The sequence below is a fragment of the Misgurnus anguillicaudatus genome, chromosome 23 (assembly GCF_027580225.2).
Source record: "Misgurnus anguillicaudatus chromosome 23, ASM2758022v2, whole genome shotgun sequence".
In the NCBI taxonomy this organism is placed as follows: Eukaryota; Metazoa; Chordata; class Actinopteri; order Cypriniformes; family Cobitidae; genus Misgurnus; species Misgurnus anguillicaudatus.
Window position 1 is genome coordinate 2,735,646 of NC_073359.2, and position 60,948 is coordinate 2,796,593.

The following is a 60,948-nucleotide window of genomic DNA, read 5'->3' on the forward strand; positions in this document are numbered from 1 at the left end:
TAAACTTAAAGGAATAGTCTACTCATTTTCAATATTAAACTATGTTATTACCTTAACTAAGAACTGTTGAAACATCCCTCTATCATCTGTGTGCGTGCACGTAAGCGCTGGAGCGCACTGCTACACTTCAATAGCATTTAGCTTAGCCCCATTCATTCAATGGTACCACTCAGAGATAAAGTTAGAAGTGACCAAACACATCAACGTTTTTCCTATTTAAGACGAGTAGTTATACGACCAAGTTTGGTGGTACAAAATAAAACGTAGCGCTTTTCTAAGCAGATTTAAAAGAGGAACTATATTGTATGGCAGAACAGCACTTTTGGGAGTACTTTGACTCGGTGCAGTAACACCCTCCCTCTCCCATTATGAGAGTGAGAAGGGGAGCGGATTTTTCAGGCGAGTTGAAGTACTCCCAAAAGTGCTATTACGCCATACAATATAGTTGCGACTGATGGTGACTGACTGGACTGTAGGATAGTTTTTGGAGGAACAAATGCCTGGGACAAAGTGGGCTAAATATGGGAAGAAATATAACAAAGACTGGGAGAAAGAGAAAGGAGTAAAATAATGGATTCAATGTCGTGTGGGACTCAAAAGCACTGTGCAGAGTATCAGAGGCGGACTTGTTACATGTAACTAAACCCTAAACCAACTTTTTTTAGTTAATGATCTGTAAGAATGATTCTTTATTAGTGCTGTTCATTGATTTGAGTAACTTTTTTTGACATTTGATTTGGATATAAAGTGTTTCAGTACTGCAAAAATATGGTGTAAAAACGTCTGAGTGCTGCCCTCTTCAGGTTGAAAGGTGGCTACTGCAGTTGAATTTTCCTATTGGATGTTGGGTCCAAAAAATGACTCGTGACGTAAGCAGGTTCAAGCTCACCACAAGTAAGTGTTTGTCTTGGGATTTTTAATTAAAAAATGTTCACTACATTCTAAAGCATAGAATCATACTGTGTATTCCTTTTATGTTGCATATTAACATTGATTTAATACGTAATAATTACATAAAAATGGTTTACTTTTACTTAATTAAGTAAAAGTACAAAAGTACTTTTACTTAAGTAAAAGAAGAAACAAACTAGATGTTTAATGTAGGCTACTTAAATATTAAACCAAAAACTTGAAATTATGAAATGTAGTGGAGTAAAGGTTATGATAATATGCCTTGGAATGTATGTTTTCCAAAGGAAAAACACTGATAAAATACGAATACTTAAAAATATACCTTTATGTAGGAAGCAAAAACACGCACTGTAAGTAGTGTCCGCTGATGTGAAACACGTGCACACCATGCGGACCCCGCACAAAACAAAAAAATGCAACAGCGTTCTCTCATCAATGAGGCTCACGGACATGGGGGGAGGGCGGGGGCGTAGAAAAGTCGCTTGTTTTGGGCTTGTTTTCACAGGCCTGGTTGCTTATTTGTCTCGCGAGATCTGGCAACACTGCTCTGCCATAAGAGTCTTGTTTTATATTTATGTTTTATCATGATGGCAGGGTTCTGACAGTCTCTGACAGAGTTTTGCCCCCTCGTGGGCTTTTGTTTTCATGTTTCTGTGTAATAAATGTTCATTGTTTACTCCCCGATATCGTCTGCGCTTGGGTTCTCTTATCCACTGTCCCAAATCCTGACAACTGTATCTCAAAACAGAGACCACACTAAACCCATAAGTTATACCCAATCAAAGTCTACCAGTTAAAAATTAGTGTTCCATCCTCACCAAGGGATGTTAAAGCCCCATTTACACACCATTTAAACTCAAATTCTGGGAGATTTTTTGTCAACTGAAAAAACTTGTGCTCCACAACAACCCTGGACTCCACCAAAGCCATAAACAGCTGAAGAAGGTTCACATTTGTTCCCTCATTTGCTAGCTTACGAGACTTCCAAATTGCTAACTTCGCTTGACCCGTTAAAAAGTTTGCCACAGTACATTGCTTCATAAGCGCCCTTGAGTATTTACAACCGAAAATGAAGTGCATCATGTCAAAAACAAAACCCAAATCATTAAGAATTTTTCCCAGAACAGAAAACAGCGGTAGCAATGTTGCATTCAGAGAAGACATGAAAAACAGTTTCAGGAGAAACACAGAACAAGCATTTAGGCAGAACATTTGAATTAACCCCCTGGGGTCCAAAAACGCGGGGCCGCGTTTTGACGTGTTTTTTCCTTATCATGGCAGAATCAACTTAAAATACTCCATCATTAATAATCATACACTTACGTGTTTGACATCATTTGAAACGGTAAAGGGTCTTCTTTAATATGTGTTCATTCACAATAACAACAGATTTGTGTTTTTGTCAAATAAAGAAAATAAACAGGGTGTGCATCCAGACATTTCTGTCTCTGCCAGCTGCCTCTCAAAACACGTTACAAAAATCAATTGAAACTCCGCGATTACTCGTCACACAAGCATGATACACACATCCAAAGAAAGCCTGAAATGTCTACTTTTAAACAAGCTAAATATAATTGAAAACAAATATTGCCAGTTCATGTAATCTGCATTGAAGTAAAGAGAGTACCGTTTTTCCTGGCTGACTTCATTATCTTTAATTTGGTCACGCCCACAGCTGTTGACATGGTAATGAAGACACGAGCTGTTCAACCATAACAAGCAAAGCTAAAGTTTGATCAGATTTAAAGACTTTTTACCGCATGTTTGGATTATAAACTTTATTCACACACGTGAGGAATATCTTCATTTATGTCTGGACATTGAGGAAGAGAAGCATTTATCTTTAACGTTACCTAAGAAGAACAATGGAGAACGCACTGCTGGATTAGAAGTAGGTAACGTTAACAGTTAATTTATACCATTTATATTTGCTATCATGTAACTTAATATGCTCATGGCTTGTGCAGTTCAGCCTACATACAGTAACGTTAAGCAACCTTAGCAGACTACACGCTTCGGATTGAAAAAGTTTAGCATTGTTTACAAACGGACGCGATCTCACGTAATGGCGGATTTCACTGTTGCATGCTGTAACAGTGTTAAACACAGTTATTCACTTATATCCTTCATGGAAACTTTCAGTAAGCCTGAACTGCTGTATCTTTTAAGTGTGTGCTGTAATATGATTCCATGTTTACATGCTTATTTACAAACGAGTACGCGTGACCTCCCATAATGGCGGATATCTGTTACATGCTCTACAGTGTTAGACACAGTTATTCACTTTCGTATCTGTCATGGCAACTTTGAGTAAATGCTGCACTGCGGGATTTGCTGTAAAATGATTCCATATTGTTTACATGCAAGGTAATTCCATACATTGCGCTTTACACGCGACACCGTTTTTATGAGCGCTGCGCACGGAGACGCGAGCTCGCGCACATGCGATGTGTTTTTAAAGTTCATACGCGCTTACAGAAACACGTTTAAAACAGAAGCTAGACGATAAGGGGATGGGCATCTGAAAACAGTCATCTGAAAACAGCTTTTTATATTAATTGCTGCAGATGTTTATCTGAGATTAAGTTTATGTACAAGATAGTATATGAATGTAACTTAGTATCAGTGACATTTACCCATCAGTTATATAAGTAAGGGTATTTCTGTGGACAATTTATGCTAACAGCTGTTTATAACTCTCTTAGAGGTATGCATCTCTCTCATCAGTACAAAACTATGAAGTGGAAAAACACTTTTTGGACATAAAGTTATATGGTAACATGAGCCACATGAAGTTTACAGCTCTGTTGTGTATCAGTTTCTTAGTTTATACAAAGTTTTTGAATAGGGTAAGTTTCCAAATAAACTTAAAATGTCCTACTAACCATCATTTCTATTTTGATTATATTGTTAACTTAATAAACCTCAAACAAACATGTATACATTTGTCCTCACATTCTTCACTGTAGTTCATTCTCACATTCCTCCCTCATTATGCAGCTCATTATGCGAGCCTTTGTTTGCTTGCTGTCAATCAATCCTTCTCGCATACAGCCCGTATAAACAAAAAGTGTCTTACAATTTCTAAATGAATACATTGTTTTATGTGAATAAGTAGGCATGGTGATTGTCACATCATTTTAAAGAAAAAACTCTAGACTACTAGATTATGTTTAGGAAAGTCTTGTTAAAACATGTTTAGTATGGGTTTTGTGGACTTATATCAGTGACTTAAAAATTTTGCTTTTTTAAAAACCACGCATAAACATTTTTCTCTCAAAAATACAAACATGTACATACATGTAGCTCATATAATATTTTAGCCCAGTTTGTGCTGAACGCAGTGGTATGAGACACTTCCCATTATTATGTTTAAAAGCAACTGAAAAAAGACCAAATGTAAGAGCATGTCAGAACCTCTGAGAGTGTCCCAAAATGGTCGGACCCCAGAGGGTTAAATTTCGAGACATGAGTGTTAGTAGGTAAGATACAATGTAAAATCCTCCACTGTAAGTCCCCAGAACGCTTATGCAGAGGGCCTTTATAAAAAAGTCTCCAAGAAGGCAAAAGATTGGAGGGAGCCTGCAAAAAGGCCCTCCATTTCGAGTCCTCTCTGTTCATGATTCCTTGGGAAAACCTGACTTTGACACAAGTCTGATAGAGTATATCCTTCCCAGCCTCATTAAGAGCAAATCCTTCCAAGTACTTAAAAGTGAGCAGTTTCGTATCCCGCTCACCATCCAGAGAAACATTTGGAGACACAGTCAGTATTGGGAAAAAACTATCATATGAGCCTTTAAACAATACACTCTCTAAAAAAGAGAGAAGGGTTGCTGGGAAAGCAGTTTTCAGCTCACCCAGGATCTGTTCCATCATCCTTACAGATTTAAAGCCTGTTTGGCTACAGATAGACTCAGCTGTCCTCCATGACTTGGAAGGAAGGCAGATTAGATCAGCTATGGTAGATACCCCTTTTTCCAAAAAGATGCTGACAACAGTCTTAGACTTGCATGTGAAACCACTTAAAAGAGGGTTAAAAAACAGAGGTTCATTAACACCAAAGTGCAAATCGTCACGTCTGTGGATATTAAACACTGACCAAGAAGCCAAAATGGAGCCATAAAAATTAATATTGAAGGGAAAAACCTTACCATACTCAGACATAAAAAATAATTGCTTGTCCAGCCCCAACCCACCAAAAGATCTGAGAAGGGCAAGACCCAGAGACACCCACGGGGTAAACCCTGGTGAGTACAGTAGCTTCTGAACAGCCTTTAGTCTCAGGGATTCAACTTTAGCAACCAAATTAATCAACCCTTGACCGCCCTCATTCACTGGCAAATAAAGAGTCGCCGGAGGGACCCAATGAAACCCATCCCAAAAAAAATTAACAAACACCTTCTGTAAACGAACAAGCAGATCCTTAGGTGGGTGAAGTACATTCACTCTGTGCCACATCATTGAAGCTGCCAGATTATTGACCACTAAAACCCTTCCTCTGAAGGAAAGTTTGGGTAGAATCCACTCCCATTTGCGTAAGCGTCCAGTCACTTTTTCAAACACGCCGTCCCAATTTTTTCCCATGTACCTCTCTGTTCCTAGAAAGACGCCTAGAATCTTAAGGCCCTCCTGACTCCATACACAGCGTTGGGGGAGAGCCGGGGGCCCTCCATCTTCCCAAACTCCCAGTGAGAAGGCTGCACTCTTCTCCCAATTAATGCGGGAGGAAGAAGCTTTCTGAAAGATCTCAAGTGAATTTTCCAGTTCTTTCACATCTTTTGAAGACCTAATAAGAACCGTAACGTCATCCGCATAAGCAGTAAGCTTGACAGACACAGGTTCTGCACTGCGAGGACATACTATAAATAGGCCACTCAGATTGTTCCTCAGAAAGACCAGAAATGGTTCAATGGTGATAGCATACAAAATGCCGGAGAGACCACACCCTTGCCTTATACCCCTACCCACTTTAAAGGGTTTAGTAAGGGAACCATTGATTTTGAGCATACTAAAAATGTCTGTATACAGCAGCTTAACATAGTTAATGAAAGAAGTACCAAAACCAAAAGCTTTAAGACTATTTAGAAGAAAACCATGGTCCACACGGTCAAAGGCCTTCTCCTGATCTAAGGAAACAAGGCCGACGTCCAAGGTGTGCATTTTGGCGTATGAAATCAAGTCTCGGGCTAGAAACAGATTATCAAAAATTGTACGACCGGGAATACAATAAGACTGATCTGCATGGATCACAGAGGAGATGCAAAGTTTAATCCTGTTCGTTAAGGTCTTTGAAAAAATTTTGTAATCCGTTCCAAGTAACGAAACCGGTCTCCAGCACTTGATGTCCTCTAGATCCCCTTTTTTTGGAAGTAAGGTGATTACCGCCCTTCTAAAACTCACTGGTAAAATACCATTCTCAATACTCTCCTTAAAAACGAGTAGTAAGTCATTCCCAATGATAGTCAAAAAATGCTTGTAGAACTCCGCATTTAATCCATCAAGGCCAGGAGCTTTACCGGGTGACAATTCCTGTACCGCTGAAGATATCTCCCCCAAAGTAAGTGGCATGTCAAGCAAGGACTGATCTCTCTTAGAAAGCTGAGGTAGATCCTGGAGGAGTAAATTAACCATCTCTTCTTCACAGTGGTCAGCAGTGTAGAGCTCCTCATAAAAAGACTGCATACGAAAGTATCCGATGACTCTCAGTAGTTCTCCCCCCCCCCCCCAGGAAGTTTTAGACAGCCCAGAATTTTCTTGTCCACAGTTTTCTTTTCAAGTTTGAAGAAAAAGGAGGTAGGAGCGTCCATGCTATTAGCTGATAAAAATTTTGCACGGTTCAATGCCTCCTGTGCCCTCTCCTCCAAAAGGTTCCGTAATAGAAACTTATTCCGCTCCAGAGCCCCATTTACATCTGCACCGTCCCCCTCATCGCTGAGGTGTAAAATCTCCTGCTCCAGCTGCATCATTGTGTTATCCAGATTATTCCTACAGTAGGCAGAGTAGTTTTGACAGAAAAGTTTAATGTGGACTTTGCCAATGTCCCACCATTGACTTAAGGACTTATATTGACATTTCCTCTTTCTCCAAAACTCCCAGAAAGAAGTGAAAGAAAGCACAAAGGCCTGATCTAATAGCAGTCTATTATTACATTTCCAATAAGGTTGCTTATAGGTTTTCTCAGCAGAGACAACATCAACCGAGAGAAGGTGATGGTCAGACAAAGCAGTTGGAGTAATGGAACTGTTAAAAAATTTCTCCCTCATACATGTTTGTACATAAAATCTGTCCAATATGGCCCCAGATATCATATTAGAATTAATTTTCACCCAAGTGTATTGTCTAGCTAAGGGAAAAGACTCCCTCCAGACATCTACCAGATCATGATACATAACAAGTGATCTAAGCAGATCAGAAGATGAGCTATGAGGTTCAGAATGATTCCTATCTAAAACATGGTTTAGTGTACAGTTAAAATCACCAGTCAACACAATAATCCTATTACTCTGGACTACGTTAATAGCATCCTTAAGCTTTTCAAAAAACACTATCCGTTCAGCCCCAACATTGGGCGCATACACGTTTAAAAAAGAAAAATCAGAGCCCCGAAGTGTCACATCCACTCTAATCAATCTACCGGGAACCACTTCAGTAATATTCACAGGTAAATCTTTAAACTCAGGGGCCAGCAAGATGGCAACACCTGCGCTTAGGCTGGTGCCATGACTCAAAAAAATCTGCCCCTTCCAATCATACAACCACTGTACATGATTTTGAACATCAGTGTGTGTTTCTTGTAAAAACATTACACTGGCACATTTTAAAGAAACATAGTCAAAAAGACTAGCTCTTTTAACAGCATCACGGCACCCGTTAATATTTAAAGAGCAAAATCTCAATGGTGCCATAGAGAAATAAGTACTAAACCCACACAGTAAAAAGAATCCGAAAAAGTATCTCAGAAAAAATATATCCATAATTACTTCTTAGTTTTTAAAACACTTCTGACACTGCTCATAAACTTCTTGAGACGGTATCGCTTAGGTTTGTCAAGTTCATCTAGAGAGGCGCTTCTCATTGCCGTTGAACATGAAATCAAAAACAGTTTCAAATCCGGAAAATAATTTTCAATCTTTGGCTTGCGAAGACCCTTCGTTGTATCCAAAAAAAGACTAATCTCTTTAACAGAATAAAGTTTTGACTTACCGGAAGCAGACTCGTGATACATCACATCGTAATCACACATTTCCATATCATCAAACTCTTTGTCAAAATCCTCATTCAATAATTTGGCATCCACAAATTCCTGGGATGAAAAATCCTCTTGACTTTGAGAAATCGAATCATCAGTAATATTATCCGTCAGCGTTTGATCATCAGCATTAGGCTGATCGACATCAGATGCTGCCTGCCGCATCAACAGCGGCACCTTCGGCCCTCCCACTGTTATCCGCAACCACAGCCGAGGCCACCGGTTTGTTCTGATTCGGACAAGATTGTCTGACATGTCCAAATTCACCACACACAAAACATTTCATAGAATCTGATGTAATAAAAATGGTATAGTCTTTCCCATCGAGTTTCAATTTAGCAGAGAGATTTATGGATACACTACTGATTATTCAAAATCACGAAAGTCTGCCTCCGAAAAGACATCACATGCTTTAAGTCGGGGTTTTTGCAACCAAGTGGAATCATCTTAATCGGGCTTATTATTTTGCCGTACCTTAGGAGTAATGATTCCAACATTTCGTTCTTTATAAAAGGCGGAACATTGGAAAATTCAACCTTTTTAGACGGACTTGACAAAGGCAACACCGGGACAAAAGTATTGTTAATAGTTATGCCTGATTCTATCAAATCGTCAACCGTACGACTGTCAGTGAGGAAAAAAACGATAGCTTTATTCATTCGTGAGGCAGATTGAATATTTCCTCCACCAATTACTGTACTTACAGCTATCAAACAGTCCTCTACTGAAACATCAGCGTCAGGCATGCATTTACAGCCATGCCTGGGGGTGAGAAACGAGGGGTCTCTCGTTTCCGACCCCATCCTTTCCCCCCGCTGACCGAAGTCCGGGAAACCACAAAAACACTAATCCTGCAACTAGCAAAGAAAAGTAGCCAGAAAGGAAGAAAAGTTTGCATCAACAAAGCAGCGCTCTCACTCACGCCAAACAGCTCCGTCCGCACTCACTCCCAGCATGCACTCACACAGAGAGAGAGAGAGAGAGAGAGAGAGAGAGAGAGAGAGAGAGAGAGAGGTCGTGAATGAAATTAAATTAAATCAAGGTAGCCTAATACCCTAATGAAAACTGCAAATTGCCTAATGATGAAAAACAACATTGCATAAACACTTGCTTGGTTAATTGACATCCTATTAGAAATACACTGAAGCAAGAAAAGCTTGCTCCATTGAAGTAGCCTAATGTAATAAATAAATGACGGTGGATTATGAACTCGCCAAAACGGAAAAGAAAGCCCAACTGGATGCAGGATCAGTTACTGCTGCTGTCCCAGTTGGTGCTGTAAAAAAGAAACATAATAAAAGGGAAATTCAGCACTGAGAAATTAGCAAAACTAAGTGTGAGACATGGGAGACAGTGATGCGCGGGTCAATGTACAAAACAACCGGCACCCGACCGATGTTTTCATCTAACCCGCTCGCAACTTGGTCCGCAAAAAATAAAAAATAAATAGTGTACCCGACCCGCTTCCTGGCCCGCATTTTTTAAAAGCAGTAATTGTTTAAAGTGGTTGGCATTTTTATTTCAAACGACCTGACCGACCGCGACCCAAATATCATAAAAAATATTTTTTGATGACTCAACTGCAGGCACCCGTTCATTTCAGATCAACCCGCGCATCACTGGGGAGAGGATTTGTTTGCAGATCAATGCAGCATTCCCGCTTGTGTCGCGGACCCCGGACAACTGCGAGAGGCGGTGGTATGCATTACAAGCGCAGTCGAGGGTTGAGATTGCAGCCTTTAAACAGGCTAGCATGGCAACAGGTATGCCTTTAATATTAAATATTTAATTTCATTATTGTTTCATGTAATTCTAAAAAACTTCCTGCTTTTCATGCATGTAATGAATTATGAAACAAATGTCATTAACAATATGCTTACATTAAAGTGTTATGTAGGATCAGACAGCACCTAAGCCATTTTACGATCCTTTGTGAATAGGTCTTAATGAGTTAGGAGTCCTCTCGACTTCTTTTTTAGGAGCAACTCTTAAAAATAATGGGCGTGTCACTCCTAACTTTAGGACTCCTAATTTTTTTCACTAAAAGTAATTCACGAAGCATTTTAGCCCTAAAAGTAGCACCTACGTCTGGGACAGCTTAAAAGAAGTCGAGAGGACTCCTAACTCACTAAGACCTATTCACAAAGGATCTTAAAATGCCTTAGGTGCTGATCCTCCTTAACATGGACAGTTTCACCAACTCAAAAGCATTGCCTAGACTTAAAAGCACACTTTAATGTAAACATATTGTTCATGACATTTGTTTCATAATTCATTACATTCATGACAAGCAGGAAGTTTTTAGAATTACATGAAACAATAATGATATTAAATATTTAATATTTTATGCCAACCTGTTGCCATGCTTGCCCGTTTAAAGGCTGCAATCTCAACCCTTGACTGCGATTGTAATGCATACCACCGCCTCTCGCAGTCGTCCGGGGTCCGCGACACAAGCGGGAATGCTGCATTGATCTGCAAATAAATCCTCTCCCAGTGATACGCGGGGTTGATCCGAAATGAGCGGGTGCCTGCGGTTATGAGTCATCCAAAAATATTTTTCATGATATTCGGGTCGCGGTCGGTCGGGTCATTTGAAATAAAAATGCCAGTTAACTATTTTAAACAATTACTACTTAAAAAAATGCGGGCCAGGGAGCGGGTCCGGTATATTTATTTTGTATTTTTTGTGGTCCGAGTTGCGGGCGGGTTAGTTGAAAACGTTGGTCAGGTGCCGGTTGTTTTGTACAGTACATTGACCCGCGTATCACTGTCTCCCAAGCTTAGTTTTGCTTGATATCTCAGTGCCGAATTTCCCTTTTATTATGTTTCTTTTTTCCAGCACCAACTGGGACAGCAGCAATAACTGATCCTGCATCCAGTTGGGCTTTCTTTTCCGTTTTGGCGAGTTGATAATCCACCGTCATTTATTTATTAGGCTTCTTCAATATAGGCAACATATCTTGCTTTAAGTAGTCTATTTAGGCTAATAGGATGTAAATTAATCAAGCAAGTGTTAATGCAATGTCGTTTTTTATTATTAGGCAAATGGCGGTTTTCATTTGGGTATTATACCTTAATTTAATTTCATTCACGACTTTTCTTTTATATATGCATTTCGATGGCATTACTATTATTATTTTGTGTAGGACACAGACATATTTCGATGTAATTCCATGATTTGGTGCATGTTATGTTCCGCATGACAGCCCTGTCATCTAACAACCAATCACCATGGTCATTGCGAGGCAGCTCGTGCATGAGAATTGACGTCATCCGTAGCAACGAAGACTCACTCTTAGTTTAAGAGTTATATTTTTTCCTTACTAAAAGTAGGTCTGAAAGGCGTTGTGAATAACTTTTAAGAGAAAACTTCTAGCTAAAATCTTTTAGTGCGATTTAGGAGTACTCTTAGTGGTAAGATAAAATTCTTTGTGAATACGGCCCCAGATCAGTGAAAGCAGCTTTAGAGAGAGTTTATTATGAGCAGTTACCTGTAACAGTAAGATAGACTCCAGGAGAACCAGAAACTACATCTGATGTGTTAGTGATGATGTTGAATCGATATGTTCCAGTGTCCCTCGTGCTGACGTCTTTGATTCTCATTGTGTTTCCCAGATACTCCACACTACCAACAAACCGATGAACCTCACTTAGATCTCTGAATTTCTTAGTATTATAGGAATGCCAGTATGTTTTCTCTACTCTATATCCAGTGGGATGTGAGTATGAAGAGTGAATATCTACTGTTGATCCCACTAAAGCACAAACTCTTCTAGAGGTGTAAGTCACACCCCAACATCCACTGTTAGAAAGACCTGAAAGAGTCACAAAATACTGCTGTAACATTCACAATCAATTACAAACACACTCATACTGTAAAATGATGAAGAAAATTGCACATTTAATCTAAATATGAAGAGTTCAGATGCAAATCCCTCTAACTGCGTCTGACATGTTTTCTTGTAAATTTCTTATCAGGCTTGTATGTTTAGGTTCATTAATTTCATTTTAATGGCAATAAAATGAATAAAGGTCCAGTGAATTAATGTCCCATATTTCAAAGCTTTCTTGTGTTTTATTTTAGGTTATGATGTCCTGAGTGAATATATTTGCAGTTTAAGTACTAAAAACAATCTCTATATTTAACAGCTCATCTTTTAGGAGCTTGTCGTTTTGGCCTGTAATAAGTAATATTCATGAGCCTCTCTTCTGATAGGCCTGTTGTTTTATGAGTAAAATAAATATTACCCATGGAAGTGTCACAGGTCGGGGCGGACCCGAGATAGCTAAAGGGTCACGCCCCTTTCCTAGGTTCCACCTCGAGGAGGTTCCCAAAATCACCCCAATGACCAGATACACAAGAAGGAATAAAATTTAAAATACAACAATACAATTATTTAAATTATTTAAAAAGATAAATAGGGGGGGGGGACTTAAAATATCGGCCTCTTCATGTTTGCTTTCTCTCTCTCTCTCCTTCCTTTTCACAGGCTGCGGGCTCTCCACTTGGGACAACGTACAGTAAGTACGGCACAGACGGGGTTCTCCTCGTGTTCGTTCTCTTCCTCTCTCCACAGGCTGCGGGCGGGGACACACCAGATACAGTTATTCAAACGCTGGTTGGCTCTCACCTCTCCACTTGGGACAACGTACAGTAAGTACGGCACAGACAGGGTCCTCCTCGTGTTCGTTCTCTTTCTCTCTCCACAGGCTGCGGGCTCTCCACTTGGGACAAAGTACAGTAAGTACGGCACAGACAGGGTTCTCCTCGTGTTCGTTCTCTTTCTCTCTCTACAGGCTGTGGGTTCCTCTCTCTCTCTCTCTCTCTCTACAGTAATACTGCACATCCAGAGCTTGCTCACATTATAGGCCAGGTAATAACAACTGACACCGGCAGCCTTTTCGTTCTCCCACGGCGAATGTAGCGAAGGCGGGGGTTTTCTGACAATACACACACAGCAGTACACAGCACCACATCAAAGTGAAATTTCCACAACAGCACAGATTCACCCACCGTACTCAAAGTGAACACTTAGGACGGCCCGTCTTCCTCCACTTCGCCGGAGTCCTTAGACGGTGTTTAACCCAGTCAGCATTCACGTCGCTGTGATAGCCCAAGTTGTCCTCCTTCGGCTCGCCCACCACGCCGTTTAGGGGTAGGACCGTCCTCCTTTTCCTGGAGTTGTTTCCTACGAAACAGGTTAGTATGCAGTGTGTCTCAAACTCAATGTTTCTTACTCACAGTCACTGTAAGATCTTCTCTGATGCTCTCCTTTTTGTTACCCACAGACGATTATTTCCAGCCTCACAAGGCAGGGCGTTTCTTCCCCCAACAGGGTTGCACAGCGGTTTCACTTGTATCACAATATTCTCAATAAAGCAAACACTCACACTAACTCCGCTTCTCCTTTTGTTTCGTTTCAGTATCCAGTAGTCTCCAATCGTCTTCCAGCCACTATGGTTTACTTCGTCCCACACAGCCACGCCAGCTTCAGCCTGAGAGGAAGACAGCACAACCACAAGCGCAACACAACAGCACAAAACGAAACCTCATGCCTTTATTTCGCCTCCTGTGGCTCTGTTCTCTTTCCGCTCGCTTCCCGCGATACCCGGATCAACAGAGCCTTCGGGCTCTTCAAAAGGTGCGTGTCTTCATTCTGCCCTTGGGAATAAGGCGCTTTCCCTGTGTCGATCGCCTCTCGTGTCAATCGCTGCCTTACTTGTGTTCCTGCAGAGCTATTTATGTCTCTCATCCTCACACTGCCTCCAATCACAATTTGCTTCTGTAATTCTTCGCACCTGTGGCTCATAAAGCCCTGATTGTGTTGCCCTTGGAAACCAGGAAGTAAAAGGGTGTTTTAAAAATTGGGTCCGGGCGGAAACCATCTTCAAGCGGAAACCTTTCTCCGCCCTTTTTGGTTCCGCCCTATAAAAGTCACCCTGTGACAGAAGTACACTAAATGTTAGTTTCTGTAAACTAAATATTAGGTTATTATACAACAGTTCTTTCTGGTTCGCAAATCTGATTGGCTAAGAGGCGTGCGATATTCTACTGATAACGGCACAGTAGCCGCTTCACCTTTCGTATCATTCCGCCACCTAGTGAATGGAGGTCCTCTAAACAGGCTCATCTCTGAATGGAAAAACTGCCCACATACGGACACACACAAATGCGCTGTTTTGAATCACTCTCCGTGTGTCTCATTAGTTCACTAGCTTGTAAATCAGTCTGTGAATCCCAAGTTATTATTCCGTCAAAGATCAGCGCTCTTGGATGTTACGTTAAACTTAATGGAGTTATGTCTTGTCACATCGTGTGGACGATTTACACTTGGAAAGAGGAATGTAAACTCTTTTTCTGGAGCAATATCTCTTCCCAGAACGCGAAAACACCGTGGAACTGCAGGTAAGCACAGCAGCTTTTAAATGTGGACATTGATCATTTATTTTATCGTGACGTGACTATTAAAACATGTTATGAGATATCGCCACTGATATATTCATAAGCAGCATGCAAAAACATCTCTCTGACACTTATAAAAAAACGTTTTATATAGTACTGACAAGAACAAAGTTTAATAATAATCGAGTTCTCTTATCGCGTAAAGAGTAAATGGGAAAGCAATAGTAACGTTATACGTTATGCGTAAGTATAGTTTTATTAACTTTTACCTCGCGCCAAAACAATAACAACACAAAAGACACTAAATATGAATAAAAAAACAAGTAATAGTTTCATCATGACACCAAATACTGCTGATTTGATGTCATTTTGACGATCAAAAACAAACAAGGCCAACATGAGAGCCAGGGAATCCCTGTCAGAGATGTAGCCCAGAGAGGGCGGTGGTCAGCGGGGCGAGTGAACACTGACGTCCGCTCATGCTTTGGTTCTCATTCGTACCGAATCTCACTAAGCAAACGTTCAAACAGGCGCTATCTTTACTAATCGACTGTAGATTTAAATATAATACAGATACATTCTCGACTGAACTAATCTTAAAACTACACTTTGTGACCAGGAAACGGTAATACAAAGAAACGGCTTTTCCGTCCATTGAGTTAATATGAGATTCAAAGCAGCCGAAAGGGTTACCTGTCATTCTGGCCGCCCTCAAATCTGTGGCGGAAGAAGTAGTTCTCAAACAAAGAGGCTTTTAAAATAACTCCGTTGTTGTTTTCTAGTTTTCGTTTTTCAAACGTGTGCCGTCGAACTGTTGTATAAAAGCAATATCGCTCTCGAAGTCGTGTGATATAGCTCTATATCATCACGGCTGTGATTGCCTCCGGCACACGGCCTCATGCCTCTGGCCTAATCACAGCCGTGATGATATAGAGCTATATCACACTCCTACTCGAGCGATATTGCTTAAATAAACCAAGAGACACATAGACTAAGAGATTTTAACCTCACCATGTTTAATTCAATAAAAACAAACACACTCTAAGAACGAATGTGTTAAAAATCAAAACCGTCCCAGAATCCACCCATCTCTGTGTTATTATTGAAACAACACATTTAAGATTGAAACAATCTCTGTGTTATTTTTAACACAACTTGTGTTATAATTTCACACAAAATCAACACAAAATGACACATAATGTGTTAAAAGCTTAACACACAAAGATGTGTAAATCATTTTGTAAGAGTGCACCAACAGGGCCGGTGTCTGTAAACAACATTTTCAACAGATATTCTATCACAACTTGTGTGTAAGACTTTGTGTTACAAAACAACATAAGCATCAAGTTCAGGGCCGTGCACAGGGGGGTGGCCCGGTGGCTACACTCTTAAGAAAAATGGTTCTATATAGTACCAAATAAGGGTTCTTCAGCTTGTAACAATAGCAGCACCCTTTTCTGGTACTATATAGAACCCTTTTTTAGATGGTTCTATATAGAACCTTTCCTTGAAAAAGTGCTAAATAGAACCTCAGTGGTGCTATAAAGAACCCTTTCATTTATCAGCAGTCAGGAGGATTATTTTTTGTTTGTTTTTCTTATTTATAGCACTTTATAAGGTTTAACAGTTTAAAAACAGAACTTCAAGACATCAGAACATACTTTTATTTTCACTTTTTCATTACATGAGGTGTCATACAATAATAAATAGGTGCATTAAAATCACAATCAGAATAAATATATGTGACCAGTCACGGAAAGTAGGGACACAAGTCGGCAGCGCAAGTTTCGAGATAATGAGCAACAAAGTGTTTATTTTCAAAATTTGTGATTTTCGTTTTATTGCAGAATCTGTTAGTTGAGATCACGAAGAAGCCTCTCCATGTTTGAGATAGCAGTTTTTGTATATTTAAAAGCGTACATTTTGCGGTTGAAATAGGCTTGTTTTTCCGGAGATTCTAGCGTGCAGCGGGGGAGTCATTGTTAGGGATGGCCGGATCGATCCTTAAGTATCGATATTTTCGATACTGCCTTTGTATCAAACGGATCGATTCTCAAATACAAGTATCGATTCTATTTGTTTATTTATTTATTTTCGAAACATGTATTTTTTTATTTTTAAAATGAGTAGTACACCGTTTTGTATATAAATACACTTAAATCGTAACGTCAATGGGAACTATATCTTTGTATATAAATACACTTAAATCGTAACGTCAATGGGAACTATATCTTCTTCCGCTGTATCACCGTGTTCGCTCACTCAGTTACGTCTCCCTCCGCTGTCTCCGGCGCGTATCACAGCGTTCGCTCCACCAGCAGCAGTCCACACTCAGTCAGCGCAAGCAGGCAAGTCTAAGAAAGGTGTTGAAGTGCATGGCTACGATGAGTGAAAGGAAAAGAAGCGTAATTTGGAGTTATTTCACTCCAGTAAATACTAATGAAGCCTCGTGCGACGTTTGTAAAAAAAACATACGCCACTGTGGTAATACCACAAATTTGACTAAACATCTTAAAGCAAAACACCCTGCAGAGCACGACGAAGTGCAACTGAAGCGAGCAGAGGAGGTAACACAGGACTAAACATCTTAAAGCAAAACACCCTGCAGAGCACGACGAAGTGCAACTGAAGCGAGCAGAGGAGGTAACACAGGCACGACCCCCATCTTCTGGCTCGAGGCAGAGTTCATTAGCAGAATGCTTTCAGAGAGGTCAACATTATCCAGGTATCAAGAGGTGGTTCGATTATTGAAATACAAAACGTAAAGTCACATTAGCTATTGGCCACTTTGTACAATACAGACTGTTTCAGATATAAAGATTTTATGTATTTTATGTGGAGCAAAATATTAAACTGGATATTTTGTTTTAAACTTTTATTATCCTATATCCATTTCTGTTACATAATAGGCAATCAGGTGGATATTCTTAATTAAATAATTGATATATTATTTTTATCATTAAAAAAATGTTTATTAAACAAATTAGTTTAAGTGTCAAGTAATACCTGGGAGAGATTTACAATCATTATAAATTCTTAATGCCTGTAACACAGCTTTAAGAACATAATATATGTATTATATTTTATAGATGACTCACAGAGAGCATCAGAAATTACAAGACGCATAGGAGAGATGATTGTAAGGGACCTCCAGCCAATCTCAGTTGTAGAAGACAAAGGATTTATTGCTCTTGTCAAGACTCTTGATCCACGTTACAAAATCCCTTCCCGGAAAAAGCTGATGGAGTGTACAATTAACAATATGTATGCTGAATGTAAAGCCAAAGTAATGACAACATTACAACAAGCAAACCATGTCATTCTCACAACAGATATGTGGACCTCAAGGTCCACAGAGGCATATTTAACTGTGACCTGTCATTTTATTGACAACTGGGAAATGCAGGATTGTGTGCTAGAAACCTGCCATGTCAGTGTACAGCACACAGGTGACAATATTAGTACAGAGCTGAAAAGAATAGCTGAAGAATGGGGCATAACTCAAAAGGTGCTTGCAGTGGTCACAGACAATGGTGCCAATATGGTTGCTGCAGTGCATAAGGCGGGGTGGAAGCATTACCCATGTTTTGCCCACACATTAAACTTGGTGGTCAAAGATGCAATAAAAGCATCTCCTGAGACCTTGCACCTGCTGAAGCATTGTGTCCTTTTTCCACCACAGCACAAAAGCCACAGAGAAACTTAAACAGATACAAAATCAACTTAAAGTGGCAGAACATAAACTGATTATTTCAGTTGAAACCAGGTGGAATTCAGCTTTTTACATGTTGGAGAGGCTACATGAACAAATAGATCCAGTTACCACAGCCCTCTGTTTACTTGGAAAGAGTGACCTGTGCTTTACAACTGAAGAGCGGTCTTTTATCTACCTGACCATTGAGGCCCTGAAACCTTTTGAGGAGGCAACACGTGAAGTATCAGCAGAAAAATACGTTTCTGTCTCAAAGGTCATTCCCCTTGTATCACTGCTGCTTAGAGCAACTGCTGCCAGTGAGCGTCAAGGAAGCTCTTTTGCCACAGAACTGGTACAGCAATGTCAGCGGAGATTCCGTGGAATTGAAGCCATACACAGTCTTGGTGCCAGCACCTTTCTTGACATGAGGTTTAAGCACCTGGCATTTCGTGACAAAGATCACGTAGAAGCTGTAAAAAAGCGACTCCTATCTGAAATGTGGGATGTCCACCTGGCTACCTCAACATCTGCCATAACGTCTGTGTCAGTACTAACACAGTCTCACCCCATGTCGTCAATATTTGACGACACTTGACCATTCGTCAATATGTGACGCGGAGGGTATACCTTTCGCGTCATTTTTTGACGAACTGGGGACTTCAATACTATTACGTCCGTTGCATTCTCTTCTCCTATTTTCTTACCATTTTCGCGTCGGTTTAGGGTTAGATTACGCAAAATTAAACAGTGTACGCAAAATTAAACAGTGTACGCGAAATTAAACAGTTGTCACCTGGCGTTGGGGTTAGAAACAGTTGTCACCTGGCGTTGGGGTTAGAGTTAGGTTTGGGTAGGGATGTCATTATGTAAATCTAACCCTAAACCGACGCGAAAATGGTAAGAAAATAGGAGAAGAGAATGCAACGGACGTAATAGTATTGAAGTCCCCAGTTCGTCAAAAAATGACGCGCAAGGGAATACCCTCCGCGTCACATATTGACGAATGGTCAAGTGACGTCAAATATTGATGACATGGGGTGAGACTGGGTTGTCAGTACCTACAGCAAGCTCTGCATCATCAGTGATAGTGACTCCTCCGATGACTCCATGTGCTGCATCATCTACACCTAAAGGAGGCATATGGGGGGATTTTGACTCGCAGGTTCTATCAGCACAACAACAACAATCAGGAAGCAGCGATTCCCTAATTGAAATGCGTCGCTATGCTGAGGAAAAAGTAATTCCCCGAAACCAAGACCCATTGGTTTGGTGGAGAAATCATGAGCAAACCTTCCCAGCTCTCAGCAAACTAGCAAAAAAATATCTTGGGGTCACTGCATCATCTGTCCCTTCTGAAAGAATTTTTTCCAAAGCAGGGGAGTTGGTCAGTCAAAGAAGAAACAGACTAAAGGGGAAAAATGTCAACATTCTCTTGTTCCTTAACAAAAATCTATGAATTGGTTTAAAATAATTTAATATTTTACGCATTGCTGGCTGTGTGTACATATGACGATTCTGAGTTCTAACTTCAATTCAACCTGAAGTTCAAATAGTTTGAAATCTAAATAATTTGACATTTAAATTAAAGTGTTCTCAGCCTAACAGTCATCCCTGATTTTCAGTGCATTCCAGTGTTTTTTATTTTATCAGGGGTTTATTTTTTATTTTCAAGCAGTAGAGTCCATCATTCAGGCTCAAGAGGAAAATGTTTTTATTTATTTATTTATTTATTTATTACAGGGACAGTGCATATTAATAGACATTTAAGCCAATATGCCAGAGTTAGTCAAATGGCTATTTTTCACCTGTAGTCCCTAGACAGATGGTAATAGTCACCCTAAAAACAAAAAATGATAAAAGTACATATTTAAATAACAATAAAACAACTTCAGTATATTTACTAAAAATACTATTAAACTAAGAATGTTCATTAAAAACACAATCAACAATCAAACAAACATCAGCCAAATACATGAACATATACACACACACAAGCAAGAAACCGTCAGGGGGCAACAAGAAAAGGTCATAAAGTAAGCTAATGTTGACAGCTCTGGTTATTAAGTAACCAGTTCTTTAACTGGATCTTAAATGTACTGTACGTGTTCAGGTATCTGATGTTTATAGGACTAAGGTTCCATTCAGTAGCAGCTCAAAAAGAAAAAGCTGTTTGACCAAAAACACTTTTCCTAAGGGGAATGATACAATCCCCCCTCACTGCACCTCTGGTTCTACTATAATCAGCTGTTCGGATGTTGATAAACTGATGGAGGGGAGGGGAAGATAAACCATGAATAATTTTATAAGCATTTTATCTTTTATTATTCATTTCAACTTGTTTCATCTCTAAATCCTATAAAGGGAAGAAATGTGGTAAAAGTGTTCAGTGTTTGTTAATAAACAAAGCAAAAAGTTAAAATGTCTATTTTTTTTAATATGAATAATAATAATGCTATCAAAAGACACTATAAAATCATTTAAAGAAATATATTTCATATAAGTATCGGAATCGGTATCGGCGATACTTGTCTTGAAAGTACTTTGTATCGGATCGAAAAGAAAATAACTGGTATCGCCCATCCCTAGTCATTGTCTGTGTGTATTTACATTTTGGATAAGCAGCTTGGTTTTCGCCCCCGCCCCCAAAGGGAACAGCGTGACTACTAAATAAGGATAGTTCGCCCAAAAAGGAAAATAATGACTTACCCTTATGTCGTTCTAAACTCAAAAGACCTCCGTTTATCTTCGGAACACAGTTTAAGATGTTTTAACGTTAGATTTAGTCCGAGAGCTTTATGGTCCGTGTACCTTTTGATAGTTTGTTTTTTAATTTCAAATGAAATAAGCAGAAACGAGAAAACGGCCCCTTTGTTCGTTTTTTACCGAAAGACGAAAAACGAGATTTCGGGTTGATTTTTCGTTTTTTTGTTTTTTGGTACAAAACGAATAAACCACTCTAAAATTCGTTGTGACATGTGGGCGGTCGCTAGACGCACCTCTCCGCCAATTGGTCAACCAAAATGTGAATATGTGACATCATCCGTTGTTCCTCAAGTCTGTTCAACAAAATAAAAGTCCTCTGCTGCTGTAGCAATAGTACTAATCTTTAAACTTTACAGGTCAGGTCTTAAATTGTGCTTTCTTCTGTGTAACTTAACGGGTTTCGGACAAATATTTATTTCATAAATATTAATCTGTACCTGCATAATTTTATTTGAGATATTTGGTGAAGCCGCGCTACCCTTTATAAACAGCGCAGATAGGATGTTAAGTACATGGCCGGGTTTCCCAAAAGCATCGTAAGGCTAAGTAGATCGTAAAAACCCTTACAAAATTAACCATGGTTTTATTGTGGTAAAAGTGTAGTAACCATGTTTTTTTGGTGAATGGATTACTATCAGCAAAACTATGGTTTTACTACACTAACCATGGTTTAACTGTGTTTTTTAAAAACCATAGTTGTCAAAACCATGGTTATTTTGTGGTTACCATGGTTTTACTACAGTAACCATGTTTTTTTTGGGTTTAACTGTAGAAAACCATGGAGTATTTTCGTAAGGGAACGATCGTACGAATCATCTTAGAATTTCCCAAAAGCTTCGTAACAAGTAGCACTTGAAAATCATCGTAGATCTATGAGTGGTCTGGAGTAATCGTTAATTCTTAAGTGCATCGTAAGACAAGAGTTACAAGGACACCTGCAGGACAACCAGCAAATTGCACTCCCGCAATGACGATAATATAATGTTTTAAATGTAGGCTATATTTATTTATTGGGTTCTTATTTGTTTATTTTATATTAAATAATAATTAAATAATTAATATAATATATTAAAAATTCAAATGAGAAATCAAATTTAAACGACTAAACATAAATTAATAAAGAAGTAAAACGTATTTGGTACAAGTTGGTAAAAGTTTTTTTTTTGTATTTTGGTAAACGTTGGTACTAGCAAATTGATAAATGAACATCGTTATACGTGCATCTTTGGGAAACGCACGTAAATGAACAACGAATGTTTGTTAAGTAGCTTGTAGAAAGCGCTCTTAAGTGCAATGTTCAACCAAGTGTAAATACGTACCTTTCTTCAGTTTTGGACAAGAGATAAAGTTTGATTTATACGACAGATATGAAAAGTTATAAAAAAAAAACAATGTCATGTGGTAATTTTGTTGAGGATTGTTTTCTGTGTGTGCGCTTTTGTTTTTTAAGAATGAACCACAAATCGCGTTCTTGTGAAGGGGAAATTATCTTATTTTTAATGTGTTTATTACAACTAAAATAATATTTTTTGTTATATTTGTATCTTAATATTATATTACATTTTACAACCAGACTTTCTTAAACTTTTTAAAATCATGAATGTAAAAGCAAGTAGTTTGGTGGATGCTTCAACACAGTGCAACAGATAGCTTTGGCACATTTTTGCCGGATTTATTTATTTTATGAAGAATTGATGTTGAATCAAATCAATATTGGATTGATTCAATCTCTTACAGTACACGTGATTTAATAAACACACGATGATATTTGCTGTGTGGTGAATAACAAGGCCTAACAGTAAATAATAACTAATCAATATCTAAAAAATAGAGAAACTCAAAATAAGAGGACAGAATACGACAAGCAAGTTCTGCATAATGCAGAAATGCTGATTGAGCTTCATGTTTCTTTATTGAGATCACGCGCATTGGCTTGGCTTATAATGATCGAGCTAAGCTCATTGCTGCTATGAGATGATAATTATTAAGACATTATTACGTAATTAAATAGATTTGTAATAATTGTTCATTTATATTTAATTCATATTGACTGTTAGGCCTATTTATAAAAAAAAATATGTTTACATAATAATTTTAGATATATTTATTTTTATGTCTCTAATTTTAGTGTTAGCACCAACAAAAAAAAAACATGAATGAAAGATACATTTGCAAATTACATGGTACATTAACAAGCGGAATTCACATGGTACAATATTTGCCATGGCTATACTCATGAGTACTTTTTAAATGGCTTCTTTTTAGTCAAAGATTTGTATTTAGTACAGTCACACTGCATGTTTGGGAAGTATGACCGTACTTTTCCGTAATTAGATTTTTTAGTATTCCCACTCATGCAAATATGACTATTGCACAAGTAGCCTATCTTTTTATATTTCTCCATAAACCTTCGAATACTAACAAAAAAATCTGCTATGATTTTCATAGTTTTGCAATACCAATACATAAAATTACATCCTAACCCAACCCCAAGCAATAATTTAAAAATAGAAAATAAACAGGAAAAACAATACTTAAAATAACATTAAAAATAAAGTCGTGTGAGTCGGGACACGAAAAACTATTTATAGAAATAAATGTGGTGACACGAAAAAAGCAGAAAAGCGTGTCCATGAATACGAATAAATATAAAATATAGAATGCCTTGAGGTAGGGTTGCAACACCAACTGATAAGGAAAATAATGAATATATTGACATTACTTATAAAATGTATTCATATATTTACAATAAATCTCTATAATCTTTTCTGTGGAAATTATGTTTTGAATGTTTTAGGTAGCCTAATTGGCTTCGTTTATTTACTATTTATTTATATATTTATTAAGGCATTCTAACATCTCTGAGTATATTCATGGCAAGAACCGGTTAATCTATACACAAGTTACAAGGTGATCTACACACAGTCGAGAACAATTTTGCAATAATCTTTCTTATTTAGGCCTATGTTTTATTACTCTGAGTTGGGGAAATAGAATTTGTGGAATATGAAACATATTAAAATATATTTAAATAATAAATATATAATATATAAGTTTACTATATTTAACATTTTTTGTTATTATTCGAAGGTTTATGGAGAAATATAAAAATGTTGGCCTACTCTCTATTATATCTGCAAGAATCATATTTGCAGGGGTGGAAATACTGAAAAATCTACTTATGTAAAAGCATTGTTACTTCCCAAACATGCGTGACTGTCCACCCCTCAGTCCCGTGCAGCTCCTCTTCGCGAACTGCGCTGGCTAACTCAGGCGGCTGATCTCGAAACGCTCTCGCGGTACTTAAAAACCATAAGACACAGTCACGTACCTGCAGCGCCAGCTTAAGTCGGACAAAAATACTAACCGGAATGCACTGCTTCAAGTCAGCCACCGTTCGGTCTGCGCAACGCCGCATGAAGTCGAACACACCTAGTGTCTTCTCTTTCGGCTCGAGCGTTAAGTCACGTGACTGTAGTTCCGTGTCACTAGGTGTGTTCGACTTCATGCGGCACTGCGCAGACCGATCGGCGGCTGACTTGAAGCAGTGCATTCCGGTTAGTATTTTTGTCCGACTTCAGCTGGCGCTACAGGCACGTGACTGTGTCATATGGTTTTTAAGTACCGCGAGAGCGTTTCGAGAGTAGCCGGCTAGCTCAGCCAGTGCAGCTTCTCCAGAGCGGCTGCCCGGAGTTGTGATGACGTAACAGCTTTACGTGATTGGTCGCCTCATTAATGACAACGATCACGTGCGTTTCAAGTTTAATCCAACCTTTAGTTCCACTAATAAACATTATAAATTCATGTTTTAAAACAGGAAAAAAACCTGTTAATATGCATAAATATGTTATATTGTGTCGTGTAATAAAATATAAATGAAAATAACAAACTCTATTGGTATTTTAATAATATAGGCTTGTTTCCCGTTATTTTCGGTTATACAGTATAAGCAGCAATTTAAATATTCGATATAAAATGTTTCTGGTTGCAACTTTTTATTTAAAAGTTTGTTTTGATCAAATTCAGCATCTAATTCACTTAATTTGCACACGTCACAAGCAGCAGGTGTCCGGCTTGACGGCTCCGTCTTCAGTTCCTCCCTCCACTGCAAGCGGCAAACCTCGCCGATCGGCCTGCGCAGCGCCGGATGATCTCGAACACACCTACTGACTTTATGCGGCGCCGCAGTCGGATGACGTCAAAGTACCGCGAGAGCTCTTTAAGAAATCTTATGGAGTAGTTTAATTCGACTCGCTCTCGCGGTACTTTGACGTCAGTTCTTGCATCACAACATGAAGACAAACACATACACAAAAAAGGCTTGTTTGAGATGCAGCTTGTCTCGCCTGAAATAGGCTAGAGTAGCAGGCTGCAGTGAGGGGAGGAGTGAAAAAAGTGCAGGCAAGCCGGACCCTTCATGAATCTTGCTGTGTTGTGGACTGCAAACCTCAGCAATGGAAGAGATCGCGTTCGCGTCTTTTATCGCGGATTAAATAGATACAATACCAAAAAATGTATTTACATTTACAATAAGGAGAATCAACAAAGGTGAACTGTTCATTACTGGAAAAGGCCTAGTAAATGTTGGAATGTAATCTAAGGCCATGTTTACATTAGAGCATTTGCGTTTTAAAACGGCATTTTAAAATGAAAACGATCCTCGTTTATACTGGCATTTTAAAAATAATCTTCATCCACACTATACACCACCATAAACGCATGAAACATGACCAATCACGTAACTGGGCATGCGCATAAAAGTGTAAAATAACTTATTACTCTAATAATAGCTTACCTTTGCACGTTTACGCAGCCTAGGGGTGTGCGATATTGACAAAAATTCATACATGGGTCCTTTGCTGGCAACTATAACAGACACTATTTTTGAACCTATAAAAATGTGTTTGGGAAAGTCTTATACTGTTCTATTTCCCCCCTACAACATATTAATATGATTAACAGGTTAAATTTGATTAAAAGGTCTTTATTATTTAAAAAGAAAGCATTCAAGTGACAGTACTAAACAGTAGCGAACTTGAAGCAAAAATAAATTTCAGCAAATGCAAACTTCAATCAAACAAAGTAAGAAGTGAAGTATTGCTTTAGACTACCAGAAATGCTTATTGCATTAATTTTTAAAAGTGTGCGAGGTCCGTGCACGTCCTCCGCTAGCAACGCACAAATAGCTAAAAGCCAAGCGCCTAAACGAGCATTATAATAATGACGTTGAGTTTATTGTTTTTATTAATTTATATTCACAAAACTTATCAACAAAACATCGATTTAAATTAAGAGACAAATCAACTGAAACGAAATTCATTTTAAAGTAGCAAACAAAACTTACATTAAACTGGAAAATAATGTCTGACCCATTACAATTCTCCCTTTATATTGGCCTTTGCAACGCCTATATGGCATTTAAAATTACAGTCTATCTTTCGTAAGCTAACTAAATTTAAACAAAACATAAACACTTATACTGTTCTAGCTCCCCCTACAACATATTAATATGATTAATAGGTTAATTTTAATTTTATAACTAAACAGAAAGGTCTTTATGATTTAAAAAGAAAGCATTCAAGTGAACAGTAAACAGTAGCGAACTTGAAGCAAACATTAATTTACGCAAATGCAAACTTCAATCAAACATAGTAAGAAGTGAAGTATTGCTTTAGCCTACCAGAAATGCTTATTGCATTAATTTTTAAAAGTGTGCGAGGTCCGTGCACGTCCTCCGCTAGCAACACATAAATAGCTAAAAGCCAAGCGCCTAAACGAGCATTATATTAATGACGTTGAGTTTATTGTTTTTATTAATTTATATTCACAAAACTTATCAACAAAACATCGATTAAAATTAAGAGACAAATTAACTGAAACGAAATTCATTTTAAAGAAGCAAACAAAACTTACATTAAACTGGAAAATAATGTCTGACCCATTACAATTCTCCCTTCATATTGGCCTTTGCAACGCCTATATGGCGCTTAAATTACAGTCTATCTTTCGTAAGCTAACTAAATTTAAACAAAACAAACACATTAAACCCAACAATACTCAAACATTAATATAAAACAGACATTATCTAAAAGGATACATGTTAAAACAATCAGATATAGCGTTTATAATAGCTGGTTGGTAGATGTTTTCTATTTTTTGGCAAAACCTCCGTTGCAAACCAATATTTACATGAATAAAATAATTTTTACTTTGAAGATGATGTGCTGTCACGTTAACATCAGCTGTTCGTTTACATAAGACTCCATCTACGTTCATTTACACTCAGAGCAACGTCTGAGTTCTCAAACTAAAACAGGGTCTTCAGCGTTTGCGAACGAATCCGTTTATGAGGGTCGAAAACGGTGATGTAGTGTAGATGAAAGGCCTAAACGTAGCAAAAGTAACGTGTTTTAAAGCATAAACGCATTAATGTAAACATAGCCTCAGTCTACAAATTCGTTTCTGTGTGAAATATAAACAGCACACAGTACAAATAATACAACACCAATACAAAAGTTTAAAGGAATTCATTAAAAGTACAAGCTGGATGCTTGAACAAGAGCTTACTGATTCTGAAGACGATCTGAGTGACGATGAAAGCGACATGATACGACTGAATAATATCCCTAATCTACAACTGAGCGAAGATGAAGACGAAGACGAGGAAGAATGTATCGGGCTGGCGTCAGATGAGTTGGACCGTAAGATATCAGAGGCTATATCGGTTGTAACATCTGAAGGTGATGAAGACAGAGAAATGTTTTTGCATGCTTGTGTGAAATATTTAATAAATAAACATTAATAGCTATATTTGTGTGTTGTTTCCTTATTTTATAATTGCAGTTATAGGATTAGGCACTCTTTCATTAGAAAAAATAATCTACAGTATAATAATTTTTTTATTCAATGTACATAAGAGTTGCCTTAATCAGTAGATGCTAAGAGACTTTTTTATATAAACTGTAAAGCACATAGGGGAGCTTTACAGAGGGTATGGCTTATCTCAATGAGATGTAAATGAGCCCTATTGTCCCTCCCAGCAGTTGAGTTGGGTGAAAAGGCACAAACTTTAAAAGCCGTTTTCTCAGCATTAAGAATTTTGGAGTGCCTACCTTCAAATGGCCACAACTTCCAAATCTTATCAGATTTCCATGTGTTACACATCGTTGGAAAGCTTAGAATCTGCACTTTCAGAATCTGTGAATAACTCAAAATGCCCCAGATCCGACTTGTGTCCCTACTTTCCGTGACTGGTCACATATGAATTATTATCCAAATATAGCAAATCACTACTCAAATAAGATATGGATGTTAAATAACAGCTTCAATATTAAATAAATTAACAATAAAATTTGGCAATTAAAATAATTCTAAATAGACAACAATAACATGAAATCAATAAAATCATGACATGCAACATCAAAACATGCAAATGATAATAAATCCTGAATATTCACATATTATTGACATTACATTCAGCTGTATACATTTTAGCACAAACAGATCGATGACATAGAATACAAATGAATGGGATGTTTATAATGCATTTATAACTGTAAAAAAAAAAGTCAAAAGGATTGTGTCAATCTTTGTAGAATCTCACCAAAAATATCCATATTATTTTGTTTACGGGATCATCCAATACGCCAATACTCCATCCAATGTTCTTTGTTTTGTTGCAATGATGCTGAACATTTAGTCAGATGATCTGCTGTTGTCATGTTGATCTTGAGATGCAGGCTGTGATTACCACAGATTCCCATTACCTGGCTGTGGTCATCATCATACAAGGTTGAGCATCAGGCTGAACAAGATTTGGATCTGTTGGAGATGGGAGAAAAGATAAGACATGGAGACAAAACAAGTTAATATTAGCCTGGAGTTTGCTTACATACTGTGTGTAAAACATGATTTGACAGAAGTTTTAATATGACTCTGCTCAAGATACCTGTTTTATCATTAAATAGGTGAATGCTTGGTGAAAGATATTATTTATAAATTGAAGTCACTCAATTCACATAAACCACTGTTATCAAGCCAATGGCGGACCTGCAGAGCTTCACTCATGATCCACCTACAACAGATAACAAGTAACCAAAATAATAAGTAATTCTGCTATCACAAGTAAATGTGCCACAAGATCACACACACAATCTCCAAAATGTTTAAACAGTAAATAACTGTTTTTTAATGCCAGCATTGAAAGAAGCATGCATATGTCACAGGTCGGGGTGGACCCAGATGTTAATAAGGTCACGCCCCTTTCTCCACCTCGAGGAGATTCCCAAAGCCACCCCAATGACCAAACACACAAGGTAAGCATAAAATTAAAATGTACTTTATTTAAATTACTTAAAATAATAAATAGGGGAGGGAGGAAGGGGAACTTAAAATAACGGCCTCTTCAGGCTCTCGTTATTTCCACCGGCTGGATTTCGCACAGTTCCTCTTCGGGTCGCTCATTTTCTCTCTCTCTGCTCTTCTCTCCACAGGTATCGACTTGGCAGCAGTGGCGGACTTACAGCACTTTACGAGGCTTCTGATGGGGTAAGTAGTTCTTACTTGGCGTCGGGGGCGAACCCTCTCGACTACTCGGCGGTGGCAGAGGGGTGGGATATCTCAACGTCTCACCGGGCCGAGCGCATCCCTCTCCTCGCTGCCGTCAGGCGTTCGAACTCTGGACAGGGCGCCCCTTTGTAGAGACCACGGGACGATGGAATTCCTTCACCTCTCTCTCTGCAATAACAATATTCATACAATTGAAGTATCAATGATAATGGCCCCGAATCGTACTCACACCTCTGCTGTTTCTTCAGCGCTTTACTGCCACTCTGCACCTCTGCCCGATGTCCAAACGGGAAAAAGATCGTCCCAAAGCACCGTACTATTTCCCGAGATCTGAATCACGCTCACAACATATGCTGTACTGGAATAGGCTAGGACCAGCAGCCTCTTTGTCCTTCCTCAACGAAGTGCGTGAAGGCGGGGGTTTATCTGACAGGACACACACAGCAATACCCAGCAACCCACAGCAAATATACAGCACCACGTCAAAATTAAAGGTGTTCACCGTACAAGGACTCACCCACCACGCTCAGTGTACAAAAAGGACACCCGTCTTCCTTCCTTCGCTTGGTTCGGATCTGGCGATGAAATATGCGGCCTAGCTAGTGATGTCGTCGTTGTGACTGCTTCAATAAATATTCCTTCGGCTCACCCACCACGCTATGCTAGGGGTAGGGCCGCCCTCCTTCTCCTGGAGGAATCCAACATAAAGCCAGGTAAATATACAGGATGCTTTTAACTTGATCTTAGTACTCACATCAATGCCGTTTTCAATCCCCTTTTCCTTTATCTCCGTTTGAAATGTACTCCGTTCACTTCTCAACCTTTAAGGTTCGCGATGTCTTCCACAACCATTCGATTCCAGCCAAAAAGCTCTCTTCGGGGTGCTCCTGTACTCTCTCTTCCCGTCCTGCCTTTCTTTCGCCTCTCGTGGCTCCTGTCCTCTTTCCACGCGCTTCGTAGCGCAGCCCGGATCAACAGAGCCTGCGGGCTCTTCAAAAGGTGCGGATCATCTTTCTGCCTTAGGCAGAGGAGCTTCCCCGTGTCGATCGCCTCTCGTGTCAATCGCTCTTAACTGTGATTTTTGCTGCTTCTAAATACTGCCCTGTCCAGCGTATCCTCCAATCATCGGCCGCTCCCGTTAACTAGGCACAGCTGAGTCCAATTCGCCGATTTTCCCGCTCGCGGTGCTTACCGGAAGTCCGGTGTTCGTCTTTTCCGGTCCGGGCGGAAACACTTCCGGGCGGAACCAAACTTCCATAATTTTGGTTCCGCCCCAAAGAAAAAAAGATCGTCACCTTGTGACACATACATCACCTTTAAAAGCAGGATGTGTCTCTCATATCAAGCACTGCCTTCACTCCCAGCATAAGCAAGATTACCTCACATATAAAAACTCTGAAATATCAATAAAAAACTAAACACATGTTGTACCACATTCTTTTCATAATTAGTTTAATGAACTTAATGTACAATATACATGTATATGCTTTTTAACACTTTAACAAATCATTATCCTAAGTCATTGTTAAAGCAGAGTCTCCTATCATTTAAAACAATATGAAGCTTACCTGCTTTAAAGGGAATGAAGCTTACAGTATAAAGTTTACCTGTTATAAAATAAATGAAGTACAATAAGAACACACAAAACTTCAATTTTCATAATGTTTTTAACAGTAAATGATGATTATTTTACTCTCTTACCTGTTTGTGTTGTTAGTCTACAGGCAGTTCAGCAGGACTGATGATTCAGGGCTTTTACAGGTGAAAATGATCAGGAGGCAGCTTGAAAATAACTGACTAAATTTAAAATCAAAAATGGAGGGAAATAAAGAACCCTTTTGCCAAGACAAAGAACCATTTCACCAAAAAGAAGGTTCTTCAGTAAGCTATGGTTCTATATAGAACCTTTACCATCGTTTCAGAACCTTTGAAGAACCATTTTTCTTAAAGGGGCAGTGAATTGGTTGATTTTATTGCTTTATGACGTTGATTGATGTCTACTTATGCATTTCGCGTTGTTTTTACATTCAAAAACATCAAAAGCAATAAGTAATACGCTATTTTGTAACATGGATTAATGGCTGTCTTGAGAAATGGTTCGTTTGAAGGGGCGGGCCGCATTGAAGACCTGAACGTAAACACCCACTGCTATGATTGGACAGCTTCATTCCCCGTCATTACATGTAGGGAAATGTTTTTAAAACATTAATGTGATAAAAATAGCAGCCGAACACAAATATGTTTGAGACACAAAAGATTCTGGGTGCTAAAGATGATACACATAAATGACAATACGTATATTAAAGTAGAAACAAAACTCGACGTGACTAAATTACCGTATAAAACACAGTAAGCGTGCATCCGAATCTAAACTGCGTCTAATAAATCCTTATCAATAACTTTGTATATTTCTATTGTGCTTGTGAGGTTGCTTTTACATTCACGTAATGTTAAATACCACAGTTATATGATAAAAAATAAGCTTTGTTGAGTGTTTGACCTTTCAAACGCAACTTGCCTAAATTACCGTATACAACACAGTAAACGGGCATCAGAATCTAAACTGCAGTTGATAAATCCTTCCTTATAACTAACTTTGTATATTTCTACCTTTAAATTGCAGTCGTATTGTTAAGTGTTGTACCTTTATTAATCGTTTAATGTTTTTTTAGTAAATTAAAACAGTCAACAAACGTATTTAGACACGGATGTTACAACAGGATATATCAAGCAATCTCTTTTAACAAAGCAATAGTGAAACGCAGTAACTTATATAAAGTAAAATGTCTTACTGTGAATTATACTGCTGTGTCATTGTTGTCAGATCCAATATAAGTGGTGCTTCTGAGTCTCTCTGCAAATCCAGCATCGACTTCTTTACAAATGAATCCATGTCCACAACGTTAACAAACGCTCCCCACACGAGCTGGAACTTCTTCAAAAGCAAACTTTATCCACGCATATTGCTAATGTTAAGTTCCAAGCCTCCGAATTGAAGTATTTAGTTTCTGTGTTGTTCCCATGGTTGTTCCCACGCGGTTGTGAAAATGCGTTTCCATGGTATCATAACAGATCACCGCGTCAAAATAAAAGTCTCTCAGAAAAAAATGTATTTAAAAAGTCATTTTGGTTAAATTTGTCAATTTTTAAAGACATGTTTACACACGTGTCACGCGAAGCTGTGGGCGGGGCTACAAAAGTAGACTTGTCCTTTTGGTTATGGGGAGGTGTTTCAATTCTACTTTGACGTCATAGATTTCCGAATTTTTCACTGGAGTGTTTAACTGGCTTGGTGCCAAAGACGGTTATATTTCAGTAGCACGGACGTTTTCAGTTCTGAAACTTGCAGGATGTTCATTTAAGTATGATGACCTCTTATATAACAAATTATCAAGTTAAAATTGAGTTTTTGATTCACCGCTCCTTTAAGAGTGTAAATAACTATTATTTTAATGCCAGCATTGAAAGAAACATGCATACATCACCTTTAAATACAGGATGTGTCTCTTATATCAAGCGGTCATACGCACTGCCTTCACTCCCAGCAAGATTACCTCACATAGGAAAACTCTGAAATATAAAAAAAAACCTAAACACATGTTGTACCACATTCTTCTGATAATTAGTTTAATAAACTTAAAAATGAACATGTTGCATACAGCACGTGTCCGATGAAACTCACGTATGTTCATTTTGCCGATTTTGAGATTTTTCGACAGATTGAATGTCCAGGTTCATTTCCATATACAGTATGCATCACATACCTAAATAGCCAATGAAAACTTGTGAAATCATGTCATCTGATTTTCACATACCCGTTTGGTGTCAAAGCTGTCAATCACGCCGCATATCTTCCGCCTGTGAAGCATCTCGCCGGTCTCGTAAAGTTTCATCGAAGCTCAGCACTGGATATAGCCGAATAAACATGACAATGACTTTCCTTCGAGGTAAACGTTTCCACCGGACGCCAGACTAAGATCTAGGAGTTACTTAATTACGGTAGGACTGTGCAAACAAAGTATCTGTCTAGCATTGGTGATATACGCTGGGGATTTCCCACCACTTTATGAAAGCATTTGGTTAAAATGTTCTGAAAAATCAAGCGATGCTTAAGACTGGTTTTGTGGTCTAGTGTCACATATGTTGTGTTGTATGCTTATGGTGTGTTTTCTTGTACATATGTAATGCAATTCATTGTAATCATTTATTAAACGCGCTGCTGTTTTCTACGGTATGGTGCTTTGGCACTGTTCGGTTGAGCTGGTGTTGCAGGGACTGTTACATGTGTGATGTGTGCATTCGACATTGTTGAGGGTTTATAAATTTATGCTGAGTATTTTCTTGTTGTTGACTGACTGGCCTACGCTATGCCCATTTTTGATGCGCGTTATTCAATATTTTTCCCGTCCTGCAGTAATGTTTTTATAAGATCTTTTGTCCCCACCACTTTTCAACACAAACTGACGCCCCTGTTGTGTAGCATTACCGTGTCAGTGTATTGATTCATTGTCCCTTAATGGTTTGCAAGAGACATTTAATACACTTATAATTAATATTAAATAAAGTAAGCGTATTTAACCAAGACGTAGGCTATTTAACTCTTTCACCGCCAGCATTTTTTAAAAAAGTTGCCAGCCAGCGCCAGCATTTTTCATGATTTTCACCAAAGTTTAATGCCTTCCAGAAAATGTTCTTCTTCAGATATATAAACATACAATATACCAAATGAAAGAACAGACCCTCTGCTTTCAAACAAAAAAAAAAACATTTCATCCTACCTTGAGTAGTTCTTTTGTAATCAACTTTTGAATATGGGTAGGTTTCTGCAAAAACACCACATTTTGAGCAAAAAGCAGAGATAATTCCATGTTTGTGACGGACTTTTCATAGCGATCCCATTCAGAGTGATCTTTTAAAGAGACACGGACATGCAGCAGCTTGCCATAGGGCAATACTTCCGGGTTTAAAAAGTTGCGGAAGGGCGCCACCTGGTGGATAATAGCGGTATTGCGGAAAGACGGAAAATCTCGTCATTGGCGGGGAAGCGTTTTCTCTTAATTGACGAGATATCTCGTCAATGGCGGGGAAAGAGTTAATAAACTGAGCGTATTCATCTGTCAATACGAAACGCGACTTTGGCCATTCTAATTAATGATCGGAAGAACGCGTATCGATCACAGTTACTGTAAAATATGCACGCATGTCCATTTAAACTCAATTTTGGTCAAATGTGGATTATATCATGACACTGGCAAGAATATGGTTACATGTAAATATGCCGTACCAAGTATGACAACGCTACATTCAACTGCTTTTGATATACGGTGTTTTTTTCACTTTCTGAAAAGTTACCGTTTTGGACATACGTGAGTTTCATCAGGCAGCGACGATATGCTTTTTAACACTTTAACAAATCATTACCCTAAGTCATTGTTAAAACATAGTCCCCTAAATATATAATTTAAAACAGTATGAAGCTTACCTGTTATAAAGGGAATGAAGCTTACGGTATAAAGTTTACCTGTTATGAACGATATAAAGTACAATAAAAACACACAAAGCTTCAATTTTCATAATGTTTAAACAGTAAATAACCATAATTTGAATGTCATCATTGAAAGACACATGCATACATCACCTTTAAAAACAGGATGTGTCTCTCATATCAAGCGGTCATACACACTGCCTTCACTCCCATCAAGATTACATTACATACGAAAACTCTGAAATATCAATAAAAAACCTAAACACATGTTGTACCACATTCTTTGATAATTAGTTTAATAAACTTAATGTACGATATACATGTATATGTTTTTTAACACTTTAAAAAATCATTATTCTAAGCCTTAAAGCAGAGTCCCTTAAATATATAATTTCAAATGAAGCTTACCTGCTATACAGTGTTGGGAGTAACGCATTACAAAATATAATATATAACAGTAATATATTAGTTTTTGCTGTAACGCAGTAATATAACGCATTACTAATAAAATTTTGGTAATATTTTACTCGTTACAGTCTTAGTAAAGAGCGTGTTACAACAGTGCATTTCAAAATTAGACCATGTTATTTTTATTTTTTCATTTTTTACCAATGCGCGCGACCAGCATCCACACATGAAAAAGCTGCGTGGCTGCGTCCCAAACCGCATACTTCCAGTATGGAAGTAGGCGGTTAGGGACGCAGCTTATGCCTGTTTCCACGTGCTGTATGCAACATGTTCATTTTTACCTTAACTTTGTATTTGAAATGCGATTTTAGACGCGGTGCACGTCAAATATAGACATGTTTCTTAAAGAGCCGAATCTGGGAAGTCCGCGGCTTTATAAGCATTGACTAAAGTGGTCGCAATAAGGTCCGGTAGCGTGCACACGCATAATTTTGCGAATAAGAGCACTAAGTAAAAGCAACAGAAAGTTTCTATCGGTCTCCTGTGCTGCCTGAACCTCAGAAGTAAACAAGACTTTTACAAATGTTGCCAGTAAAATCCATATCACAACAGCAATGACAAGGTAAGCTAACGTTGCTATGTTTACAGTCCATATACATAAAAGATTGCTAGGCTATTCCTATGCTATCTACAGTTTTATTACAAACAGCAACCTAAACTACAACATAACATAGTGTAGACTTAAACATGGTTATCTAAATAGAACATTTAAACATCACTGTTTAAAGTTTTTACCAGCCTTTGTATGGGAGAATATATTCATTGTTTGGTAAAAAGCAGTGTTCCTCTGTTTGTCTGTGTTTTTTATGTTAGTCTACATGTAATCCTTATATTGGACTGAACTGTATTTATGGAGAGCCAACTCTGCCATATTCATAAATAAATAAATACATAAATAAATATACAAGGAAATGTAAAAAAACTAAAATACAGAAATAAATAAAGAAATATATATACATGGAAATGTAAAAAAACAAAAATAAATGTGTATTTATACCTGTCTTTCTATATTTATGTATAATTGTATTTTTACACATTTATTTATTTATTTATTCTTTCATTTATACATTTATTTATTTTTACTTTTATTTATTTTCACATTTATTTATGTATATATGTATTTATGTCTACACTTATTTATTTCCACATTTATATATTTATGTATTTATTTATTTCCACATTTATTTATTTATACATTTATTTATTTATTCATTTCTTCGTCTGTATGCTAATGAGGGGGGCGTGTTTCACCTCAGACTTAGCAATCGATCTCTGAGTGCCAGTGCTGAAGCTTTGAGGCCACAGTGACACCTGGTGGTGTGACCAAGCGAACAAAGTTGCACAGGGAGTGAATGCCTTGGAGATGGGCAATATCCAAAACCTTATTTCACGTTTTAAATCATTTTGTGTCAACATAACTGTGTATATATATATATATATATATATATATATATATATATATATATATATATATATATATAGGGTCACTATACATAGCATACATACATACTGTACTCAGGACATGGCCCTAAACCCATCCGGTCGTGATTTCTAAAATGTCTCACATCAATATCAAATGCACGTCATCAACAGATCTAATGACAGACCCTTGAAAGCATTGTAAAAATAGGCTATGCATTATAGTATATGTCACGAGACGGCTTTCTGTATGTCTTGACATAAGCTATATATGGTGATGCATATAAAGTTTAAAAATCTATTCATATGGAGAAATATAACCGCAATAGAAATGTTTGTTTCTGTTGCTGTCAACGTTGTCTTTTGGACGTTTCATTTAAAAAAAATCTCAAAATCTGACGAAGGTTTGAAAGGACATGATGCTTCTGCGCAGCAACAGTACACTGGGATCTTATAATCATTACTTCATTTTCAGTCTATCGTCTGCTTTTCTAAGCAGCTCTGTCACGCGTCACCTCGCCATGATTTGGATCACCTGCATGGCGTTAGATGCGTGTCTCGCTGCGTTTGCACGATCACCCTTTGTTAGATTTAATCCCGAACATCTGATTCCACTTGATGACTTGTGATTAAAAGGCGCATTGAGCATTCACATGTTGTGCATTGCAAAATTAGCAAACGCCAATGTAAAGTGTTTTGCAGCCGCGTTTCAAACGAGGCATTGATCAATATTCTTGAGTGTGCTGGTTTCTCTCCGCGTTCTCTGAGCTGCTGGTGGGCGAGTCTCAAGCTCTGATCAGCCCCCATCCAGCGCATTTACATTAAATGTGATTAATAGTGCATAATTTCACATGCTTCAATGTTCAGGTGTCCACTTCCAAGGGTATGTCATCAGATCTGTTGATGACGTGCATTTGATATTGATGTGTGCCGAGACATTTTAGAAATCACGACCAGATGGGTTTAGGGCCATGTCCTGAGTACAGTATGTATGTATGCTATGTATAGTGACCCTATATATATATATATATATATATATATATATATATATATATATATATATATATATATATATATATATATATATATATATATATATATATATATACACAGTTATGTTGAAACAAAATGATTTAAAACGTGAAATAAGGTTTTGGATATTGCCCATCTCCAAGTCATTCAATACATGTGCAACTTTGTTCGCTTGGTCACACCACCAGGTGTCACTGTGGCCTCAAAGCTTCAGAACTGGCACTCAGAGATTGATTGCTAAGTCTGAGGTGAAACACGCCCCCCCAGAGGTGTAAAGAGTAGCTGAAAGCCATACTTGAGTAAAAGTACAAATTCCTTACTGTAAAAATTACTCCACTACAAGTTACAAGTTACCAATTTAAATACGACTTGAGTAAAAGTATTAAAGTAACCCAATTTAAAAGTACTCAAGTATTTTTACTCGTACTGAATGTTGGCTCAAAGATGCACTAGTCCTCAACACAAAGAGACATTGTAGATCTGGGCAGTGAAAACTAAGAAAGTTTATTTATGAGGTTTTATTTCCTAATATAGAAAAGAAATCAAACTCCTCAAAATGTTGACCCGGCAAAACAAACACAGATTAAACATAGTCATAGTCTTTTGACTAAAATTGAATTAAGTTTTAGTCATATTTTTGTCATCTGAATGGATTTAGTTTTAGTCTAATTTTATTCAACTAAATGCCATGAGATTTTAGTCTAGAAATCTACATTCAATTTAATTTAAACCCATTTAATTTTAGTCTAGTGTCATTGTGTACTTGAATGTGCCATGCTGAAAAATATATAGCCTAACTTTGTGATATAAATATATGGTAACACTTTACAATAAGGTTCATTAGTTAACATTAGTTAGCTACATTACTCAACATGAACTAATAATGAACTGCACTTATACAGCATTTATTCATCTTTGTTAATGTTAATTTCAACAATTACTAATACTTTATTAAAATCTTGTTAACATTACCAAATATTCTTATATAGGCCTATCCTAAAAAAGATATAATTTTAATATTTAAAAAATTCCTGTAAACTAAATTACACTAACAGAAATATGATAATGCATATTAAAAACGTGAAGTTGTTCATTTGAAAGATTAATTGTAAACACATGTAGTACGTAACACCACTATCTCACATTAAGTGCACTACATTTCTTCCGTCATCCATCCCTCTTTACAGTAAATACATTACAGCATACTTGATTAAATGTGAGGACAGTGAAATTGTACACTTATTATCAATCTTATAATGTACTTAAGTTACTTGAGCAATCAGTACAGGACCTCGCTGGTTTATTTTGGCTTATATAGTAAGTTATATCAAGTTATGTAACCAGCTCAGGTTAGCTGATACAGTAGCGTCAGAGTATATAAACATTTGTGCTTGCCTTTGAGTTGCGGGATGACCCTCCTGCAATCGCGCATCACTTTTGTTTTGATTGTAGCATCACATGTTTAACAAAGGGTCCCTTGACAGAAGCAAATGTGATATGCATCCATATGTTTGCTCTTTATCTCTTCTCTCAGACCAGACGCGAACTTTTCTCTACAGTTTATGACATACGCAACACGCAGATGTCCCGCTACGGTGGCTCAACGCAAGCCATTCAGCGTTTGACATCAAAGTACCGCGAAACCATACTTCTCCATATGCATTTGATTCGCTCTCGCAGTACTTTGATTTCATACGATTGCTCTGCGCAGCGCCAAATGAAGTCCCTCAGTTGTGTGTGTGCGTGTAACCTCGCGACCACAGATTCTATCCATCATCACCCTCTGACACTTTCGTCTCGTTTTTATTTGACGAATAAACAATGTAGCGAGTAACGTTAAGTGTCATTTCAAATGTAGTGGAGTAAAGAGTACAAATACCCAATCAAAAATGTAATTGAGTAGAGAGTAAAAGTTGCCTATATTTTTGATACTCAGTACAAGTACAAAGTAGCCCAAAAAATACTTAAGTACAGTAACGAAGTACATTTACTCGAGTACTTTACACCTCTGCGCCCCCCTCATTAGCATACAGACAAAGAAATGAATAAATAAATAAATGTATAAATAAATAAATGTGGAAACAAATAAATACACAAATATATAAATGTGGAAACAAGCAAGTGTAGACGCAAATACATATATACACAAATAAATGTGAAAACAAATAAAAGCAAAAATAAATAAATGTATAAATGAAAGAACAAACAAATAAACAAATGTGTAAAAAATACAATTATACATAAATATAGAAATACAGGTATAAATACTCATTTATTTTTGTTTTTTTACATTTCCATGTATATATATTTCTTTATTTCTGTATTTTTGTTTTTTTACATTTCCTTGTATATTTATTTATGCAGGGCCGGTTTTTGCTATGGGCAATGTGGGCGAACGCCCAGGGCGCAATCTATGTGAGGGCGCACGAGCGCACTCAAAAAAAAAAAAAAAATCCAAGCGTTTTTTTAGACAAACGCTCATTTCCATCTCAAGTTAGTGCTAAGAGTCATACACAGGTTGTTGTGTGCGTGTCAGAAGAGGCACGGGAGAAAGGGGCGGGGAAACAGCTTGCGACTGCAAAACGCTCGCTCGCCTTAAGGGGGGCGAGTGAGGGATAGACTGATCCCAGACCAGAGGCCATACAACACAAACTGCTGCGTCTGCTTCCAAAATCATTTTATTTTTCATTCCTAAAATTAACATAGACCCATATACCTACGAACATGTTATCAATTGGATTTTGTGAGAAAAAAAATCTGTAGAGTCAGTCATCTACGTGACTCACGTCACGTGACACCGGTTGATTGACGGGCAAACGGACGTAGTTGTTGGCAAATTGTAATGCAAAGTTAATGATGTCGAGTCTTCATCATCATGGATCAAATTAAAAGACCAAAATAGCCATAAGTTGCCCAGATCAGAAAAATAAGAAAAGAAGATGTGGAAAAATGGGCAAAAGATAAAGGTATGCCGATTTCTACGAGCTAATGTTATTTATATTAGCCTCGCTCTCTTGCTAATATGTTGCTATTAGCCACAGAACACGACTGTTTTTTTGTTTTGTTTTAGTTTTGCTGAACTAGCAACAATTAGAATTGAGGCACCATGTCATGCAACTAAATTCACCCATAGGCAACACACAGTCTAGTTTGTGTTTGCAACACAACAAGTGCAAATTCACACAGACCTCCTGACTGTGTCATTTTTTATTGCTATCTGCTATATGTGAACTTAAATAACTTCTAATATAAATTGACATGCCATTTTGTAAGCTACACAGTGATATAGCTTTTTAAATAATTTGTAGTGTATGCTTAGCATTTGTTAACATCCTATAAACTAATAAAATGTGTGTTATGGTAATTTTAATTGGGTAACTGATGCATGTGTGATGTAAGTGTATCTAACTTACATATTGGATCTTAATTGTAAATTCAGGGGCATTTCTGAAATATTTTGAAGTTAGAGCACCCACTGGCAAAAATGAGGAGTCAGATACTTCCACAGCAGCCACAGACATGGTTGTGGAGTCTGATGAGGAGTGTGTGTGTGTGTTTATATACTGTATTACATTTATTTATCTTGTTTTTCTCTGTTCTTGTTACCTTTTTGTATTTAAGATTATATATGATAAAATAATACATGTTGGTGGCGGGATTTGGGGGTAATTCTTTTTTTTCTGGGGGCGGCCAAGGGATGGTTCGCCCAGGGCGTAAATCTAGCCAGGACCGCCACTGTATTTATGTATTTATTTATTTATGAATATGGCAAAGTTGGCTCTCCATAGTATTCCTTGAGACCTAATCCTCCAATAGCACTTTTTGATAAGTTGTGTCATAATCCTCCAATAGCACTTTTTGATAAGTTGTGTCAACCCAGTGCATGCCAGGTTTGTGCTGTGAATCTGAATTAAAAGTGAATTAAAAAATAGAAATGAAAAGAGGTTGCGTGTCTTAGAGCCCTGCGCGGGACTGTTTTTTTAAACCCATGCCCGCCCGCACCCGCTAAATTTATGACCAGTCCCGCCCGCTCCCGCAACCTGCGTGTTCCACTCCCGCCCGCGCCCGCAATATTTGTGTCCACTCCTGCCCGCTCCCGCGGATTTTCTCAGAGCTTGTGAAAACTGTACACAAATGCATGCTCATACAAAACATTGGTTCAGAAAAACAGACTTTCAACACTATTGTGTTTAAAATTAGGGATGTGCACGAATGGTCGAATATTTGATCTGCAATAATAATTCTAATGGAAAGATGCTATTGGAATGTTAGTTTGTTTGTTTTTAATGCGCCACCGCAGGGTAAATGCTACTATTCATTTAATGTTTTCACTTCATGTATTGTCTTTTACAAATATATTACATATTACAAGTATATGTAAATATACATCAAATATAAATTACATATACATGAAAATGTATTTGTTTGTATGTCTGATTGTTTTGGCAATTCAGATCGCAGACTAGTTTAAGTATTTACAGTTTTAACACCGGGGTTGTCTGTTTTTGTCCACCGGCTCAGGTTTAATTTAGACGTGCTTCTCCGCCGCATCAGCGCGCATCATGAGAGATTTGTTAGCTTCTTGTTATGACTTATTTTATTTTGTTATTACAGCTAAACGAGACAGACATGGAAAACAAAACGGAGAACATTTATTATATGCGGTGCATATGGAAAATGAAGTGGAACTGAAACCCAGTGGAAAAAACCCACTTGGCCTGTTTAAGCAGAGTTTTCTCCGCTGGCATTAAGAACAGGCTTTCACGGAGCACGTAGGCAAAATATGGTTGTCTTTCTTCATAAAACATGTCAAACCAAATAAAGAAGATATTCATATGCCGACCGTGCAGTCTGTTATGTATATGTTCATTCGTTCGCTCCGGGCTCTTACTTGGTGTTTCGAGTCTGCTTGATAGCGTACTTTGTCATGTCCTCAACTTTAAACTTTGCTTGCGTTTGGGGTTAGAGTATAATATTTGCTAAACTATAATTTCTGTAAGATCAAACAGTACTGAATTCGTACTAACGACCGCATTGAAACCAAGGATTTGATTCAGCCTTCGCTCCACGTGGGGTTTTACGCAGTTAAAATTACATAATTTTTTAAGCAGTGTTTTGTAACATTAACCGTTAAAACAAAACCCCAGTTTTCAATTGTATACTGCATGATACACACGCACCAAATGATTAATTAAACTAACAAACAAATAGTTTAACTGTTAACAACCTGATTTGTCACTAGTGCTCACCAGTTCTTCCAGATGCGAGGCACATAGTCTATATAACAGCATTGGGCATGTGCTCCCCGAAGTTGCCACGTCATGTCCCACATAATGTTTAGCTGCAAAATCCCACCGGGACCCACGGGTCTCCCGCAAAAAAATTCTGGCCGCCCACTCCCGCCCGCAGCAAAGGTGAACCCGCCCGCCCCCGCGAGATTTGCGTTGGGTCCCGCGGGAGTCCAATCCCAATGCAGCCCTCTAGCGTGTCTTGCCATGTTATTAGTCTATAGGTTGCATTATAGTGGGCTCTATTGTGTTTGGTATGTGTACCATAATTTACTAGACTTTTACCAGATCATTTGTCTATGTTTATGATTCTGACAGTGATTGTTACTGTATTTTGCCATAAGTCTTCACTGTGCCTATTCAAAGCTCGAGGGCCAACACATGACTTCTAGATTTATAAGCATCAACAAACTACATTTTAACATTTTATAATGCATATAGTCATACTTCTGTTCTTTTGATAAAAGTAACTCAAAAGTAACGCAAAAGTAGTGTAACTCATTACAGTTCAGAGACAGTAATATTGTAATGTAACTAATTACTTTCAAATGACAGTAATTTGTAATATATAATGTATTACACTTTGGAAGTAACTTGCCCAACACTGCTGCTATAAAGGGAATGAAGCTTACAGTATAAAGTTTACCTGTTATGAACGATATAAAGTACAATAAAAACACACAAAGCTTCAATTTTCATAATGTTTAAACAGTAAATAACCATAATTTGAATGTCATTATTGAAAGACACATGCATACATCACCTTTAAAAGCAGGATGTGTCTCTCATATCAAGCGGTCATACGCACTGCATTCACTCCCAGATTACCTCACATACGAAAACTCTGAAATATCAATAAAAAAACTAAACACGTTATACCACATTCTTTTGATAATTAGTTTAATAAACTTAATGTACACTATACATGTATTAGCTTTTTAACACACAAATCATTATCCTAAGTCTTAAAGCAGAGTTCTCTAAATATATAATTTAAAAATTAATGTATGAAGCTTACCTGTTATAAAGGGAATGAAGCTTACGGTATAAACTTTACCTGCTATAAAAAATAAATTACAATAAGAACACACAAAACTTCAATTTTCAAAATGTTTTTAACAGTAAATAATGATTATTTTACTCTCTTACCTGCTTGTGATGTTAATCTGCAGGCGGTTCAGCAGGACTGATGATTCAGGGCTTTTACAGGTGAAAATAATCAGGAGGCAGCTTGAAAGTAACTGACTTTAAAATCAAAAAAGGAGGGAAATAAGGAAACCCTTTTTGTCAAGACAAGAACCATTTCGGGGAAAAAGGGTTCTTCAGTAAGCTATGGTTCTATATAGAACCTTTACCATCGTTTCAGAACCTTTGAAGAACCATTTTTTCTTAAGAGTGTAGAGCAACTGCCCTTCTGCCCTAATCGGTTGAGGTGCCCCTCTCGCCAACCCTGGTCAAAGTGTTCTGTTACCGCTCGTCTAAAGATCCACTGTTTCTGGTAATTCACTTCGTGATTTCTCGCCCGCTCCGCAGCATCTCTCACATCCTGTGTCCACTCTTTGAAGGGCGACAGTTTGTTGTATTAACAGGTAGATTCATTATATTACCTCAGTTGAGCTGCTCACTTAGTAATTTGGTAGTTTGAAGCCGAGAGAGGCCGTGTTGTATATTTATTTTTGCTTGCTTGTGTTCCCGTGATCTTAATTTTCTCGTTATCTCGAGAAAACAGCAGCTTAATTGTTTTCTCGTGATCTCGACATAACAAAAGTTGTATTCTTGTGATGTGATTAAAGCTTACGTGTACTAAATAGAACGTAATTTTTAGACAGCAAAAGCATACTTAGCAAATTAGCATGGATGAACAAATGAGATTTTACTTAGATCAGGGATTCGCTCAAGATGAAACAGATTTGCCAATAATTGACCATTTGATAGCACAGTGAATTTAGGGACCGTCTTTAAAGTAACTCCATATACGTTTCTACTTTAAACAGCATTAAGATGGAATAACTTAAAGTCAACAAACAGTCACAAAACCAACTGTAAAGTGTTCGTGGTTGTCAACTATAATGCACACTTTTTTAGATGTTTTATATTTATTCAAATAAACTGTTATAAATAAAATACTATTCAAGATAGAAACGTGTACAGTGCACTTTAGAGATGGTCCCTAAATTCACGAACATCAAACTTTATTTATTTATAACGGCGAAGATTCCATATGCATCAGCAGTCCACTTCAAAATAAATGAAATATTATGGACAGGAAATTACATTATGGCATTTGGATTATTATGTCTGGATAGCGAGAAAACAACTTTTGTTATATCGAGATCATGAGAAAACAAGCAGCAAAAATAAAAATATGGATGACCTTTCTCGGCTTTCCTATGTTTTTGTATTTCTGTGGATGATTTGCTCTCTGTCTTCTTAAAGTGCTAACAACTTAGCCAACATTTTTAGAATTACAGTGGTTGTCTAATGAGTAATGTACCCGATGACATCTAATATAAATAACACCAAATTTGCTGTTGTTGGCACACTTTGTCGACAAAAAATTAAAAACAATGTTTTTTAAAAAAAAGACAGAGTTGGAAGGGAGGCTGCAAAAGCTTTTCAAAATTGCAAACATGGATTCAAAGCTTTAGCATGTAAATCATATAGAATATTAAAGGGATAGTTCGGCCAAAAACGATATTAAACCCATGCTCACCCCCAAGCTGTCCAAGTTGCATATGTCCATCGTTTTTCAGACAAACACATTTTCGGATATTTTAGAAAATATTTTAGATCTTTCTGTTGATTAAATGTAATGTTACGGGGTCCAGCAATAGTCAACGACCTTCAAGTCCAAAAAAAGTGCGTCCATCCTTCACAAATTAAATCCAAACGGCTCCAGGATGATAAACAAAGGTCTTCTGAGGGTAATCTTCTGCGGTGTTGTTGTAGAAATATCCATATTTAAAATGTTATTAACGTAATTAAATACCTTCCGGTAGCGCCGCCATCTTAGACTCAGGAGAGAGTATTAGCGTAGTGTACGCACTTTTCTTAGTGACGTATGACAAATTCGGAGGGCGGGGGACAGAGCAGCAGCAGAGAAACCGCTGTATGCTGCGTAAGCGCTCATCCTGAATGCGGATAATTCTAAAATGGGGGCGCTACCGGAAGGTATTTAATTACGTTAATAACATTTTAAATATGGATATTTCTACAACAACACCGCACGGATTACCCACAGAAGACCTTTGTTTATCATCCTGGAGCCGTTTGGATTTAATTTGTGAAGGATGGACGCACTTTTTTTGGACTTGAAGGTCGTGGACTATTGCTGGACCCCGTAACATTACATTTAATCAACAGAAAGATCTAAAATATTTTCTAAAATATCCGAAAATGTGTTTGTCTGAAAAACGATGGACATATGCAACTTGGACAGCTTGGGGGTGAGTAAATAATGGGTTTAATATCGTTTTTGGCCGAACTATCCCTTTAAGAAGCTTTGTCACACTCTAAATCTTGTTATAAAGTCTATTTTCCATTATAATCACTAATATTATTTGATACTAATCTATAACACATCATATTGTTAAAACCATATAAATTGTGCCCCCCCCCCGTGCCCCCGTTTTGGGTTGGGCCACTGCCCCTCAAAATGTCTGTGCACGGCCCTGATCAAGTTAGTGTTGCATAACCACTAACAATATATAATCTCAGTTCCCTTTCAGTCGGTCATTACGACGAATTGGGAACCGCTTCGCGGGTGACCTATCTACTTCGAGAAACTGTGAAAACGCCAATGAACTTGGCATGCAAGTATTTGCATAATGCCGGCGCCGCCCCGCCAGGTGCGTATATAAGCCGCAGGTGCATAATACCAAATCAGCTTTTATTGCTTCGAAGCCGGCAGATATCTGCTCTCGAGAAGCTGTTAACTGATCTTCGTAGATCCTGTTCTTAGAGGAAAAAAGATCTCAGCTTGCTGAAGTTGGTTGGGCTAAGACACCTCAGCGGAGGCTCGCAGTGTTTTTCTCCACCCTTTCTCTCTCTCTCTCTCTCTCTCTCTCTGTCTCTTTAATTTTAGGACTTGAGTTCTAGTGAGTGTGTTGCCTCTCCCTGTGTGTTTCACCAGCTCGCACAATAGAGTGATTTCCCTAAAAGAGCAGCACGTTTGAGCTTTGTGTCTTTTTAACTCTTTCACCGCCAGCGTTTTTAAAAAAAGTTGTCAGCCAGCGCCAGTGTTTTTCATGATTTTCACAAAAGTTTAATGCCTTCCAGAAAATGTTCTTCTTCAAATATATAAACACACAATATACCAAATGAAAGAACAGATCCTCTGCTTTCAAACAAAAAAAATGTTTCATCCTACCTTGAGTAGTTCTTTTGTAATCAGCTTTTGAATATGGGTAGGTTTCTGCAAAAACACCACATTTTGAGCAAAAAGCAGAGATAATTCCATTTTTGTGACGGACTTTTCATAGAGATCCCATTCAGAGCGATTTTTAAAACAGACACGGACATGCAGCAGCTTACCATAGGGCAATACTTCCGGGTTTAAAAAGTTGCGGAAGGGCGCCACCTAGTGGATAATAGCAGTATTGCGGAAAAACGGAAATACTCGAGATTGGCGGGGAAGCGTTTTCTCTGATTGACGAGATATCTCGTCAATGGCGGGGAAAGAGTTAAAGACAGCCACTCATTCGTGTCACAGTCGGGTTCGTCTTTTTAAAGATGGAATTCCGTCCGTGCTCCTTTGCTGGATGCGGTGTGTTCATCGCTCCCCGGGATGGCCATGAGCGTTGTCTTTCGTGTCTGGGGCTCCAGCACGCAGAGGCAGCGTTGCGTGATACTTCATGCTCCGTCTGCGAGGGTATGACTATGGCGGATTTGCGGAGACGGGTGTCGTTCCTCCGGCAACGGCCCCCGCCTTCCAAGTCTGGTGCTGCTAGGGGCAGTATGATCTCCGTATAACGGTGCTGGGTCGGTCTGCTGGTTCGTCCAGTGGCTCCCAGCGCCCTGATCTGTTGCCAGCGGAGGTGCCGATGGAGACGAGCGGCCCGTGTTCTACGGTGTCCTCGCGCTTTGTCGAGCCTCTACCGGAGACTTTGTCCACCGTAACGTCGGAGGGGGGGTTGTCACCCTCGGAGGTCGATCCGGAATCGCTACCGCCTTCGGGCAGGGTTGCGGGTCCTGCGTTCGACGCCCAAGCGCATATTTCCATGCATTCGTCCAACCGATTGGTTCACATCTATCGACCTGAAGGACGCGTACTTCCACGTATCGATTCTCCCCCGGCACAGGCCGTTTCTCTGCTTTGGGTTCGAGGGGCGAGCATACCAGTACAAAGTCCTCCCCTTGGAAGATTCCCCTGAGGAAGGACCTTCTTTCTCAACAAAAGGGCACATTATGGCACCCGCGCCCCGACCTGTGGAACCTCCATGTGTGGTCTCTGGACGGGGCACGGAAGACGTGAGTGATTTACCGCAAGAGGTATCTAACACTATTGCTGCAGCGCGAGCGCCGTCTACGAGACAGGCTTACGCGCTTAAATGGAACCTGTTTGTCGACTGGTGTTCTTTCCAAAGTGAAAACCCCCGAGAATGCCTGATTAGTGTTGTGCTTTTGTTTCTCCAGCATCGTTTGGAGAATAGGCTGTCACCATCCACTATTAAGGTCGATATCGCTGCGATATCAGCTCACCATTCACCCGTAAACGGTAGGACAGTGGGTCAGCACGACCTTGTCATTAGATTTCTCAGAGGCGCTCGAAGGCTGAATCATTCGCGTCCTCCCTTTATTCCTCCTTGGAACGCTCCTTGGTGCTGAAATCACTCCAGGAAGCCCCATTTGAGCCTCTGCATACTGTGAGTGTTAAATTTCTTACTATGAAGACTTTAACTCTTTTTGTTTTGGCTTCTGTTAAGAGGATAGGGGATATTCATGCATTTTCGGTCGATGATTCGTGCCTTCAGTTCGGGCCAGCTGCATCCAGCGTAATTCAATTCAATTCAATTTTATTTATATAGCGCTTTTCACAAGTGTAAATTGTTGCAAAGCAGCTTTACATGAGTAGATGTAAAGGAGAACACAGAAAATCAATAGATAATATAAGCAGTAGAACATAGCGGCTAAGGTTAAACCTTACAAGCAAGCGTATTAATAATGTTGCATATTAATGTTACATATTACATATAATAATGTTACATTGTCTCATTGTCCTCGGGGTCGAGGTAACACTGCGACCCCGGCCCGGCTTCGTGCCCAAAGTTCCAACCACTCCTTTCAGAGATCAGGTGGTGAACCTGCAAGCGTTGCCTTTGGAGGAGGCAGAGCCAGCCATGGCTTTGTTGTGCCCTGTCCGTGCACTACATGTGTATATAGACAGAACTGAGAGCTTTAGGACCTCAGATAGCTCTTTGTTTGTTACAGTGGTCAGCAGAAAGGGAAAGCTGTCACCAAGCAGATGATGTCCCATTGGATTGTGGATACTATAGCCCTTGCATATCAAAAGCAAGACGTGCCTTGTCCATTTAATTTACGTGCTCACTCTACACGCAGTGTGGCATCATCTTGGGCACTGGCTCGCGGTTCCTCGCTAACGGATATTTGTAGAGCTGCAGGCTGGGCGACACCTAATACGTTCAAAAGATTCTATGGTGTTCGTGTCGAGCCGGTATCCACTTGGGCTCTTTCTCTTAACTAGTTAAGAACACAGAGGGTTGGCTCGTGTGTCGGCTTGGAGCCTCTTTTTTGGTGCTGCACATTTGCACCATTATGGAAGGCCGTTGAGGCAAAAACATCACAAAAACTGTTTTGGGCTCTCCTCCACCGCCCTGATAGCCGATGTTACGGAGCATCCGCTGTCAGCCTATCACTGATGTATTCTCTGTAAACCTGTGTAGGCTAGGTGCCCACATTTGTCCCCTACGTGGGGTTAATTTGTGTGAATAGTCCGTGGGGTTCTAATCCTCCACGATTTTCCTTAGCAGAGCCTGCTCTGCATATCTCTGCATATCATGTATTGTTCAGAGACTTTTTTTTGAGCAACCTGTTGGTTGTTTTATATATTTTTATGTCATCCATTTAACCTTCTTAGGGGATGGCTTCCGCAGTGTTCTAGCTCCGCTCAGTTAGACGCTTCCCCAGTTCGCTGGTTCACTATCGTGGGTTAAGGAACAGGTAGTGACCAGCCTTCTACATTTCGCCTTAGGTTCCGCCCCTTATGTGGAGGGCGGAGGGCTTTTGCAGGCACTGGAAGGGTTCAGCTGCAGTGGCGTTTTGGTAGGGATTCCCAATTCGTCGGTCACGACGTGACGTCGTAGTGACTGACTGAAAGGAAACGTCTCGGTTACGTATGTAACCCTCGTTCCCTGAAGGAAGGAAACGCAGACGTCCCGTCGCCACAGTTTGCTGTTCCATTGCTGTTTTCAGGCCGGGCACTGTTGCTCGGCTTCTCAGCAATAATATAGCTGATTTGGTATTATGCACCTGCGACTTATATACACACCTGGCGGGGCAGTGCCGGCATTATGCAAATACCTGCATGCCAAGTTCATTGGCGTTTTCATCGTTTCTCGAAGTAGATAGGTCACCCGCGAAGTGGTTCCCAATTCGTCGGTCACGACGTGACGTCTTCGTTCCCTTCCTTCAGGGAACAGGGGTTACATACGTAACCGAGACGTTTTCTCTGGCTCTATATTGTCACTTAAAATTAGGGCTGCATGCATCTCATTAGTGAAGCCACTTCCTTGATTAGTGTAAATGTCCTGCTTTCAGAAGAGGCAGCCGGTTGGGTGATGGTGATTTACTACAAATCAAGGAACCGGCTTTACTGATGAAATGCCCATGACAATCGCATGCAATTTATTGTACAGCCCTACTAAAAATGTGTTTACATACGGGTTGTGGATTTGAGGTCGGACCCAACATATGGAGATAGAATAATCTCAATAAAAATTCACGCAAAAAACATGATTCACACATGCGCAAACAATTTCACATGCATGAAATCCAACTCACATACACAAAAATATATATATTCGCAAAAAAAACGATGTACATACACAAAATAAAAATCCACATTCATAAAATACGTTTCACAAATGAAAAAAAAAAAACAATTCATAAATGTAGAACTGTGCACGAAAAGCTCAAAACTTTGAGTCATCATGACTGTGAATGTACGAATCGTCTTTTTCGTGTGTGAATTGCTTTGAATTCGTGTGTGTGTTTTTTGAGACTTTGTTAGCAGCGCGCTCTCCAACGTGCGTCACTCGTACTCTTTAGCCAATCAGATGCAAGCTTACCATTCAACCAATCATAACCCGCCGAGAGCGCAGCACTCAAGGAGCTCAGCAATGCACACCTTTTGCGCAATCTGGCTCTTTTGACGTATTTCCGGAAGAATCTTCCAGCGCATTTCGTATCTGAGTGTACTAGCAGCAAAATGCTTTCATATAATTCATTTGAGAGTGATTTATAACTAAAGTATATTTATAGCATTATATAGTTAACCATTATAGTAATGGCTTCCAGAAAGTTTAAACATCAACAGCAGAAAGAAAGTATTTAAGCTGAACATTGCTGTGTCCAGTTATGTGTGGACTCCTCAAAGTTTAACTCTGTATGAGTTTCCAAATGTTTTTTGTGGACGAAAAACACGCAGAAAATTGATTCACAACACTCAACACGAGCGATTTAACATCACTTCTCATACAAGGATCTGCAGTCATTTTAAAAGTGATAATTTGATCGTACTATTGACCCTTAAAGTGCGTCGCTGGCTGAGAAAGGACGGTGCCTTGGTATTGCATTTAGTTTTGTTCAGGTATAAATAATATTGACATGCATATAATTAACTTTTATTCAGTGTTGCATGCACTGCAGGAATGTAAACATGTTGCTTTAAACATTTACAATGCAGTAATGTATTTAAATATACTGTAAATAACTTTCATACAGTGTTGCCTGCACTGCATGAATGTAAAACTAAATGACTTCACTCTAAAAATGGCTGGGTTATTTTTTAACCCAAAATGCTGGGTTGAGTCTGTTGGGTTGTTTTGCTGGGTTATTTTTTTACATTTTAAACACTTTTTGGGTAGTTTCAGTTTTCTAGGTGTTGGGCTAAAACTGCTGGGTTATTATGTTGGGTTGTTTGAAGAGGCTCATGTGCTTCGCGCCCTTGATGTTTGAATGTGCTCAGCAACGGTCCACGTGAAAGGACAGAGTCACTGGGAGCAGTTGTTTCAAGGTAAGTTTATACGTTTTTGTGAACATTTCATGAATATAAACAAGATTATAACATTTTGCAAGACAGCAACGTGTTAATTTATACAGACTAAGACGACGGGTGTAATTTGGAGGAATGACGACTGTTACCTCAGATCGCCATTTACACAAATTGACGCAATAATAGCGATAATCATTCTAAGATGTTTGATATGGCATATTAATAAAATTAATAAAATCTGTGTTACAAAATCCCCATCACACGGTTGATTACGTTAACTCGTGACAATTTCTGTAAGCCTTTAACAAAGCGAGTCAAAACCGGTACCGAGTCGACCTCCGCAACTCCCACTTCGGCTTCTTGTGTCACACACGCGCACAGTTTTCCCTTTCCCAGCTTAACAAGCGATAGCGACGCTGTTAAATTAAATTTAGCGACAAACGAGTTGCTTTCTTGTCATTCGATATGTAAAGACAGACCGCGAGGCGCGAGCACATGTTAACCGGCGGCGGAGGATCACGGAGGCTCGGCTCAAGCCGGCGTCTACTCTGTCACTGAGGAAGGGACAAGCAGCACATTCACGGTACGGCAGGTAACGCGTCGATAAATAAAAACGAAACGGCGTTTCCAAGAACCGGTGTCTTGTATGTATATTGCTTGTTCCTCTCTTTTAAAATGAAACAATAATTTAAGTGTTTGGACATGAACTTGAAAATATTAACGTATTTGTCACCAAGACGGAGGCTGCGTGGAAGTAACTATCGGTTAACAAACATGTATATGTGTTATATGAAATTAGATGTGTTATTGAGTCGTATTTAGTTACTATTTTATATTCATTTTTTATAATTTTTTTGGGTTGTCTCCTGTGATTTCAAATTTATATTGACCAACCCTCTGATCTGTGGCTGATACTGTAACAGAGATGTTATGTTTTTAGCAGAGATCAGATGTGATGTTGTTTTCCAATTCTTTTTTTAGAGTGTGCAGAGTTTTAATGTCCATCCATTGATGAGGCTAGCAAGACCTTCATACAACTTCAGCCAGTAAGTATAACATTTAATAATTCCTATTTAAAATGTATCGGGAATGTCTTAATTATCTGCTACATTTTAGTTCTGCAGTACTTTATTCTTTATAGTCAGATCATCCTATTTTTCAGTCTGTGTTTTCACCGCCTACTTTAAGCTTCAAAAATGCTCTTCACAAACCAATGGGTGACGTCACAGACACTACTTGCATATTTTTACAGTCTCTGGTTTGAAGGCATTTTAAGTGCTTGAAAATAAATACCCCATGCAGGCAATGTGCTTCTATGGGAATTCGTGTAGTCTGTCATTTTTCAAATGGATGAATCCTCTCCTGTTCGAATCCTTTGTACATCTTTGTTTGCGACGAGTAACTTTAATAAATGAAGTATTTTTAGTCAAATACATTCCATTCTGTGAAACTTAAAACATTTGTTCTGTAAAAAAAACTTTACACATCTATGAATGATTTTACTTTTAATTTCACAATTACATTGTTTCTTTTCTTACACTGCTGTAGTTTTGTTTATGTACATTTCAGTATTTCATTTATATACTGTAAAATTACAAATTCTGTCTTAAATTCAAACGAATTGATTCAACCTGTTACATTGTTACTTCAATGTGCATAATTTATGATATTTTATAAATATATTTATACTTGGGTCAGTAAGCAGTCCTTTAAATGATTTTGCAATTTACAACTGTAAAAATGTAAGAGTTTGTAGTTATTTTGTAGTCAAATAAACATTTATTTGCTGTTAACAATGGTCTTGATTTACAATAAAGCACATGATAAAAATAACCCAGCAAGAATAACCCAAAACCCAGAATATTAATCCCATAAATTGTTAAAATTACTACATGTTGGGTTTTCTCAACAACCCAACCTGCTGGGTTAAGATGTGTTACCCAACGTGCTGGGTTACTTTAACCCAGCATGTGTTCTGTCCAATATTTACCAAGCGCTGGGTTGCCAATTGGGTTGTTTTTAACCCAACCATTTTTAGAGTGTTTGAACATTTACATTGCAGTAATGTATGTATGTAATATACTGTAAATTACTGCCTACACTTCAGAAATGTAAACATGTAAATATAAATAACTAACAAGCAAACAGATGTGTCAAGGCTGTAGCCAAATAGTTGCAGAGGTTGTAGTTGTGGGGCATCTTGATAGCGATTAAGGTTGCGTGTTGTTGCTGCTGGTATGACAGCACACTTCCATACTAAACTCTGCCAAAGCCAAAATCCACCAAAGAATTGACATGTGACATCCTGATAGTGGTGACCGAAGGGGCTACAGCACTGGCAAAGTCCTTAAACGCCTCTGCTACTTGGAGGACTGTGAGGTCAGCATGGATTAAAGTTCTCCGTCGTAGCGACGGATTTCCGTCGATTGCAGCGAGTCTACGACGGATTTCCGTCAGTGGCAAAATTATTAAAATATCTTTTCATAAAGACGCCGTGTATTCACCTTGTTAAGTGGAATGTGATCAAAGCCTGGAGTGGAGCCAAATCACGTTCCTCTCTCCACTGTAAGCGTTCTAATCACTACACACTAGATCCACTCCGGGTTTTCTGGCTGTATCTCACGTTAAACTGAGGTAACTTTATTTCTGCTAGCATGGACATACTTGTAATGCAGAAAGGACCCGATGTTTTGGACATCGATAAAGGTGTATGAGACCAATGGAGATTAACTTGGCTTAGCGAAATGAGGAAGATTGGCAAGCTTTCAGTTCGTGGGCTAAGAAATTCAAACAGCAGATCCGTTGCAGATCCGTTCCGGAGCCTATTGCTATCAGGGAGGTAATTTATGTGTCTTTGCACAGTAAGCCTAGGGTCCTGTATTTTTGGGTTAATTGATTTGTCTCGTACGTGATCGTTTTTTACTGCTACGCTGATCTAACCACTTGCTGATACAACGAGTTTGTTAAACTCATGGGTAAACTTCACGTGGCACAAAGAATGACATCAAAATCCTGTGAGAGCGAACCGAGAACTCATTAGACGAGACTGCTTCCGAAATGCTCTCGCAGTACTTTGATGTCACCCACCTGTCAGTTCTACAGTTGCATGTGCGCGTGGTCAGGAAATCTTGACGTTTGTACATGTATCCGCATTTAAAAGCAAGTGATTTTAAATTGAAACAATAACAACAGTCTTAAATGTGCGCGCTGTTTCTGTATGAGGGGAATAAGCAAGTCGCGCATTCGCTTCTCTTTGAGCTTGTGAGTATTTTTGCCGCTTTAATGGCCTTAAATACACATAAGGTTATGCGTCAAAAATCTCCTCTTTGCAAGTATCCTCAAACACGACCATTTAGGGCTTAGGAGAAAGTAAACAGCAGAAAAAAGGGTAAGTTACCTTTTTTGCTTATATCTGTCACTAATGTTAATCAAACAATTAATCTTTCACTGACTAAATCAATTTATACCTTTACTAAGATACATTATTGTTTATTATCCTTATTTCATCACTGACTGTTTATCCTTAGTGAGCTTGAATTTTGTTCTTGTGTAATATACGCACGTTGCGCACAATGTTAAGTGCATAACATTGCAAAATTAGCACCTCAGCCCTGCCTCTATTGTAAAATAATAATTTGTTGATAAAGGGTACAGTCATTTAATGTAACTGTCACTATGATTACAGGCGTTCTGTGTGAATTGTACACGAGTTTTATTCGAGTTGCTCGTTCAGGGTTTATATTCATACATACTGTATTAGAGCTGTGACTGTAAGCTGTTGTGTGAGCAGAACAGACCCTGGATTATTCGTTTATGTGTACTGAATAATATGATATAAACATTTCTGTACCACTTTTAAAAAAGTTGTATTTGTTCACATTATTAAATGCATTATATAACATGAACAAACTATGAAAAATATAGAGTATATAAGCATTTATTAATTCATGTTTATGTCATTAAAGTAATTGATGTTAGTTCATGGTGCATAAAACTAATGTTAACAGTTCCAACCTTGATTTAAAAAAAATGTATAAGTAAATGCCAAAATTAATAAGATTTACAATTAATAAATAATTAAGATTCATTAAAGGCTGTGATATTCATATTTATTTTTATATAGTGAGTTATTTAGCGGTTTCACCTTAATCTGAAATGCCCTGCAAACTACATCTTACAGAATCAATTTTTTTAGTTTGTCACAAGTACACTCAAAAAAATGATTCATTGGATTAACTCAATAAAATTGTGGGCAGGATTTCCATCCAACTGCTTCACACAACAAAAATATATTGAGTTAGTCCAACTCAATTTAAAGTAAATGGCAATACTCAATTAGTTGCCTCAACTCAATTTAGTGTAGTCTGAATAACTCAATTTAGCATAGTTTGAGTAACACAATGTAGTGTAGTCTGAATAACTCAATTCTTTTATTTTATATAAAACGTTTTTATATCATACTAATTAGCATAAGCACATGTTAGCATGCTAATAATAATAACATATGATACTTTGGATGAGCATGTGAGAAGAGACTGATCTTCAAACAGGCATTAACACAGTTAGTGCTCATTGAGAGATATATGGCACATCCACAACCTAACCACAAGCGCCACTCTTCTGCACGATGGTAACCAAACAATTAAAAAATATATAACACAAATGCTTCTAAATCAATAAGATAAACGGACATTAAACAATATTAAGTCTTTCTCTTTACCTAAAAATGCATAAAATAACACTAAATTAACAAAATTACTCTCCAAAAGCAGTTGCATGCAAAGCATGCTGGGAAATTCTTTTTCCAGAACCCAAACTCAAACTAATTGTGTTAACGCAATTAAAAAGAAATCAATAAATTATAGTACATATTCTTTTTGTGTTAGACTAATTAAATATATATACTTTTTGCTCTTAATGAGGTATTTTTAATTCATTGAACATAATTTTAATGTGTCATCTCTAAGAAGGGCTTGAATCATTTTTTTGAGTGTAGATTAACATGACGGGATAACGTTTTTAACTGTTAGTGCAGGAGTCATAAGTGTTTTGTTTTAGACAGATATTAAAGGTAATGGTTCAATTAAAGGACTGTGTTAAAAGTAAAGCTGTAAATTAACAAACTATTAATAAACCTATCATATGTTGTAATTAAGTGTTAACACTGTTTATTCACAAAAAAACATACTCGCACCGCTGCTGCATTTCATAGTGACAGTTGGCAACCCTATAAATGCCACAGTAGACTTCAATATGGCATTAATGGCAAAAAAACATCTCCCCTTAGAATGCTATTGGTGTCGCCTATTTACAAGGAATATGACGTGGCCTGAAAAAAATTTCAGTCAGAAGAATTTTTTTCACTTTAATCCAGGTGACACTCTTTTAAGGTACTCCTGAAATGAAAAAGGTTAAATTCCTATCATTTTACTCTGTACAATCTTTCATATTTATCAAATACTGCTTCTTATTACATGGCAATTTGGAATACTTCTAATTGTCTGATGTCCTGAATGTCACACCGCAGCCTCAATCTGGACAGGACTATTGTTTTGCACATTGTAATGGATTATTCTGTAATAACCACTTGTATGGACTTTATCTGTTACATAAACATTTTCAGTGAAATGAGCCTGATCTTAAACAGTATGTCTTTTGTGAAGTATGTGCGCGCGGTGTGTGTGTGTGTGTGTGTGTGTGTGTAAAATACTACATTGCAAAATGTTTGTGTTGTACCTTAATACCTCAGCTAGCTTCCTTTCTTTGGGTCTTGCAGACAGAACCTCTGAAAATACACAGAAAACACACAGTGGCCATGTTAACATTAATAAAAATTATTTCAGCAAAGTTTGGAATACTACATTACAGTATTCCTAATAAAAATTCAACTCAAATTATGCTCATTGTATTTATTAATTGATTGCATATATCCAGTGCTTATGTTTTTATTTTTATATGTAAATTAAATAAAAATTACCATGTTCGAGGTGTGTCAGCTCTCCTCCGTTTTAGTACAGCTGTGAACTTCACTGAGCTCTGAGTTAGTGCAACAATGTGCTGTCCCAGCAACACAAGAACAACTGCTCTGTGACAGTATTACACGACGAGAGTCCTTTAATACAATCTGTGAATAAATGACATTAAACAATATCAAGAATTGTTACAATCAATGTTATATGTAAACTGATTCTAAATATGACACATGTAAACTCTCTTTACTAGGCTACTGTCATTAAACTAAAGCACTTATGAACAGATTAGCCTGTCTATGCACAGATGTAGAACCCACAAAAACGTCAGCTTAAAATGCATTTTAGCTGTCTTTTGTGTTTTCATATACACTCAGTTTATGTTGTTTGACATTATCATCGACCTGAAACAAGTCGCCCTCACCCTGATCTCTCATGCAGTGACTGATCCTTACTGAAAAACTACTCATAGTCAGTAACAATCTTATTCCTGTACGTACATTGCAAAAACAAAGACTTTAGACATAACATAAAGACTATACTGTAAGTGTTTACTATTTAACTAAATAGATAAATAATACAAAGATCAATATTAACTGGTCAGAAACAGAGACAAGGATTTAGCATGAGATGAGAATACTTAAGTTAACGTACTCTCAAAGTTGTTGATTTAACTTTAAAAAAACACTTCTCCTTCTTACTGTTAGGTAAGACAGTCCGTCTTGCAATACGATTAACGTCATTCACGTTACCATCATTCACGTTAATCGCGGGAATCTCTTGTAAACAGCGAGTGTAATGTGTGTTATTTTAGCGTTATTAAATTAAACAATATGAAATAAAGTAATAACTTACACGTATATCCCGCACTTCGTTCGCCATGCTTGGTTGATGACGTGAAGCTTCATTTCAGTTGATTGCGCAAAAGGTGTGCAATGCTGAGCTCCTTGAGTGCTGCGCTCTTGGCGGGTTATGATTGGTTGGTTGAATGGTGAGCTCGCATCTGATTGGCTAAAGAGTACGAGTGACCCACGTTGGAGAAGTGCGCTGCCACCAAAGTCTCAAAAACGTCTCGGTTACTATCGTAACCTCGGTTCCCTGAGAGACGGGAACGAGACATTGCGTCCGCTGACGCTATGGGAAACTCCTCCCTCTTCCGGTTTCTGAAGCTTTTATTGAACAACGCCAGTGTTCTGGCCAATGCCGCCCATGACAGCCTTATAGGGGCGGGACTTCCGCTACTATATAGCCTGTTTAGGCGGCAAAATACTCAGATTCTTTCGATTGAACGAACAGTAGAGCTGATCTGAGCAGTGACACGGCGGCTTACGCAATGTCTCGTTCCCGTCTCTCAGGGAACCGAGGTTACGATAGTAACCGAGACGTTCCCTTTCGAGAGCGGTCACTCGACATTGCGTCCGCTGACGCTATGGGGAATGTATTCAAACACGCCGTGAGAACAGCGAAGAGCAGCTCCAGTGAAGCTTACTCAAGTCTGTGCACCACAATGCCTGAGTCGGTGCACAATCCCCGTCCAGTCTGTGTAAGCCAACGCACAGTAGATTGGATGCCTGAGTCTCTAGGGGCTCAATCAAGAGCTTATACAGAACAGAATGCATACAGTCACAGGCTGCATGTAGGTCCTATTGCAGCCCTACAGCAGATAAGCAACCTGTAACATTACAACAGCAATGGCTAGGCCGACCCAATGTGGGCGGTAGCAAGCATATCCACGCAGAGTATTTGCTGGTATTAACATATGATGCACGATGGCCAAGATAGCTAGCGTGAAAGTACAAGGAAGAAGCGAAAACGTGGCTCCATATTAATACATCAGCTGTACTGGCCATCCAGTACAAACTATGAAGAGGCGTCGGATAGTGCGACTGCCGAATTAGAATAACACCGCTATGCCAATGTGGCAGTAATGTGCTGCCCTCATTATCACCTAATGATCCAGTGAACCCAGCTGGATCCCAGCAGCTGACTGCTTAGGTGGAGCAGGGAAATTTCTTAGAATGAGCTGGGCAGGTCACAGCGATCGTTAACAAATGCCACAACCCATCTCTGAAGCATAAAGAGTTGCTCTAACAGTAATGTCAGAGCGGAGTGCTTAGATAAATGTATAACACTCATACCGGGCACAGCTCACATCAGCTAGATGGGAAGGTACTATGCAACCGTATATGCTCTAACTGCGCTGAGGGTGGTTTTGGCACATAGTCCCTTAAGGGCATGTACAGCCCATGACGGCACTAAAATATGCAAATGATTGGCCACTTCTCTCACTTAAGAGAATTAATTGTGCCTGGCCACTGCGCACCCAAGGCACCAGCATGAAATGTAGCGATAGCTGCATGAAAACCTTTGGGGTAGACAGCCCACTTTTCCTTCATCTGTGCACTGCTGCAAAGATAGAACATTCGACACGTGACAGTGCACCGGGTCGTAGTCATTGCTTCA

At 38.5% G+C, this 60,948-nt stretch overlaps 3 long non-coding RNA genes across 6 annotated transcripts; all 3 read right to left on the reverse strand.

Annotated features, from left to right (window-relative positions):
• Positions 1–27,636: 27,636 nt before the first annotated feature.
• On the reverse strand, positions 27,637–33,940 carry LOC129441874 (uncharacterized). Of its 2 annotated transcripts, XR_012365768.1 has the most exons (6): positions 33,078–33,189; positions 31,294–31,389; positions 31,161–31,199; positions 29,587–30,987; positions 28,973–29,098; positions 27,637–28,845 (listed from the first exon to the last, which is right to left on the reverse strand). It is a non-coding gene; the product is annotated as an uncharacterized lncRNA (long non-coding RNA). The 2 variants fall into 2 exon arrangements; XR_012365769.1 differs by lacking the exon at positions 29,587–30,987 and having other exon boundaries at positions 33,078–33,940.
• An 11-nt stretch (positions 33,941–33,951) lies between these two features.
• On the reverse strand, positions 33,952–46,023 carry LOC141359335 (uncharacterized). 2 transcript variants are annotated; one of them, XR_012365771.1, is made up of 4 exons: positions 44,303–46,023; positions 44,048–44,128; positions 35,231–35,315; positions 35,075–35,113 (listed from the first exon to the last, which is right to left on the reverse strand). It is a non-coding gene; the product is annotated as an uncharacterized lncRNA (long non-coding RNA). The 2 variants fall into 2 exon arrangements; XR_012365770.1 differs by having other exon boundaries at positions 33,952–35,315.
• An 11,668-nt stretch (positions 46,024–57,691) lies between these two features.
• On the reverse strand, positions 57,692–59,553 carry LOC129452144 (uncharacterized). Of its 2 annotated transcripts, none has more exons than XR_012365793.1 (4): positions 59,341–59,553; positions 58,494–58,640; positions 58,261–58,301; positions 57,692–57,912 (listed from the first exon to the last, which is right to left on the reverse strand). It is a non-coding gene; the product is annotated as an uncharacterized lncRNA (long non-coding RNA). The 2 variants fall into 2 exon arrangements; XR_012365792.1 differs by having other exon boundaries at positions 58,253–58,301.
• Between the last annotated feature and the right edge of the window lie 1,395 nt (positions 59,554–60,948).